The sequence below is a fragment of the Barbus barbus genome (genome assembly GCF_936440315.1).
Source record: "Barbus barbus genome assembly, chromosome: 14".
Classification (NCBI taxonomy): Eukaryota; Metazoa; Chordata; class Actinopteri; order Cypriniformes; family Cyprinidae; genus Barbus; species Barbus barbus.
Genome location: NC_136742.1, coordinates 1,179,615 through 1,251,703, shown reverse-complemented (window position 1 = coordinate 1,251,703; position 72,089 = coordinate 1,179,615). Strand labels below are relative to the sequence as shown.

General features: G+C 39.7%; 3 protein-coding genes across 4 annotated transcripts; 2 read left to right on the top strand and 1 right to left on the bottom strand.

The window, feature by feature from the left end:
- Positions 1-27,839: 27,839 nt before the first annotated feature.
- LOC306880298 (5-hydroxytryptamine receptor 1E-like) lies at positions 27,840-28,946 on the top strand (the record flags this gene model as incomplete). Its single annotated transcript, XM_079433753.1, has 1 exon — positions 27,840-28,946. The coding sequence occupies one exon, from the start codon at positions 27,840-27,842 to the stop codon at positions 28,944-28,946; it is 1,107 nt and encodes a 368-aa protein (XP_079289879.1).
- Positions 28,947-35,790: 6,844 nt separating this feature from the next.
- On the top strand, positions 35,791-55,628 carry LOC306880632 (zinc finger protein 292-like). Of its 2 annotated transcripts, none has more exons than XM_079434275.1 (8): positions 35,791-36,085; positions 44,178-44,332; positions 44,433-44,511; positions 45,913-46,048; positions 46,201-46,403; positions 47,590-47,726; positions 47,888-48,029; positions 48,113-55,628. In XM_079434275.1, the coding sequence occupies exons 1-8, from the start codon at positions 35,924-35,926 to the stop codon at positions 55,028-55,030; spliced, it is 7,932 nt and encodes a 2,643-aa protein (XP_079290401.1). In that variant the 5' UTR covers positions 35,791-35,923; the 3' UTR covers positions 55,031-55,628. The 2 variants fall into 2 exon arrangements, with proteins under 2 accessions (XP_079290401.1, XP_079290402.1); XM_079434276.1 differs by having other exon boundaries at positions 35,903-36,085; positions 47,590-47,730; positions 47,892-48,029.
- Positions 55,629-56,372: 744 nt separating this feature from the next.
- LOC306879903 (gap junction beta-7 protein-like) lies at positions 56,373-59,229 on the bottom strand. Its single transcript, XM_079433138.1, has 2 exons — positions 59,169-59,229; positions 56,373-58,037 (listed from the first exon to the last, which is right to left on the bottom strand). Exon 2 carries the CDS (start codon positions 58,021-58,023, stop codon positions 57,250-57,252), a length of 774 nt encoding a protein of 257 aa, XP_079289264.1. The 5' UTR covers positions 58,024-58,037; positions 59,169-59,229; the 3' UTR covers positions 56,373-57,249.
- Between the last annotated feature and the right edge of the window lie 12,860 nt (positions 59,230-72,089).

The window sequence follows — 72,089 nt, the reverse complement described above, 5'->3', positions numbered from 1 at the left end:
GATTTCATTACTACCCCATCTGCTTTCGGAAAACATTTTTGACAGTCATTCAGAAACAGTGGGTCTCATTTATCAATCTAATGTAGAAACGAGCGCAGATCCGAGGGCACAAATCAACTTACGACAGAGCTCACGTGTGATTTATGAAACATTCGTATGCCGCCAATCCCATCATACGAAAGATCGCACATTGATAAATGTGGCGGCTGAAAACAATCGTCATTTGAATATTACGCCCCTAAAAACACCCCTGTTTAGAAGCCTCGCCCCTAGAGTTTACAACACAGAGAAACATAACCCGGCCAAAAAGAGGAAGCAATGTCAAGAAAGAGAAATTGATCTTACTCTTAAAACACCCTTTAACCTTATAATTGCAAACAATGGAATTAATTTATATGTATTGTGGCGGGAGGAGCAAACGACAGACATAGTGGGCGTGGCGTCAGGCCTCGGAGAGGTTTTTATTAAACAAAAATATCAAAATAAGTGTCCAAGGGGAAAAAGTGTCCAAAAGAATCTGGTGTCCTCGTCTAGCTGCGGGGGATCGTGAAGGAGGGGCAGTGTTTGAGAAGGAAGGGTCCAGGAAAGGGGCGGAGTCCGGTGGCCGCACGCGCTCCCGTCTGGAGGTCCGGGGCGCGGGGGACGGCGGCTTCTGTAGCGGCTTCATCTACCTCCTAATCCTCTGAAGCTCGACGGGATTCCACGGCCCGGGATTCCACGGCCCGGCATCCTGGCCCGACGGCCATACCACGGGTGCGGTATCAACCGGACTGCGGGTCCGGCGGCTCGCGTCTCTGGCGGCGGCGGGTACTTCCCTCAACGCTCCTTTCCTGGACCCACAAGGACACCAGCGTGCATGCACGGGGAAGAGACCGGTCTCTCGAGGAGAGGCGCGCTCGCCATTTAAATGGCGGCGGTGATGAGGCTCTATTCACATCAGGTGCGCCTCATCACACGCCGCCAGCCCTGGCTGTTTCAGCGCCCCTCCTCTCTCACACACCCACTCCCGTCGGGAGCCTGGTGAAGGGCGGCGAATACGGGACAGGGTGGTGATGATAAAAAGGGGGGAGGCAGCCGACTCGTCACAGTATATTAAATATATTTAATATAGGCCTAAATATAAATTAAATATAACAAAACATTTATAAACATTATAAACACTAGCCTATATAGATTATTTAGTTATCCTTAATCCACAACAAACCCTTTAAATTTGACGGTATTACAGAACAACAATAAAAAAAAAAAAAGAGTAGCTATAAAATGTTACATTAAATTATGAAGTAAAACACAAATTAGGCTATAGTGGCATTCATTATAAACAGAATACAACGTCCAACTAAAATGAATTTATTAAAGCGAAACTAAGCGGCATTGGGCTCACAAGCCTCTCTCAATCGACATCCAAATGTTTCCATTTTTGCCATGTAACATTTGGTTGCTAAACTATACATGCAAACAAGGCTTTGTACTTCACTTGAGTTCCAATAGCCACATAAAACCTCATTCTTCACATGCGCAATAAATGTTTGTTTCGGCGCTGCACACTGATTTTACAGTGGACCTTGTAAATGGTGCAGTGTAATTTTATGTTTGTTTGACTGCATTTTAGTTTGATTAATGGCTGAAATGTCAAGTTAGTAACGCTGAAATGTGTGTGTGTGTGTGCGTGTGAGGCACCTGCCTGATCACCGATCAGTTACATTTTTAAAAATAAATTTATAAAGAAAACATAAAATGCATTAAGAGTGTCAAAAAAACAAAAGTGGCCTATACTTCTCGCACTTTTTTTTCTTCTTTTGTTAATCTGTTAATTAACAAATGGGGTTACATCTGATTTTTTTTTTTTTCACACACACTCCCACATACAGATTTAATTGATTTCTTTCATAAATTGCAGTGACTGCTCTAAAAAAGGAAACACCAATGTTTCAGAAGATTATAACATGTTTATCCAATAACTCTTATATTTCCTATATGGGTTTATGTATATGCTTTTTAAGATAATTTTTTTTTTTTATAAGGCATTGTTAGATCCAGTGTTTCCTGTCATAGCTATGCAAAGATTTGATTTCAAAAACAGTATCATGGCTATTCAATTATTTCTTGTTATGATTTTAAATCTGTATTTAACCTCAGCATGATTTTAAAGCAAGTCTGATTTTGTGGTGGCTGTGCTTCAAAGGGGACTGTTACGGGGCTGACGAGACGTGAGACATGCGGATCCATATGCAAAGCTTTATTATGATACATGGTCAGTAAACAGGCAGGGTCAGACAGTGGCAAACAGGTATGGCAAGGGCAAGACACAGCAATCCGTGGAGCAAGCGTGGGTCGACGATCGGCGAACAGTATCCAAAGGGGCAAGGCAGAGGGATAATCCAGAAACGAGAGCAATAATCCAAACGGGGAGCGAAAAGAGTCCAAACGGCAGAGGCGAAGGGTAAATCCAGGAAACACGGGCAGGGTCAGACATGGCAAGAAAGACAAGGCAAGACTATGACTATGGCTCTGTAAAGTAGCTATCGCTAGGAGAGAGATAAATGCTAACAATACTCGGCCCTGAGCTAGAGCAAGCCCCAGGCTTAAATAGAGAGTGATGGTGATTGTGAAATGGTGATCAGGTGTGGGCGAAATAGTGAACAGCTGTGCAAGTCGTCAGTGCAATGGATTATGGGAAATTGAGTCCAGTGTGCTGTGTAGTGTAAGAGTTACTGTGGTGAACAGGTGACCTCTGGTGGTGGTTAACCGGGAGGGCATTGACCAGATTCGTGACAGGGGACATCGGATGCCCATTTTCCACAAGGTGGTATGATTCATTCGGGTCTTTTTGAAATGGTCTCAGTGGTCGTGGCTTGATCATGGCTTGATAATTGAGACTGTTTAGGTTTTTGGGGGATTAAAAAAAGGAGTGAATTTCTATCATTGTAGGGTGGTTGTGTCCATAAACTGCTAAGAAACATTTATATGCAAATGAACTATTTTTCATCCAATGTCTCCTTTAATATTAAATTATTATAATCTTAATTCAAGTGATGAAAGATTTCGAAAGTCTGACAGTAATCAGTGTTGAGCACTACTGTAAGGTTAACCCTGCCTGGTTAACATGCTTGACAATGATTAACAGTTGAAAACATTAGAAATTTAGAAAAGTAATCAAATGTAATCAGTTACATTACTTTAATAAAGTAATTGAAAATTTGCACTACTTATTACATTTTAAATTGGGTAATTTGTAATCTGTAACCTATTACATTTCCAAAGTAACCTTCCCAACACTGGTCATATATGATTATAACACATCATATAGCCTATAACACACTCTCACATGTTTATTATTTTAACATTTTGGGAGGAGTTAAATTTACATATGTGGATTCAACAACTACTGTCGATGCATTTACACTTGTTTCGTCTGGAGTGCGTCCCAGACCACCTCCTGAAGTGGTTTGAGCGATCGGATTTAAAGTGTCTCGAAAGCCTTTAGGAGGGCATTTACACCTGGACAGTTATCTGATCCGAGCAAACGCATGAAGTGAGCAGGTGTAATCAGACCTGAAGGGTTAGTAGTTCACTAAACTAAAGAGAGCTTAGGTTATATGACTGTGTTGAAGGCTGACGCTACTGTTTAATACAGGGAGACTGTCAAAGAGTCATGATTAATGACATCATTTGTCATAGTGCATTAATGCATTCAGTCCCATCAAAACTAAACAACACGCGTGTAATTGTTAGGTTCGGTGATTTGTTTGGACAGTGGCGTGCACAGGCCGCCGGAGGGGCAGGGGCGAAATGGCATTACGAGGGCACAATCGCGGTGTGTTTGGCGTTTTATAAACATTAAAGGAATAATTCACCCAAGAATTAAAATAGGCTAATGTTTTATTTTTATATCTTCATTTACTAACTCAAAAGTTGTTTTAAACCTGAGTTTCCTTCTTCTGCAAAACATAAATGCTATTTTGAAGAAGGTGGATAACCAAACAGTTGCTGGTCCACAGTGACTTCCATAGTATTTTTCCCCCCTACTGTCAAAGTCAATGTGGACCAGCAACTGTTTGGTTACCAGCATTCTTCAAAATATCTTCTTACAGATGTGAATGTATGTGGCACTGTACAGTATATTGATACGACGGCGCCAGAACTGTAGTTGATAGAATGTGCGCTGTAGCAATGTAACACTCTACTATATTATAGCGGTGGTACACTAAATAAAAGAAAACGTCAGTCCCGCTCAAACAATACTTATTAATAACCCACAACAACCAATAAAGCATCAATAAGCCCACAGTGTATTTACAAGGAAATTTTTCAATAACCCAGCCAACAACATTAACCAACATTCAAATGAGAACATGAATTACAACAAGTTTGAAGATGGTAGTTGTGTGTTTGTGTGTGTGTGTGTGTGTGTGTGTAAACAGTCCAGCATGTTGAGTGAATAAAAGATCAGTCTCACCGGAATACAGTGTCAGGCAGCAGAATCTTTTCTTTTAGTCCAGCTGTTCAAAGTCCTCAAAGGTGAGTAATCCAAGCAAAAAAATACCAAAAAGATATACTCCACAACGAGACGGCAGGAACAATCGCCATTCAGGAACAGCCGGAAGAGTTTTCCCACATCAAACAATTCACGACCATGAGTCAAACCACGTGCGCCTCCCTCCTCTCACTATACCGTCATCTCTCTATCTATCCACGTGTAGCAGTGCTTACTTCCGGGCTGCCGGGTGTAAACTGACGTAATGAATTAAATCACATCTCACGATAACAGATTTAGGCTCAAACACAGTAATATATAGGGGAGAAATAAAAGCATAAGGGGATAATAAAGCGTTCTCACTTTTATAGAACAACAATTTACATATATAAACCCCATTATGTGGTCACGCTACAGCAAGATACAATGATATTTATTCAAAAGCAGATCGTGGAGACATTTTTATCAGAGCCGCTGTCGGCCAAATGGGTGCCCTAAGCAGGATTGTTGTGCCCCCTCCCTCAAATATTATGAACACCTACTATAGGAGTCAAAATAGAACTTTAATAAAAGTAAATAAATAAATACATTGTAATTAAATTGTATTATTTACAAATTACAATTGTAGCTCTAGCCAGTTACCTATGTCAGTAATCAGTTGTCTGATTGATTTTATGGTCTCAAGCATTCAGAAATCACGCAAACGAAAATTAAGCAGTTTTACTACAAAAACCATGGTTAATTTTTGTAAGGGTTGTGATGTCCACATGTTTTTTGTTGAAGAAATTATAGAGGCTGTGTCATCTATATCAAAAAGGTGGCCAAAAATGAAAGATTAAGTGGATATTTGAATTAAATGTTTGGTCAATAGTCTGTTAAACAAGGGTATGATCTAGGGCTGTAGTACTCGAGTCCGGACTCGAGACGTTTTTCTGTCGTCTCGGACTTGTCTTGGACTTGGTCATTGGACTCGCCAAATGTTCTAGTTGGTCTCAACCGAGTCCAGCTATATATGCTTTTTTTTTCTCTTTCAAAACAAAACCATTAATCTGGCTCGCTTGTTCGGAAAATGGGTAATGTAATTGGTTTAATTTACAATCCATCTAGAACGGGCATTGCCATTGGTCGCCTGGTAATTGCACGGCTGCGTCATATGCCTGGCTCTGAGTGTGCGCGCTGCAAAGAGGCATGATTAATTTTTATTTTGGCCACAGACACAATGTCGGCAAGTTGCATAATACAGTTTGGTTTTACAAAGTTTGTTGGAGTTTTCCCTCTCTTCCACCTCACTTTCCTTTGCTTTTATATAGCTTATAAATGCCCGTGCGCATTTTACTTTTACTTTCAATAGCGCAATTCCACGTCAATTGCTTATCTATAACTTACAACAACTAATTTTCTGCAATAAACATGGGACTTTTATTAACAAAACGAATAAACCATATGCTATAAGCCTAATATAAAATAACAAACTTACAAATGTTTAAAATGTTCTATGGTTTCTTTTGGACAGGGGTCTCAAACCTTGGTCCTGGAGGGCTGGTGTCCTGCAGAATTCAGCTCCAACCCTTATCAAACACACCTGAAACAGCTAATCTAAGCGTACTAGAAACTTTCAGACCGGTGTTTTGAGGCAAGTTGGAGCTAAACTCTTCAGGACACCGGCCCTCCAGGACTGAGTTTGGACACCCTGCTTTAGAACGAGTAACAAGTTCAAGAATGGGAACATGTTGATTTATTTTTTAGACTTATGTTGCTTGTTCTTTGTAATATTTTCCATTGGCAGCCCAGAATGTGATTGTTACACTATAATAAAAATGCTGAAAATGTGAAGTTGCACTTCAGTTTATGTGACTTTAGTGAAATTGCTAAACCTAAAGTAAATAAAATAGCCTAATCTGATCCTACAGTGTTGCTGCACATGCTTTTAGATCCTTACAAATAATAATGCTAAATGATTATCTTAGAATAGAAGATATGCTGTCTCTCGTGTCACAAATTATCAATAGTTAAGTATGTGGTTTTGAAGAAGATGCTTTTATTTTCTTTCTCTGTTTTGACTGTCTCATTTGGACTTGGACTTGACTTGGACTCGAACGTCTTTGTTTTTATATAATGCATTTTTAGTCATTTTAAAGGCTGTTGTTGGCTTAGGTCTGCGTTTATAATAAAAAAAAAAATACAAATAATAATATATATAGATATTATATAGAATACACAAACATGAGGTGTGAGCGGTCGCAGATGCGGGAATGGCGCGTCATCTTTTTTTCTTAGTTTTTTTTAGCAACTGGGATGGTGCCGCCCTGGGAGTTGGTGCCCTACGAAGGATCGTGTTTCACTCATGTGTGACATTTCAATGCTGAGCTTCAATAATGATTTAATTTCACCATACAGAGACTGTAAATAACTGTAAATAAGATCACTCTGGGTGGGATGAAGTTGGTATAATGTGATAAAGACATCTGTCAGTCAGTGTTTTTCTTGTTTGCAGGCAGAACTGCTGTATGTGGGTTAGTATGGCCGACTGAATCAAGACTTGTTTGGTGTCCGGTGGTTGATTATTCTGAGTTATTAACACACTATAAAACTGTTTCTCTTGAAACAAAACTCAAATATGCTATATATTGTTAGGATGATTGCCCATCTAAATGAAATGTATCTTATAATGTTTCTTACAGCAAGGTTCATCTTGAATATACCTATATAAAGTAAATAAACTTAAAATACATTTATTTAAAAGTATAGCTCTATTTGTTTTATAATTTTCAAAACATTCTAGAGATCATCTCTGATTTATAATTTTGAAGAATGAATGAAGTAAAATTGTGAATTGTGAAATGTTCTGCCTCAAGTATCAGTGGCAGATTATTTTGTTATCTTCAAAGTCAAGTTAAAAACACTAAACTGAATACTAATCAATCTGAACACTTTCACATGACACCCGTCCTGAAGAGACTAAATCCATCCAGTGACAGGAGGAAATTTAGTGCTGTGCCATCTGTGAAGATGAGGGCTCTCTGCAGAGGAGCTTGGCATTATAAAGCACTGCGGCCAGCATATCGTCTGCCATGTGTAATCCAATATAGCTGCTGCTGCATAATTCATGCTCTGCGCACCTGGCCCTAATTCATGATGTCTGGAGATTCACCGGCTGTGTGCGGATCATGCTCAACGCTTTGATCTTCCAGAAGAGTAATCTCCCTTAAATAGAGCTTTGAATAATCAATGCGCCCACAACGGATGTGTCAATAGCGGGCTGGTTGAGCTGTATCTGTGCTGGTTTAGTCATGCTGATGAAGAACATAAGCAGCATTATAACACACACGTGTGCTGATGTCCGTTATTAGAGCTCGGCTCTGTTGCTGCCTATATTCACATCATGTCAGAACCTTTAGATTCATGAGATGCGTCCCAAAGCTCCGACAGCTGATGTGTAAATTTGACCACTTCATAAGCAGCGTTTGTGTTTGAAGGGACACAGACTTGTGAGACTTGTAATGATCTACAACAACTTTGGTGACAACTAAGCTTTTTATTTCATTACCAAAATACTTATTTTTCACTAGAAATGAATAACAGTTGTTTAAATACGTTGACACACAAACTGACCACCATCAGACGGCATTCATGGAAATGATGGCACAGGATTGTGGGATATCAAAGGCAGAAAAGGATGCAGATATGATCCCTTCACAAATCAGTCAGACTAAGGCTACTCAGTCAGGGTTATTATAGTTAACTAAAACCATAAAAACATATTTGTTACTTGAAATAAATGTTATCAGAAATATAATAAAACATTATTTTTAAAATCAATGAATTTTGTTTCAGCTTGTTGCCAAGGTAGAATTTAAACACAATGTGTTAACTACAAACAACATTTAAAGAAAAAACTGAAATAAAAACTGTGTAGATATAAAAAAAACATGACAAAATTACAAAAATGTATATTATTACTTAAAACTAAAACTACAATTACAGTTTTTCAGCTGCTTCCACACAAACTCTTTCCTTGTCACACAGTTTCTGAAAGCTGTCACTCAAACAGCAGAAGCACACACCAAATCTGCAAAACCAGACACTAATTCTCAGCCTTTGACTCAATTTCAGAAAACACTTTTTGCAAAACACAACACACAGTTCTCTATGCAACACACAAACATCTAACAGGCATTAATTAGCCTTTTTCACACTTCCGTGTTTCTGGCTTCCGGTTTGGCGCTTGCAGGGTAAACGTTTTTCCGGTGACAACAGCGGCTGTACTGAACAATAATTATTTCGAGAATCAAAGTCTTTTTTTTACAAATTAGATCCAAAATGCTTGAACTGCCGGTACTGTATTCTACATAGCGCACACATTTCACAATGAACTGTTTGGTCAGCTCGGGTCATCACACACACAAGTTTGTTTAATTCTAAATGGTGGCAGTGATAATTCAGTTAACGTTAGCTTTGCCATTCTGTCCGTTTGGTGCTGGCTGTGCATTATAACTGTGCATTTTTCTCTCGCTATTATTATTAAAGTAATGTTGTATTTTCTATTTGCTCTCCTTTGCATTAATGTGATGAAGTAAATGTACGTTATATAATGTACCCTAGGAAATACATATTAAACGAGATGACTCGTATTCATGGCTTTGTTCCTATTCTGTCAGGATTACGTTGTTGTTTTGAGTTTAATATACTTCAACCGGGCTGAGAATTGCTTAATATTCTTGGAAAAATGTGCATCTGGTCATAAATGTTGTCATTTTGAAGTAATTTATCATGATGTGGTGATTTGAGGGAAATGACTGAGTAAATTGAGAGAATACGCTCAAATGTACCGGAGATCAAAGACTATTTTAAAAAGGGGCTTTGCCGGAGAATAGAAACCATCCAGCGCTATATTGAGCACATTATCTCAGAGTCAGCGGTCTGAGTGGCCATATAAGTTACAAACAAGTAAAATGTTATTTCTTCATAGATTATATAACAACAACTTGGAAAAAAGACAAAACAGAAAAGGTAAGAAGCATTATTTGACAAAAGGACACACTGATATATTAGGCGCAGACCTGTAACGGAACTGATTTTACCCTGCGCTGACGTAGTTTCCGATTCTTGTGAAAAAGGCTAATATTATGGCAAAGGTGTTTGCAAATGTTTGCTTTCGAGATGTTTGTGATATTTTGAATGCAGCGAGATGTGAGGCATTTTGCATTTTGTGTCTGCAGTTCTTGATTTGTGTGTAAAGTTTTGAAAAAATAGAGGCAAAGTTTTGAAAATGTGTGCAAGCAGTTAAAAAAAAATGTAAATGGAAAATATACAAATACAAACTAATTCAAACTATTCAAAAACACTAAAGTAGTATCTAAAATAAAACTGATCTCAGGAGACAGCATGTGAGGGTATTTGTCAGCTTTCAGAGAGCGCTTTCCGTGCTGCTGGGTGTTGATGTGAATCCTCACTGCTGCTCAGGTCCAGAAACATTCACCTCAACCATCAATGCTGTGTCACACCAAAAAAACAAGTTAGTTTGTTTGTTATCATGGTGCACTTCATGACCGTGAACTATATCATTTAGCTTACTGAAACTGTAAAAACACTGATAGATCATTCATTATGTATGTATTATTTTGAGGTAATGTGAACTAATACTTAGGCAGTCGTGGCCTAATGGATAGAGAGGTGGGGAGTGAATGTCCAGCGCTCTCTCCAGCCTCAATACCACGACTGAGGTGAGACCCTTGAGTAAGGCACCGAACCCCCAACTGCTCCCCGGGTGCTGCATCATTGGCTGCCCACTGCTCCGGGTGTGTGTTCACTACTGAGTGTACACTTGGATGGGTTAAATGCAGACCACTAATTCAGAGTATGGGTCACCATACTTGGCCACACACCACTTCCCTTTCCCCTAATAATACTACAGTATAGTTGGTGTCGCTTTTTTAGAAAAAAACATCCCACATCAGGAAGGCTCTGTGCTGTTACAACAAACATGAACGTGTGACTCTTCCTCACACACATCTAAATCAGGGGTCCTCAACTCTGGTCCACTTTACTGCTAAATTTAGCTCCAACCTTGATCAAACTCAATAATTGGAGCTAAAATGGATCTCGAGGGCCAGAGATGAGAACCCCGGATCTAAATGAATATAATAAGTCATTTGGACTACTGTTGAGATACTTTTATAGCGCACTACGAACTGTCACTGAATGGAAACAAGAGTCTTCAAAATACTCCTTTAGTGTTTCTCTAAAGAACGAAAGCCATGCTATAAATGATGACGATATTTTTTTTACGTGAACTTAATGAATCACACTCAAAACCGCTTTGACAAGGTCAAGTACAACCACCAATCCTAATTTTCAGTAATACTTATGAATAGAGTTAAAAAATAATAATAAAACTGATGAATACAGTGAAGTTAATTAAATATAATAAAGGAAAAACACTGATCAAAACATACCAAGTATCAGGCTTAAAAACACTAAACTGAACAGAACTGGACAGAAAGAGAATCTAAACTCAGTTTGCACCAGAATGAGGTTCATCGGCGTCCATCGTATGATTTCTTTGCTCATGAGGCACTTTAAACAAAAGTTGTAGGGTGAACCTCACAAAACCTGTAAACAATCTTGTCCAGGTCATATTTCACCCTAAAATCCAGATAAAGATATGAGAAATAATATTTTGCTTCCAGAAAATGAATCATGATGATTTGTTGTACTGAACTGGATACAGAAATGCACAGTTGTTGGCAATCTAATTTGAATCAAACATTTTCTTTGAGGCAAAATATCCCTCAGATATCTTCTATCCTCTACTCCTCACTTCATTTGTGATAGACGTGAGTGTGTTTCTGTCTCTGTCCCCACCAAGTGGAGGAGTGAAGAACCTCCAGTTAAGGATCTTCTTCTTCATCTTCTCTCAGGGATCCTGGCAGTCTGAGAGATGTGAGACGGTTCATCAGCGTGTTTCTGACCAGCAGTTTCCAAGGCTCATTCCCGCTGTCATCGTGAAACCAGACACAACAAACACAGCAGCGTTTGATAGACAAGTCCATGACAAATGAAGACATAAGAGACAATGAAAAGGAAAAGTCTAATTTAATGCATTTAAAAATACTTGTTTCAAAAGCATGAGCCAATTTTCTTAGAAATGGACTCTTTGTGTTCATGCTGGTGATTCCAAATCACTCTTATTTAGCATTTTCCAACACATTCTCACTCCCAACTCATCACATATTGATGCTTGGTCAGGACCCATTAGTGTCATTTTTCGACAAGCAGGGTCTTCCATTGCTTTAAATAAGAAACCTTTGGCATCAGTATGCTGATGCAAAAGGCACTGGGAATTTTATCATCATCATTAAAATATACATTGAGTAATAATATTGCCATTGTATATATGTTGGGGTGTGATTTTCAATGTAAACAGTCACAACAGTTTTATTTACATCACACTATTTCCACATTAATGAGCACGTACCCCAGCCCCTAAACCTACCATCTGTCAGTAAAACACCAGAGGTAACAGGCAGGTACAACTACAGTCATAATTTATTAAATATTTTAAATATAATATATAAAATATTCCAAGTCTTCCAAGGCAAAACAATTGATTTGTGAGAGGAATAGATGTGATCGCCGTCTCCATCCGCTTTAAAGCTCAGATCCTGTGTACAGTCCGTTCACAAATTAAAAAATTACCAGCAGAAGAAGCCTTACGTGCCATATGACAAGCTAATAACATGGTTGTCAGCATTAAAGGGTATAATTGCTGCTTTTTGCAGTGCAAATTTTGTTTCTGAAGAATGAAAATAACAGTATGTTTTTGTCAGTTTTTTTACCTACGGATTTCTTACACATTTCTGCTCATTCGAAATCGGATACAGAAGTAGTACTGTAAGATTACATTTATTTGAATGCATTATTGAGAGAGCGATTGCATGTGAATAAGTGGTGTACTTGTTTAAATCATGCTTTCAGCTCAAAATATTCAGTATTTAGAAGGAACAAACAACTTCCTTGAGAACTATAACTGCCTGCTCATGTCCTTTGCTGTCATTCACATTCTTTCTGATTTAAGTGATCCTTCTCTATCAAGCTAAATATTTTTAACGTGAATTCTTGCTAAATATGCAGTTATATTATGGGTTGTTGGCATGAATTGTACTCGTGATGGAGCGGTGGTGGAACGCTCTTGGAGCGAGTGAAAACCACGACACTCCGACTTTTAAGAAATCTGCTCCTCGTTCCAGTCAAAATAGCACCGCTCCACTCGCGCTCCGCTCACATAATCTGATCGGCGTTGCAATGCCATTTCATCACAATCTATTGAATGAGAAGCAGCAGCGTCGCCTCGCATGCAGCTGTATAGCACAGCAGACCACGTGGAATGGCACAGTTCGATGAAGCGAGAGAGAAGTGTTTAATATGTTTGAAATATGGATATTTTTCTTACAAATAGGCATGGATTCACTACAGGAGGCCTTTATTCACCCTCTGGAGCCATGTGAGGCATGTTTTGTTATGGATGCGCTTTATTTGACGTCTTTAGGACTGTTGAACAGAAACACCCACCCACTGCAATGATAACACTTGGAATAGCCAGGACAATTTTTACTATAACTCCGTCTGGATTTGTCTGAAAGAGGAAAGTCATATACACCTAGGATGCCTCGAGGGTGAGTAAAACACTGGCTAATTTTCATTTTTGGGTGAACTAACCCTTTAACAGAACTGGAGCACTTGGGCAGGAAGTGGCGCATGGTTTGCAACAACTTCTGTGCAGGTCAGTTACTACTTTTTCTTGCTCCTAGGCTCTTCTTTGAAGAAAGCGATCTACGAGCATAGCGAGGTCAGACTCATGCTCTTGCAGTGAGAGCAATCCAGTGTGAGCGCTTGCCTCGGTGTGAGTACAGCCCAGGCAAGCAGCACACTCATTGTGCTTGTAGCGTGACATTTTGCAACAATGCAGAAATTTGCTCAATTAGAAGTGGAAATTTGCTCTTCTTCATCGCTGGATGGCCACAGAGGAGAAACTACACAAACATTACAAAATCAGGAGTATTCATGAGAGACTGTTTTGAAAGGGAACTTACTGAGTGCACATTTAAATCATTAAACCTGTAATGAAGCTTATTCTTTCATGAGAAAATGCCACTGAAGCATTTCCTTGTATCTGTAATCATGCCCGTAGCCAGCTTTGAGGTTTGGAACTCAAAATATAAAATAAAATGCGTTCTCTAAATGACTAATCTGCTGTTTAAAACTCAGTGTCTGTATGTATGATTAAGTTTAGACAGTTTGCTAGAACATTTATCGTCCGCTGCAAGATGCTGTGGAGTTGTAAGAAATGGCATTGGTGCAGCCTTCGTTGTGTTGCCAGATCCAGTTAATATAAGCGGCTTTGGACTTGTCTTTTCTGCTTAATTCGACACTTTAGAAATTTAACAAAGCAGGAAATGGCAGTTTAGGGTTAGCGATATCTTTATATTATCGTATTTACAAACGATTTGAACTCATTTCGGTTTATATTTGTTTTCACAGCAATATCTGGCAACACTGCAATGATCGCCACTAGTGCAGAGATCTGTCGAACAAGTATGTTACAAAATGAAAAGAAATAAAACAAGCACTAGCCATAAAGAAGTATACGATTTCATTGAGTATTGTAGTTACATTTTCACAAAGTCATGCTAACATAATTCATAAGAGCTCTAGACAAAGTTCTAATCTATAAAGCAATGGTTATTACTGTAATGAAAACTAGAACAGTATTATGTATTGTTGCATGAATAATAAACAACTGATCAAATTATACACCCCTGACGTATAGTAATGGTGCGATGTGGTATCATTTAACAATACTCATTCCTCCAAAACAGAGAAAACATCTTTCATAAACATCTACATGTCTGTCTCTTTTAAAGTGTTTAGTGTATATGATGAGTTGTATGTGGGGTCATTATTAATTTTCAAACCCTGGCCACGGCCACGTCTGTAATCATCTCAACTCATGAGTTCACATCCCTGGGCTTCACTTATAGATGTGCAGACAGACGAGAGCTTAGGCCCGTGTGTGACGAAATATCCCAACAACAACTACATGTAATGAGTCGGCCTACGCAAACACAGCTCTCACGTAAAACATCGACGAACGCTGCTTGTGAATAGTGCCAGAGGTGATTGTGTTATTGTGAGGCTTGAACCTCTTCTGAATGATTTCCGAGCCGCCTCTGACCTCTAGGGACCGGCCAAGCTGTCGATCAAAACCGTGCAATTACAGGCTACTGTTGTGTGATTGCACATTCATGTCTTTCTCATTAGTGTGATTGCAACGGGTCCTGGAGGAGACACGAAACCTCTAGAAAGATATTCAGTCTTCTGAAAACACTTGTGTGTGTGAGAGAGAGAGTGAACATGTCTCTGGGAGAGAGTTAACAGCAGCTCACCTGCACATGCACTGTTACAACTGGGTGAGTGTGTTGTCATTTCAGTTTTTAATGCTTTAATTCAGCTCACTTGTGTTAATGACATAGCTAAGGATTTGTGAATAATGACCGTTGTCCAGATCAGCAAAGGGTTATAATGCAAAAATGCATAAATACTAATTGATAAAAATTGGTTAACTGCACTTTATCCCTCATATAATAATGTGAGGGATAAATAATATTAATAATAATGGCTAACAGTAGCTATTATTTGCTATCAGCTGACTTGATGGATACTGGAATTTGACTTTCTTTCTTATGCAAGCGACATGTAAGTAAAGACAAAAAAAAAAGTTCAGTAGCAGATAATTAATTAGATTGGCTAATTATGTCATTAACCAACGAATGTAACTATTATAATTCATTATTATTATTGTAACTGTTATAAAGCGATTCAGTCATGTAGTTTGTTATGGAAATCTGAAAAATGGAATGATCTTAAAGGAATGGTTCACCTATAAAATAAAATTGCTGAAAATGTGCTCACCCTATCGCCATCTGAGATCAGGATGAGTTAGTTTCTTCATCAGGTTTGTAGAAATGTGTCTCTGCATCAGTGTCTCAGCAATGGATGCTCTGCAGTGAATGGGTGCCGTCAGAATGAGAGTCCAAACAGATGATAAAAACATCACAATAATCCACACCACTCCAGTCCATCAGTTAACATCTGGAGAAGACTAAATCTGTGTGTTTGTAATAAATCCACTGGAGTGGTGTGAAACAAACAGCTTCATCAAGATGCTTTTAAACGGTTGCTTCCAGCTAAAATACAAGTCTATAATCTTTTTTATTTTTTCCTCCAGTGAAAGAGTCATTATTTTAAATCAGGAGAGAAATATGCACAGATCCAGCACTGTTTACAAGCCAAAACACTTCTGAACAAATATTTGGGTGAAATGATTTGATGTTAAAAATGTCTTAATGATTTCTTTTTCTTTCTTTCTTTCTTTCTTTCTTTCTTTCTTTCTTTCTTTCTTTCTTTCTTTCTTCACAAGAACTACATGAAGGACTATATGAATTAACTCTGTTGTATTAACCAAAACTGGGTTGTGGATTTTCAGGGCTGGATCCCGATTGTAAATGCTGAAATGAAGTGTTATTTTATGTGATTGTGAGTAAAAGGAAAGGCCTGCCTTTGTGGTCATCATTGGTCTGAAGAGTAGAAACTATAGTGTATGTCGCTTCACACAGTGAGTAATAGCTGTGCTAATACCAGTGACCAGTAATGGCTTACTTCTTCATTAAATTCACATGTTAGGAAGGTTATATTTAGCATGTGCTATGCTCATAACGGAAGGAGATTAATTAGCTCCACTCTTTGCTTTAAATAAGATTGAAATTATACGGATGTATTGTGATTATGCATGTGTTTGTTTGTGTGAATCTCTGCAATGGCTCTTGCTCTACAGCCTTCTTTCTGTAAAGCAATTTATTTTTCTTCTAAATAACTGCAATAAAATAAATCAATTCTCCTCTGCTGAGTTTGCCCTTGAGACACAAAACCTGTGTTAAATTCACTTCATTCTGTTCCTGTTGGTAGCTGTGGGGTAGACTGTCAGAGCCGCTGTGACTGGAGAAAAGTATGGAGCTTATAATATGACAAAAATATTTGAATTTGAATTGTGTAAATTTGAATTATTGACAGGTGTCATTTAACAAAACTGAATATAATGTGGCATTTAACATAGTTCTGAATTTGAATTTTTTAAAACTTGAATAATGAACATTTGAAATTAAACAACTGATTTTTTTTATGACAGTTTTTTAATAGACATGTATTTTCAAACAGCGGATTTTTTGTTCTGAATTCTTTGACTGCAAATATCCAGTTTTAAAAAATACAGCTTCAAGTTTTCAAGATGAAGAAGAAATTTGGAACATTAAATTCAATATTTAAAATTCAAAGCGCAGAAATTCAGATTGTAAAGAAAGTAGGTCAGAGGTCATCCACAGGGAAGAGTAGATGATCTCAGAAAAGTCGAACGAAGCATTTACTGCGACCGGGAGGGGATATGTTCGGTTCACTTAGGCTAGTTTTGTCCTGGCCATATTAACTCGTGGGAGTGTGATAATATGTTGGGGCCACCATATATATATATGTATGTATGTATGTATGTGTATATGTATGTCTATGGAGGGAACATCCATAGATATACTAAATGCCTCATTAGCGACTGTTTCTATGGGCCGGTATACGTAAGCCGTCCGCCATATTGTATGCCACAATCATACACAGAACGGCTCAACGGCTCTGTGCGAACCTACAGTAGTGAATGACGTCAAAAATACCGTTCCAAGATGGCGGCCTGGAGCGTCTATCTATGTCTATGGGAACAACATCCATTTCTCGTGGCCACGAGTTTAATGTGTATAATGTGGTCAGAAGTTACAGTTTTAATTTCTTTCTGCTGTAACAAAATGATCGAAATGACAGAATCTATCATTTTCAGAAACAGTCGCTAATGAGGTAATGATTTAGTACATCTATGGTTGTTCCCTCCATAGACATACATATACACATACATACATACATACATACATACATACATATATATATATATATATATATATATATATATATGGTGGCTCCAACATATTATCACACTCCCACGAGTTAATATGTTATGATTACTGAACCATAATCAATTCTGGGATATGTGGAATAATCTGAGCACAACAAAACCTCAAGACTTGCCAATACAAGACGGAAACATTTGGACAAAACATTTTGAAAATTTATATAAAGAAATCCATGCCGGCATTTACAGTAGGCTATATAACCAATAATAATAATAATAAACAAATGTTATGGAAAAATATGATCAGTTAATGGACTTTGGATGGATCATTTTTTTTCTTGTAGGCCTATTTTATTTTATGTACTTTATGTAATTTATTCATGATAAACTTCATTCGAATGCTGTCTACATCGCATGCAATGCAGTCCGGCAGCCTAGGCCTATGGTTAAAATAATTGAATAATGTTACAATTTGTAATAATTAATATAATCTCTGGTTGCTATGGTCACGCAGGTTTGTTTATGCATTAAACTCGTGGCCATGAGACAAATAAGTGGTTCCCTCAACATAACATCTGGAGGCAGAGTCCTGCACGGGACCTGTTTGAGACCCGCACCCGCAGTAATTGACAGAACACCCAACCCGTTATCCGACCCAAACCACATTAAATCTCTTACATGAGGTAGACAAAACTCATTTATTAAAACTTTTATTCAAATTGTGAATAGCAAGAAAGCAGGCGGTTTCGCCGGAGGTGCGCAAGCGGTGCTCGTGCTCCCAAAATCCTGCCGCTTCCACGGCTCTTCACGGCAGGCGCCGCCAGAGATTTAAAAAAATTATTTTTGTCGGCTTTAACCAGGCAGATTATTAATGACTAATAGAACATTTTACTGAGCTCATGTAGGTAGTGTTGAACACATGAAGATAATTTAAAATGTAATAGAATTCACATTGGATGATCCATCAAAAATGTTTTACAGAGATATAAAAAAAATTTGGGAGTTGGATTGCCAGGTAAAAATACAATTACATATAAAATGTCATCATTAACTATGTCTGACATGAAAACTACGCTATAAGCTAGTCCCATGAAATAAGAAATAGCAAATAACTCCTATAATAAATTTCCATTATGTTACGTTATGTAACTATGGCAATGTCTGCCCTGAGACCGCACAAAACACTTCCACTACTAGAGAAAACAGCACCCAGATAGCAAAATTTGTCTGGCCCACATCTTGGGCCACAACCTTGCGTCACTTCTGGCCCAATTCTGGCTGGGTCCCCGGCCCAAAACTGGCCCACACACTAAAAACTGACTCAAACAATTTCCTCTGGCCCAGATGCGGCCCACACCCTGTAAAATGAGTCTTATTTATTGATGTGGCCCAGATCTAGCCCACATACTGTAGAGTGACTTCTATTATTTTATGTGGCCCAGGTCTGGCACAGACACTTTAAGCCAGATCTGGCTGAGACTCGGCTTGGTCCCCGGTCCAAATCTGGCCCAGAACCTGCTAAATGTAATTCATCAGTGAAACACAACAACCATTTAAAAACATTAAAAAGTATTTTATTTTAAAATGACCAAATACTTTAATATAAATATATATTAACAATGAACAAATGCACTACAGTATAAATATGGTAATTGTTCACGGTGTCGTCCTGAAGTGAAATTGAACATGCGAGAACACAGTGTAATATGCTCCTCCCTCCCCAGATCTAATAAAGTAAGTGAGACTCCCCCACTCCCTAGCAGCTCTCAACAAAACGGTATACTGCAAATAAGTGCAAAATGGAATTAAACAGAGTTTATTATTATGTTTCTTCTGTTTGAGTAAAGGATTAAATGAAAGAAAATAAAATAATTTAGTCTTTTGTGTTGTCTTTTGAATTCACATCAACACTTTCAACACAGCAGTTGGAAAAAAAAACCCTTTCACTTGAGGTGTAACAAATCCCTTAAGAGACTTCACAATGAGATCACTTACACTTTTGTCAATTTGTAAACCTACAAATTTTCACCTTTTCAAATTATCATCTTCAAACAATCACATTTGAAAACAACAAACAAAAAAACGAAAACAAACACAATTAAATCTCACCTCAGAATGAGCACTTATATGAAACGTCCCTTCAAATGTTTACTCACAGTTACTCAAGTTCTTCAGTCCACTTGGATTACCACGTCCATTAGTTCAGTCACAAAAAAATTTGGAAAATACCAGTTTGTAGAACGATGAATTAAAGTGTATTGTCTGGACGTAGGGTGCATTGAAATAAACTGGAGATCAGGTAGTTTAAGTGGGTAAGTTCAAAACTCACTCAACTTTGCAAAAAAAATTAAAAATGTCCTAGACAAACCGTCCAAAGAAAAACAAACTGAAGATGAATCAAAACCGAGATGTCACTTGGATGGCAGGGAAGAAAACACAATCTTCCAACTTAAATCAGCGGAAAAGTTACGTCTCTGCATGAACTGCATTATACAGCGACCTTGGTCTCACATGCTCTGACACGTGCAGTAAGCTCAATTACACGTGAACAGTCCCGTTGCACTGTTAACTCTTGGCGATACTTTTCAATCAAAACACAAGAGGTGCAAAATACAGCAAAAAGACATGTGACAAGTCTCTTGATAACAAAAATCAGGGGATTTGCACTTTAAACGTACTCATAGCTTCTGTGGCCCTCACGATTTGTTACTGCGTCATTCTAGCAGCCAACCCATATCACGAGAACAAAACTGGAAAAACTCTCCTTCATTATGAAACATGGGTCACCTTCCACACTCTCCATTAGGGCTGTCGCCATTTATTCGACTCAAGCCCCGATAATCTTCCGTTGAAGCAAACTTATCGAACGAGCTTTCAGCGTCTGAGACATCAGCATCATCTGAGTCATCTTGTACCCTCAACTCTGATTCAGCTATTACATTCTGATTCTCACCATTGTCACCTTGTTCCACATCCTGTAACTCCCCTTGACCCACCCTTGTTTGTGCATGATAATTGGAGTGTGGCGGAGTTTGGGAAAGCAGACAATGTCAGACATGTCTGTGTCTGTTTCTGTTTTGTTTCTCACACTGTGCCAGCATGTGCGCGGTGTTGTGGTTAAGGAGAATGAACAGTGCCTTTGTAGGACCCCCCTTTTCTGGTTTGATCGTAAACACAGGTATGTCTGCGTGGTTTTGCTTTAACACTATGTATGGTGTGTCTTCCCATTTATCCTGAATTTTATTTCTACCCCTGTTTTTGTGATTGCGTAGTAGCACCCGATCTCCAGGCCTCACAAGAGCTCCAAATGACTTGCGGTCATAAATCCTCTTTCTCTTTCTGGAATCCTCTTGAGATGCTGCATTGGCAACCTCCACAGCTGTCTTCAGTCTTCAGCCCAGGGGCTACTGCTCTCTTTGAGGATTCCCTGTGATACCAGGTTTTGGACATGCTTTTTGACCTCTTGAAATATCTGCGGTGGCACTCTACGATGACGCTGCTTTATCGGCGGTACTTCACCAGTAGGGATATCATGCACCACTGCCGTGGTGTAACCATAATCCTGATCATCTCTGGAGAAGACATCCCTGTGTTCTGATAACAACTTGACGATCCTTTCACATTGTGCTGGCGTGAGGCCTTCACAGTTTACCTCAGCTAGAACTGGTGGCTGTATGTGTAAGTTATTGTCTTCCTGAATCTTGTCTGCCATTAATTCCTTGATGTGAAGCACACCGCCATCTTCCTCAAATTCAAGAACATCCTTTGCGACCCCCTCTTTTGGCCTAAAAACAGAAGCCACTCTAGATCGGGGTGCAATTCTAACGGCCTTTTCACTCAAGTTCACCATACGCACAGGGACCTTTCCACAGTCTGTTTTAGCAAGAACGTGAGCCACTAAAAGTCCTTTCGGCAGACTCGCTCCGGCTGCAGGTTCAACTAGCACATTACGCTTCACCCTAGGTGACTCTCCACAGTGGCCTTCAAGTACCTTCTCACAGCGGGGAGGAATAGTGACAGCTTGTCTTCCGGCAATCTTAACATACCCAATTCTTCCGTCAGGCCCTAGATGTCCTGTTTCCTTCTCAACTCTAGCAAGCACCCTCCGGACTTGAGCTTCATCTCGCTGACTATACTTGTCTACCTTTTCCATCCCCTCCGCTGAGATGAACAGAGACTGAACTTCATTGAGTATATTCATACCGATGATCCCAGACACTCCTTTCATTTCCTTTACGTCAGGGCTTGTGTCCGTCAGAACGAATATACACTTCCCAGGAAGCACTTTTCCCAGACATTCTACATCGGCCTGTAAGCAACCTAAGACAGGAATGTCTAGTCCATTGGCCGCTGTCAGTTTGACCCAGCATGCAGAGGACAACTTCAGCTTTTGTTCCCCAAAGTGCTGTCTGACGTGTGACTCAGAGATGGTGGACACCTCTGACCCTGTATCTAAGAGGCACTTGGTCTTGACACCTGCTATCTTCACCTCAACTGTGAGACAATCCCCAAAAGCGCTATCCTTCAGTTTTTCAGCAGTCTCATCAGCCAACCATTCTGCCGTGTGACATCTAATCAACGAGGGCCCTGGGTTTTTCTGCACTGCACCTCCTGAGTCTTTCTCTGCACCTTCAGTTGACTCCACTGTACATTGTGGGAAAGCTGGTCCCCTCCCAGACTTGCCACCTTGTGGACAATAACGACTGGTGTGTCCAGGTTCACCAATAACAAATATAACGGCCTTCACTGTCTTTTAATGGTTGTCTCTTTGGACGGCTCTTGCGGTGATCTATTCCTCTGTTTTGCATGAACGACTTGATATAATTCCTCTTGGCGGGCAGCTATTTTCTGGATCGCCTCATGCAATTTATCTAAAGACAGAGTGGAGGGAGCATCCGGTGCTGCAGTAGCATTCACCACCCCTTTGAAACGGGTACTGGACCTGACATTACTAGAAGGCTGTGCTTCCTCCTCTTCTGACCAGGTAATTGCCGCTTGCATCAACTCCACAAAACTCAATGCTGGCTCAGCCTTAATTCGGCGCTTCATCTCACGACGCAAGAAGTCATCTTTTAGGCCTAGCACCAGTTGCTCTTTCAGAACCTTTTCAGCATCTGCCACTCTAGCTGGCTCTCGGCGCTGAACACGATTAAATCTTTCCCGAAGGTCATATGCATATGAGCGTATTGTTTCTCCCGCATCTGAGCACGGTCATAAAAATCTTTCAGCCTTGTTCCAATGGGCACTTTATCTCCATAGGTGTCAAGGAGAACAGTGAAGATGTGGTCAACAGGCTCCTCTTTTCCGTCCATCATGAACTTCACTGTGGCTTTGGCCTCATCTTTTAGGTGCTGTTTCACCAGCTCTACCCTATCCTCAGTGAGCACCCTCATGACTTGAAATGCAGACTTCATCGATGCTACCCATTCTTCAACACTCAGCTCTCCTGGTTTTGCCATGCAACCAGTGAAATCAGGGAGCTTCCTGTCTCGAGGGATATAAATGGCAGCTGGGGTCGTGTGTGCAGAGGCCTGACTCTCAATTACCACCTTTGCTAAGGATAGGGCCTCTCTCTGCTCTGCCCTGGCTTGATCAAGCATCCCTGCCTGCTCAGCAAACCTCCTCTGCATCTCTGCCATCTCTCTTCTTAATTCCTCGAGCTCAGACATCTTCTTGCTTGACAAAAACTACTTGTGGGCCTGGAGACGTGTGACTACTTAAATGTGCCTAATTCGATCATGTTCGTGACGCCACTTTTGTAACGGGGGTATTTAGCCCGTCGTGTAGGGGAAATAGATTACGGCTGCCCTGGAAGTTTGGACAACGAAAGGATCTTGGTCCCCGCTCCCCAAACGTTTTAGTCTCGTTACACACTAATGTGTGTATGTGGTTTCTTACTTTATTGTGTTATAACACGACTGATTGACAAGGGTAGGCTTCAGGTATGGTAATTGTTCACGGTGTCGTCCTGAAGTGAAATTGAACATGCGAGAACACAGTGTAATATGCTCCTCCCTCCCCAGATCTAATAAAGTAAGTGAGACTCCCCCACTCCCTAGCAGCTCTCAACAAAACGGTATACTGCAAATAAGTGCAAAATGGAATTAAACAGAGTTTATTATTTTAGTTTTTTTTTTATGGTTGTTTCTTCTGTTTGAGTAAAGGATTAAATGAAAGAAAATAAAATAATTTAGTCTTTTGTGTTGTCTTTTGAATTCACATCAACACTTTCAACACAGCAGTTGGAAAAAAAAACCCTTTCACTTGAGGTGTAACAAATCCCTTAAGAGACTTCACAATGAGATCACTCTCTCTTAGGGCTGTCGCCATATATTCGACTCAAGCCCTGATAATCTTCCGTTGAAGCAAACTTATCGAACGAGCTTCAATCACGACACTGCACACATTACATATATATAAAACATTGTGTCATAATTCAGTTCAGTTCTTATCAAATGGCGTCAGTGCAGTCAAGTGAATAATATTGCTGAATATTAAGTGTCTTCAACTAAGCAAGACAAAAGGCATCAGTGACAAGGAACCCAAACAAGACCAGGCTCAGTCAGGAAACCAGTTCTCCTCTGACCAAACGAATGAACATGGTGTGATTATTCCAGGCTGCATCACAAGTCAGATTGTGGATTGATATCATTCAGAATATTTCATCCAACTTCTTCTGCTTGAAGAAACATCATGCTAGTGTATGAAGCTGGTAAAAAGGGTCTGTGTAGAGGGCTTGTCTGGTAGTCTTTGCTGAGGATCTGTGCTGAGGCCATCAATGAGGTCTTCACAGGGATCTGTTATCTAGTTGGCATGGTCTCCGCTGATATTCAGGGATGTGTTGTGGTCATTCCCAGGAGCAGGTCCACCATCTGGTCTGGATACCGGCTGGATCAACTGATTACTGTAACCTAGGGATAAGGGTGAGACAGTAAATAAGCGACTAATATAAGCATTGATCTCATTCTTCTTACAAATTAACAAGTACTTTAGATATTATGGGAAGTGTTGCTGCTTAAACTATTTGGTGCAGCATAAAAATACTTTAAGGGATTTGAATGATAGAAATGTGATAGTGTGTCATGTGTATGGAAGGTTAAAGAGATAACCCGGGCTAGAGATAGAGACACTAAACTAACCCGGGCCAGAGATAGAGACAATAAACTAACTCGGGCCAGAGATAGAGACACTAAACTAACCCGGGCCAGAGATAGAGACACTAAACTAACCCGGGCCAGAGATAGAGACACTAAACTAACCCGGGCCAGAGATAGAGACACTAAACTAACCCGGGCCAGAGATAGAGACACTAAACTAACCCGGGCCAGAGATAGAGACACTAAACTAACCCGGGCCAGAGATAGAGACACACAATAACACTGAGTGTGGACCTGCTGCACGAACAACAGCTTTCAGCCAAGATCGGCCCAGATAGAAAAAGCTGTCTGTCAGCCAGAAGTGTTTTGTAGAGTCGGCGCGGCTCTGGTCCATTATCTTCTCACCGATGCCGAGACTGAGCCGACAGTGCTGCATTTCAGCCAGAATCGGCCCGAGTGTGCTTGCTATCTGCGCGACGATTCCAGGATTACATCGACAAAATAATCTTGTGGCCATACATATTATCACACTCCCACGAGTTAATATGGCCAGGACAAAACTAGCCTAAGTGAACCGAACATATCCCCTCCCGGTCGCAGTAAATGCTTCGTTCGACTTTTCTGAGATTATCTACTCTTCCCTGTGGATGACCTCTGACCTACTTTCTTTACAATCTGAATTTCTGCGCTTTGAATTTTAAATATTGAATTTAATGTTCCAAATTTCTTCTTCATCTTGAAAACTTGAAGCTGTATTTTTTAAAACTGGATATTTGCAGTCAAAGAATTCAGAACAAAAAATCCGCTGTTTGAAAATACATGTCTATTAAAAAACTGTCATAAAAAAATTCAAGTTCATTATTCAAGTTAAAAAAAAAATTCAAATTAAGAACTATGTTAAATGCTACATTATATTCAGTTTTGTTAAATGACACCTGTCAATAATTCAAATTGACACAATTCAAATTCAAATAGTTTTGTCATATTATAAGCTCCATAGAAAAGCATATCCAAGCAGAGGCATAAACTCATTTGTCTTTAAAACAGAACACTACTCAGACGCCATCGTCAATATCTCTCCCACAAAATCACTTCATCACAGGCCACAACCACCACAGACATCATTCAGATCAGAGCTGGAACGCCTCGACAATAATGAATATGCAAATAATAATGAATATGTGCAACAATGTTTTTGTTTTTCTGGTTAAACAAAAATGGTTAAAAACAAATATAGTTACATCCCTGAATTATTGTACTTGTAAAGTGCTATAATTACCATCTGTTGTGAAGTACTATTTACTTTATTCTCAATATCAAACATTTTATTAATATTAGTCAATATTATTTCTATGAACATATTGCTATTGAGCTTTGTTTCTGTAAATGAATTCTGATATGGCATTAGATAATTTTTATATGAAAACAGCTGCTTCATAAAACCCAGACACAGGCTAGCACACATTAATTAATAAAACAGAGTAATTATTAAGATCTTAATAACTGATCAGCATATGTAGAGATAAATGCCTTGAATAAAACACGGTTAGGGTTAGGTTAGGCACTTCACAATCAAAACATCTGACAGACAGAATTTGTTGCATTAGAAGTGCTAGAACAATGGAAATGGTGTTGTTTGTTTGTGGTTTGTGGAACATGATGATATTGTATTACCTAATGTAGCAAGGTTCAGTTTTAAGTGTGACTTAAAGCACAAGTTAACTGTAGACTCATGCTATTCTTGAATGTAGCGTTTAACAGCAATATATTCTCATCTCCTGTTTTGAGTATTGTGGAGGGATTAAAGGAAATGCCCTAAAATGGTTTAGCTCTTTTCTGTGAAAAATAAGTTTCTCAGTCTGTCTTGCTGCTGCTCCCCTCATTTTTGGTGTCCCACAGGGATCTGTCCTGGCCCTTTATTATTTTCTCTATGTATGCTTCCACCATTTTTAGGTAAACATGGTGTTTCATTTCATTGATTTGCAGATTAACCTCTATATCCACCATTGAAATTGAATGATTCAAATGCCTTACAGTCTGTTTTGGCTTGCTTAACTGATTTAAAACTTTGGATGTCACTAAACGTTCTTAACTTAAATGAATCCAAAACAGAGATTGTTGTGTTTTGCCCCCCTGATGGTATTATAGCCAAAATCTTAATACGGAACTGTTGTCTTTCTTTTATAAAAAACGTTTTTACCACCTAAGGCTCTTGACAAAAGTCAAGCCCTGTCTCTTTTTCAAAAATGTTGCTAGGACTAGACTAAAATGGCAAGAGGATCGAGCTTTTTCTGTTATCGGCCCTAAACTGTGGAGCAGTCTTCCACTGCGTGTTAAAACTGCTCAAACACTTTCTGATTTTAAATCTTTGCTAAAACTAATTTGTTTTCCTTGGTTTTTAATGTATCATAAAAATGTATTCAATCTCCCTTACTGTGTTTTGCTTTGTTTTGAATATTGTTGTTTCTGTATTTCTATTACTGTGAAGCACTTTGGTCAAATTTTAATTGTTTTTAATTGTGCGTTAGAAATAAACTTCACATTGCTATTGCCAGAGATTTTCAACTAACTTTAAACTGTTACAGTCTCAGAAGTATAAGCAAACAAACAATGTGTACTCTTTTTCCATCTTACCTGCACCTAGACACAGGTATACGTGATTATTTGTCAGCAAAAATCTGCCAGTCTACTGGCTTTTGACAGCTTCAGGGCTTTTGTTTAAACTACAGATTGAACTACAGACAGAGGGACAGACAGAGGGATAGACAGAGGGGCGGCACTAAAATTCTAAAGTGCATTAAAGTGTGTTAAAACTTTTGGCAAAAGCGAACGTCAAGGCCTTTTTCTGTTTTCTCTAGTCAAGTAGCACCAATTTCAAAATGTTTTCACATTTCTACTGCACAGACAGTCAAGCCCAATTTGCCAGCTGTGAATTTAGATTGTGTCTGCATGCTCTGGAAATTTTAAGACATTTGTAGGATTGCAAAAGGTTGGGAATTTCCGGAAACTTTCCAAAAACTCCTGGAGAATTCCAAAAAACCCTGGAAAGTTTCCAAAATTTCTGGAATGTTTCCAAAATTTATTGGACATTTTCCACCTTTCTGTAGTAACCCTAGTCATAAGTAATCCTTTTAAGTAACTAATTTGACATAAACACCATGTTAACTGTGTGTCTGACAGGCCGTCACTGATCCAGCACGCAAGTCTCTGGGGCTTTAGTCCTGGGCAGAGGGATCCTCCAGACTGAGGGAGAGACTGCGGGATGGAGATGGAGCGTTACCTGGGCGCTCCAGCCAACGCCACCAACACCACCGCCACCCCGGGGTCGACCTTCGGCGTGGAGCTGCTGACGGGCGTGGTGGTTCTGCTGTCGCTGCTGACACTGCTGACGGCCGTGGTGAACGGCGCTGTCATCGCAGCCATCTGCACCACCAAGAAGCTCCACCTCCCTGCAAACTACCTCATCTGCTCTCTAGCCGTCACTGATTTACTGGTGGCTGTGCTGGTGATGCCCATCAGCATCCTCTACATCACCACCGAGACCTGGCTGCTGGGGCCGTTCGTGTGCGAGGCGTGGCTGAGCATCGACATGACCTGCTGCACTTGCTCCATCCTGCACCTGTGCGTGATCGCGCTTGACCGCTACTGGGCCATCACTAAAGCCATCGCGTACGCCCGCAAGAGGACGGCCCGGCGTGCCGGTGTCATGGTGGCCACCGTCTGGCTCATCTCCATCTTCATCTCTATTCCGCCTCTCTTCTGGAGGCAGCGAGGGGACGGCACGGGCCCGCAGCAGTGCATCATCGAACACGATCACGTGGGCTACACCATCTACTCCACGTTCGGTGCTTTCTACATCCCCATGACTCTCATCCTCATCCTGTACTCCCGGATTTACAGCGCCGCCAAGACGCTGTACCAGAAGCGTGGCTCCTCGCGCCACCTCAGCAGCCGCAGCACCAACAGCACCAACTCGCTGAAATACTGTCGCGTCACACACGCCTTCTGCATCTCGGACGTCTCCACCTCTGACCACACCACGGAGTTTGACCGCAACCACGCCGCCGTCCGTGTGCCACCAGAGCCGCTGGATCTGGACGAGAGGAACCAGATCTGCACGTCTCGGGAGAGGAAGGCAGCTCGGATTCTGGGGCTCATCCTGGGAGCCTTTATCCTGTGCTGGCTCCCGTTCTTCCTGAAAGAGCTGCTGGTGGGATTAAATGTGCCCAACCCATCGCCTCAGGTGTCTGATGCACTCACCTGGCTGGGATATATCAACTCGCTCATTAACCCACTACTGTACACCAGCTTCAACGAGGACTTCAAGCAGGCTTTCAAGAGACTGTTCAGGCGGAAGGAGCACACATAAGCACACATACAAACTTTACTGGAAAATTACCTGTAAATTGCCATAAAGAGATCATGTGTGAACAGGCCCTTTTAAAAAATACCGGTAAATTCGTGGGAGTTTACCGGTTTGAGAAGTTGTAACATTACCAGTAAATTGCTGGAATGATTCTGTGTGGATGCAGAATGAAGATGACCAGTATGAGCATGAATGAGTTCAGAACACACTGACGTAAGAGGTCTACTCTGGGCCAATCCAGAGCCAAAGAAATTCAAACTTCAGTGGCTCTAGGCCAATCACAACATTCTGACGCAGATGACTGATTTACGCCGCACTGCTTAGTTCGGTTTGAAGTCATCTAATACGAGGTCTCTGGGCCAAAAGCAGCTGCATGAATGTGAATGTTTGACACAAAAATGAAAACATCAACAAAAACACTGACCGTGCTAGCCCTCAATCTATTTAAAAACACAACACCGGGAGGCCAGCCGTTTAGAGGTCATTTCCGGTTAATGATGTCACAGAATTTACCGGTAATTTGTTTGAATGGTGCTTTACCGGAAAAAATACAGAACGCCATTGCCTGTGTGAACAGCACATTTTTTAATTTACCAGTAAAGTCATTCCGGTAATTTTACGGTAATTTACTGTTTTTACTGTGTGAAAAGGGGCTATAGACACGCATCCGTTCAGGACATTCTGGAACTCCATTGGAGCTGGATTCGTATCTTATCTTAAAGTTTAACAGCAGTATGGAAAACACATGATGCGGGAAGAGCTGATTACCTTGTTTTAATAAAATCCAATGAAAATCCACTGCCTGCTTTTCTACAGCACATTATCATCTGATTACTGAGCAATGATGTGAAATGGCTTGACAGGTGTATGTACTGTTCAAACAAGAGGTTTGGGAGGGACACATCCTAAGGGCTCATCTTGTGCTTTTTTATGTAACCAATAGGCTTCAGGTCATGTTCATAGAGGGGTGGAGACATTCTCATGCTGGGGAGCATCTGATTGCTCAAAATCAGTGTAGTCATCTACATTTAAATATGCTTTTCACGAAAAGAAAGACTATACAAATACTAATACTAGTAAACCCCAGTACATTAACACAACTCAAAACCATTAAGACAACTGATTACCTTCATTTTTTTAAATTAATGAACTTTAAGTTTCAATATTTGGATTATATGCAGAGTTGTTGGGTCTGCATAACAAAATCACACAAACCCTCACAAAATGCATTATTTAGAACCGTTATATCATTGGCAGAATGTAAAGTATTATAATACAAGCATTTCAGTCAAATATAATTGATGAAGACAAGAAAAAAGAAACTAAATTACAATGTCACTTGCAATTGCCGCTTGCACGTTCTGCTACCTGTGACATCACTTGCATTCGACACGCATCGTGTGTGTTGCCAATGGAGACGAGACGCTGTGGTGCTTAAACGATTAAAACTAATTTAGTACAATAACGAACAGGGTCCTGCAAGTCATCTGTAGAAGAAAAAGACAAGACGTGCAAAGTGCAAAGTTTCTTGTTAAGTGTTTTCCTCCCGCAGAAAACCATAAACACTTAATATGGCTTAATGTATTAAGATACATTAAGTGCAATTAAAATATAAAATTTGTTGTATAGTTATTATTAAATGTACTACAAGGCAAGCAGACGGCCATGAACACAATACGCAAACTTTCACTTGTCCTCCCATACAGCAAAATGCTCAATATGTGGCATAATGGACTAAATTTAATAATAATATAATAATAGTAAGGGACTGAAGGGTATTCTGTAGTCTTTGACTAAGATGATAAAGACAATTCATCAGCCTATAAGTCTTGTTAACACAACGATACAGACCAGCAGATATGAACGTGCATTATGAAATGCATTAAGTGATATTAAAAGGATGAAATGCATTAAATTGCACGTTAAACGTTTTCCTCCCATAGAAAATCATTTTAATTAAAACATAATATTGCTGAATGGACAAAGACAATGATATAAAAGAGCTGTAGACCGTTTATTCTATCTGGAAAAATGCTTAACGTGAAACTTTGCATGTTGCGTTTATTCGGGGTTCACCGGCCTGTATATTAGTTATGTATATTTTAATAAAGATGAGGAGCATATTGAGTTGGCTCTTTATCATCTTAGTCCATTATGCCACATTATCCCACGTTTTGCAGTATGGGAGGAAAATACTATATACATATTCATTATATTAATAAACTGTATATTGAATTTTATCTTTTAATAGCACTATCTTAATACATTAAGCCATATTAAGTGTTTATGGATTTCTGTGGGAGGAAAACACTTAACAAGAAACTTTGCACTTTGCACGTCTTGTCTTTTTCTTCTACAGATGACTTGCAGGACCCTGTTCGTTATTGTACTAAATTAGTTTTAATCGTTTAAGCACCACAGCGTCTCGTCTCCATTGGCAACACACACGATGCGTGTCGAATGCAAGTGATGTCACAGGTAGCGGAACGTGCAAGCGGCAATTGCAAGTGACATTGTAATTTAGTTTCTTTTTTCTTGTCTTCATCAATTATATTTGACTGAAATGCTTGTATTATAATACTTTACATTCTGCCAATGATATAACGGTTCTAAATAATGCATTTTGTGTAATTTTTGTGTAATTTAGTTTCTTTTTTCTTTTCTTCACCACCTGGCTACTGTTGTAAAATGTTGAGAGATTCAAACAAAAGATAATAAATAAATAGAGCAAAATAAAAAATAAAAAAGACTGCAAGTGACGTCACTCTGGGAAGCGCAAGTACTGAGAGTGCAAGTGCAAGTCTCCAGTCAGACGCTATTGATATATTTGCACATTTCGAAAAGATACAGCTTCAGTGACAGCTTTTGTACCTTTTTTCTGAGCGTGTGGAGTGTAAATTCAGAGAGCACCAGCGTGTGGTTTGTGTGTTGGAGGTCAAGTTACACTCACAACAGCACTTCTGACTGTATCTGTCTAATTGGCAGATTTAATTAGCTCATAGAAGGGGTTTATTATAGTCTGTGAGGATCAGATCGCTGGGGTGTCAGGAGGACCCACAGACAACACTCCACAAACCCAAAATATCAAGGAGACTACACTATGAGTGCATTGTCTCTGTGGAGAGCAGTGAGCTTGAGCTCTAACACACACACACCACATTTATTTGCATTTACATTTATGCATTTAGCAGACGCTTTTATCCAAAGCGACTTACATTGCATTCAAGTTACAGTTTTTACATTTTTTTATCAGCTCTTGATGCTCACAGCTCACAATGACAGGTCACAGAGTTACAAAAAAACTCTCTAAATTTCCAAGCACATTTAAAGAGACAAGTTCATTCAATTCAAAAGCAATAGAAATGTCTGTGCTCATCAAGGTTAATTGGTTTCAACTAATTTGTGTCAAACTTTCCATCCGTTTGACGATATTAAAATGCCATAACCCTATGACCAGGGTATACTAATAAAGATACTGAAGTATTTTTGTTGTTGTTAATAAATGATTACGCTGTGTTTGAACAGTACAGACTGCTTTTGACAATGAGATTTTTTCTTTTTGCTTTTTTTGTGGAACATAAAAGATGATGTTTTGAAGAATTTGGGTAACCAAACAATTGCTGGTACACCCTAAAAAATGCTGGGTTAAATACAACCCAGCGCTGGGTAAAATATGGACAAACCCCAGCGATTGAGTTGTTTTCAATCAACAGTTGGATTAGTTTTTTACAATCACTTTGCTACTATTTTCAGATCCTTGATGTCATTTTTCACAACTCTAGACACAAAACGGTTATCACTTGTAACACAAGCTGTCTAATGTTCAAAACATTGCATTGTGCATCACATCTTTAAAGAAATCTTGCACAATCATTGGTTCAAATTTTTTTTTACTGTGAAATACCATTGAAACATAACTATAGATCAGCCACACACAAGCAACCGATAGTTTCACTGTGTCATTGTTTGTACAATCATTAAATATAGTAGAACAGAATAGATGATACAGGTTTCATTATGGTACTACATGTAGAGTAAATACATCTCTGTAAAAGTACTGCAGTAGTAGAGAGAATAATACAGACACAGTGGACTCATTGAACAAAGTTTGTAATATATTGATGCAAAACACTACAGTACAATCACAACATAGGTTTATCTGAATCAAAGCAAAAATACAGTAATTAGCTATGAAATAGAAAAAAAGAAAAGACAGTACTGTAAAACATCAAATGCAGTGTTCCTCAACTTGCTTGTACTGTAAGAAACAAGACAGGAGTGATTGCTGTACTTCTACATTGTCATCAACTCTGTGTTGTGGATTTGGCCACAGGTTCTCATCTACATCACAATGGATGTTTTCATTAGCCAAACATCTGGGAAAAAACCTTCGGGCATGGCCAATCCAGGCCTGACACTGGTCTGCTGTGATGTCATTGCAGGCGTCATCCATGGCCTGGAGAAGAGGGACTTGTTCATGAGGGTGTCTATCATGAACCTTCCATCTCCATGCGGAGAACAATTCCTCAATCGGGTTAAGGAAGGGAGAGTATGCGTCCACGTTGTCCAGGTACTTGGATGGTTGCCCGCTGGCCAATGAAATTCAGACCTCTCCTCCTTGTTTTGGAAAGAGATTTAGAGATTACTGTACAATGTAGAATTTTTGGGAACGTTTTACAACAGCCATCTTGAAACTGAACTTACCTGAACATACTCAGTCCTCATTTGCTTCTCTCTGTCTGCATTTCTTTCATGAAACTCTAGATGGCGCAGTCCAATGGGTCAAACTCCATCGGGCATAATGACATCATCAAATGAGCTTGCTGCTCAACATTCAAATACTTGGCTAGTGCTTAATGTAGCGGTTGCAGAAACCCTCCAACTTCCCCAGCTCCACCTGTAGATCTGCTACGGGGAGATTCATGTATGTTATATATGGGGTTATTTCATACATGTTCAGTGTGCAGCAGCAGTATGTTGTGGATGTATTGGCAGCAGCAGCGTAGCAGATCTATTCCGCCAAGACCAATTACATTACCATGCTAAACCCGCAGAGAGTTGTCTCGACAGAACTTGAATTTAACCATCTGGAATTTACTGAAACTGACCGATTGTTAAGGACTGAAACGCTGTTGACACATACCTTTAAGGATTTCTATGATTTTTAATCTTCAGTTTTATGAAAACCATAAGTCCGATCAGTTAGAAAAGATATAGCACACCCGGCGAGATCAGTCTGAAGATCTGGGCTGAGTTTGGAGTCTGTAGAGTTAAAGCTCTAGGAGGAGATAGAGTTGTAAATTTAGTCTCAGAAGAATAAGAAGAAGAAGAAGTTTATTAGCATTTCAGTAAGTTGGCTTTCTCAAGCTAATATTAATAATAATAATGATCTGTACTGCGTTAGGCTAACTGAGACTTGTAATAGCACTTACAGGTTGTTGATTGCTTCTGTTGTCCTCATTTGTAAGTCGCTTTGGATAAAAGCATCTGCTAAATGACTAAATAAATAAATAAAGTTGATTCATAGAATTTACCCGGATAAGTGCTCTCTTAAAACACTTCAGAATGATATTAATACCAACTGTTCTTTCTGTTTAGAAAACAATGAACCGTATTTACATTTATTCTGGAGTTGCTCACAACATCATTTTGGTGTGACATTCTTGACTTTATCAAATGTTATGCTAATTTTAAGTTTACTTATAGAAATGTCATTTTTGGCTTTCATGAATGTGAAAAAAGTGATGCTTATTTTATAAACCTTATTTTCCTTTTAGCTAAATATCATATTCATGTACATTTTCTAAATGCAAACCTTTTTTTTTTACGATTCAAACTTGAAATGAAAAATTATTTAGATTCTATTGAGTTCTCTACGAACTTGAAAGCCATAAGAACAGTGACTTTATGGAAGGACTGGGCACTTCCTCTGGACTGAAAGACTGTGTCCCGAGCGGGTGTTGTGTTTTGAAGATGACAATTGTTGTTGTTTTTTTTGGAGTAAATTTTTTGTTGTTGTTGTTTTTCAGGCATTCAGTAAAAAAAAAAAACCCGCACGCACACATGCACGCGCAGACACACACACACGCACGCGCACGCTGCAGAGAGACTGGTGCTGATGTTGACGTCGCGGCCGCACTTCTATCCAATCACTATAGTATTTATTGATCAGCAGACAGACGGGTTTTAGCCTGATAACGGATCTGAAGTTGAATGTATAACTGTAAGTGATAATATCTATATTCGATGGTAAAGAGTTTAACTCTCTAAACGTGAATTATATCTGTTGAGGGAGATGACACGAAGACTATATCACTGCAACTCTGAAATCAGCACAATTCAATTATTTCATCAAAATATATTTATATCTATACGATCCTGTCTTTTCTCCTTTAAACGGTCCAGATTGGTATATACTTTAAAGACTTGTTAGTGTTGACTCTGTATTATGTTCAATATGAACTTCTCCAAAGACTTCTGTGTGAAAGTAAGAGCATTATTGTTGTTGTTAATATTTTAATTGTCGTATTATCAACAGAATTAAATACCTATAATTACGATGCTTAATCTGATCACTTATATTGGGCACTTTTTTTGCATTTAAATTCTGATTGTTGACATTGAAAATGATGCAGGTGTTTTTGGAAGGTATCGGTTAATTTCTGGATTGTTTTGACAGTGTCTGCATATTTTAATCATATTTTAGTTCTCTTTAATGTAGCTACCCCCATTTGATCCATGGGAAATTTATAATTTTGTCGTCATTATTTCGTTATAAGGAGTTAAAAATGGCTCTTATCAACCTTGATTTGCATTCTATCGCATTATTTTAACATTATTTTAACAGTTAAAGTTTTGGGCGGTTATGGAATCACTGAGCGCCGTCGGCGGTGTCACGTGACTCGGGCAGTACGTCAGCACGCTCGGTGATCGGGTGTCACGTGACGTGCTGTGCGTACGCGGCGGAATTGCAAGTGAAGATGGCGGACGAGGAGGCCGAGCAGGACCGCAGCGAGCGGAGCGACGCTTCCAGCGCTTTAAACGCGCTCTCGACGCGACTGGGGGACATAGCGGCGGCTCTGAAGACCAGCCAGGAGTCTCCCGACGAGCGAGCGTCGCAGTACTGCTATGAGTTCTGTCAGGTGAGCGCAGACTGTCCCTGAGCTACAGCACACAGCGACAGTGATGCAGTAAACTCGCTCCCTGGCGACCTAACGCGGGTTTAGACGGTGCTCCGCGGTGCTAGCGCGTTTACAGAGGCTCAGCCCGGCACTCGGGACTGTAAACAAGCACGCAGTGCTGCAGAACTGGTCATCTGTCACTCCTCGGTATCAGCAGCTAGCAGCAGTATACACTAGCCCTCACTGCATCATTGACATAACCTTCCTCCTCCTCATCCTCTGTCTCAGATTGGACATCATTATAATGCTTTGCTCGCTGCACAGGTCGCCATAATCTCACACTGCACATGGAAATAAAATGCATGGTGTTTGTAGATGATGGTGACGTGCAGTGAACTCCGCAAACTCGCAGCCTTCATTATCAGCATGATGTGCAGTGATTAGCAAACTATAAAGTGCACTGATATTGTGACCCGACACACACTTCACATCATTATGACCTGCCACTTTCTGCCCTTCGTTATCATCACCATGATTATAACCTGCACTGAGCATGATAACCTGACTCTCACTTCACTTCAGTGTCTGCATGGCATATATCATCATCATCATCATCACTGCATGTCATATATCATCATCATCATCACTGCATGGCATATATCATCATCATCATCACTGCATGGCATATATCATCATCATCATCATCACTGCATGGCATATATCATCATCATCATCATCACTGCATGGCATATATCATCATCATCACTGCATGTCATATATCATCATCATCATCATCACTGCATGTCATATATCATGATCGCTAGCTGCTGCGGTGCACAAACATGACACTTCGGTGTGGTTTCACTAGCAGGAGGAAAAACTGAACAAAGTTTTTAATTAAACAGTGGTTTATTGAATAAATAGGCTAGATCTTCAAATAATTAATGTATAATTAAAATGTCTCAGGTAGATCAGCTCAGCTTAAGCCCTTTTACATTACTATAATCGTACAATTAACAACACAGCCCAAACTTAAATTCAACTACTGTTTATTTTCAAATATATTAATCAACACTCAAATTAAAACAAAAAAAAGTATCCAATCATGTAAATTGCACTCAATGCAGCTTTTAAATTAACTTCTAAATTATACAATTTCTATTTGTTGTTGAAATATATTAATTTATCCAGTGGCCATCGTAACTTGTTTCATAACAGATTTATGTAAATTTAGATTAAATAATTAAGACCTCACTAGCAGGTAAACTATAATAAGTATATAGTCTAATATTTAATGAAATGCTCTTCTCTAGACTTCATTTCTCTAATGAGCTAACGAGTTGTGGACATTGACGACTACATGAAATGCTAAAGACGTTGTTTAGCAGCTGTTTTATTGACGTCTTCGGTTGAAACACTGATCCGTTACACGAGGCGTGACATGTTCATTCATGTTTATTTCACAGAGGAAGGGATCTCTGCGGTTTATACAGCGATCAGTCTCGCCTCATCAAAGACAGCATTTATTATTTGAATTAAATGAAAAAATGGGCAAAATGTTAAAGATGAGACTTTGTTTCTTGTCAAACTGTAAGTTTGAGTGAAGCTATGCTCGCGCAGTGGTTACTGTAATGCTGTTTGTTCTGAACACGTGCTGAACCGAAAGACCTGTACTGACAATTATCAGTGAGTACATGTTCCATTACCAATCACTGCACAGCATTCATCAGCTTAACTTCAGCGCAAGCACTGTCTGTTTGCCTGGAGAGCTCTGTTGCTCTGTGTGTACTTTCGTTTACGTTTGTTTTTCTGCTGCAGTGAGTTGCTGTGCTGGTGTTTCGCTCTGATGGTCCACTGACCTATATATCTGTTGTGATGTGGGGGTGTGTTTCGTCTGTTCTCTGAGCTCAGGAGGAGAGGAGGCTGCTGTTGTTGGAGAATATCACGGTGCTGATTTGAGGGACACCTCTGATCTTGAGAGAAACCGCAGGGACATTTCTGGACCGTGAGCAGTCAGACTCGCTCTCTGATGTTCAGTGTGTGTGTGTGTGTGTGTGTGGAAAGACAGAGAGAGGTTTTAGACGGCGAGCAGTCTGTCCTCATGATATATATATACATGTTCAGCTAGTCTCACTGATGCTTTCAAGACAATCGCAGTCTCTCGCAGTCTCTGTTGGCCACTTTTCATTCACAAATCCTGATAAATTTTGCATGTTGGCCAATACCCATCCAGTATCAGTGTTTAATATCTATGTCTCTCTAATTACACACCGCTGCATTATAAATGGTTGTCACATTTTGATAAATTATATTAGTCATATAGTAATTATGATTAATGGCGTAATGGTCTTCATTATTCACTATTCATTTCACTTATGTAAAATCGGAGTCCTTCATTCATGTATGTGTCCCTGCAGCACAGAAGCAGTCATGAGTAGCACAGGTATATCTGTAGCAATAGCCAACAATACATTGTATGGATCAAAATTATACATTTCTCTTTTATGACAAATCATTAGGATATTAAGATCATGTTCCATGAAGATATTTAGTAAATTTCCTACTGTAAATATACCAAAACTTAATTTTTGATTAGTAATATGCATTGTTAAGAACTTCATTTGAACAACTTTAAAGGAGATTTTCTCAATATTTAGATTTTTTTGCTCCCTCAGATTCCAGATTTTCAAATAGTTGTATCTCAGACAAATATTGTCCTATCATAACAAACCATACATTAATGGAAAGATTATTTATTCAGTTTTTCAGATGATGTATTAATTAGGGATGCATCGCTCCGATTCTCAGGATCGGTATCGGCTCCGATGCGGTCAGTTTCTGCGGATCGGGTATCTGTCAGACGAGACCGATCCAAATCTGATATCGTGCGTATACTATTCTGTGTTATTGTTGAGCCCCACGAAAGGCACAAAAACATTATAAAGCAGCATAAAGTTTCCGTGCACTATACTTCAGGTGTTCTGAAGCTGTTCCGTAGTTTAATCTGAGGTACAGATGAATATTAAACTCTTCTCTCCGATCCTCCATTCATCGATCGTTCGGTTGCTGAGGTTTAAAACTGTTAAAAGAAAAGGCTTAAACTTACTCACAGATTTAAGACACTACGCATCAATATCTCTTTGTACTTTGAATGTTTCTATGTGGACTCAGAGGCCTGTGCTGTGACTCCGAGTCGCTTCAAGAGCATCATTCAGCGCACGGGATGAGCACAAGCGCTTTCTGCTGCTCTGTAATAATACTTTTGCGCAAAGAACGATTATTAACAGTCTTTCTTGTTCTGTCCTATCTATCATATGTTGCTGCCTTCATTACTGTGCTATAGATTTAAAAGAAATGTCTTTTAATTTTATAGTAGCTTATATATTAATATATATAAATGTATTTGCTTGTTTTTTCATGAATGTATTTTACAACAGTTCAAAGAGCAATGTGTGTAATTTCACCAGATTTAGTCCTGCACTTATTCACTTTTATTTGTAAATAAAAATGTTTCACTAGGTTTTATAAAACTATTGTGCACCCATGATTTTTCTAGAGTATCTTTTGCTGTATTATAAACCAAGATTATCATAGTATTTTTGTCATAGATTATGATTATATATTTTTCATTAAAATTAAGTTATCTATATGTAGTAGATTGTGTTTAACACAGAATAACACACACAGACACACAGAAGTATAGAAATGCTACATCGATTAAAATAAAACTGCGCTGATATCGGATCGGATCGGTATCGGCAGATACTCAGAATTTTCAGGATTGGATCGGTTCTGAAAAAATGGTATCGTTGCATCACTAGTATAAATCTCTATTTCAAAAAAATGGACCCTTATGACTGGTTCTGTGCTCCAGGGTCACATTTCACTTGTACTCATAGGCCTGTATGATTTCCTTTTGAGCCTTTGGAAAAATGATATATGTAATATAAATATTTAAATGAGCCTTTTATTCAACTTTAGCCTCAGTCCGTACATGTTTAAGTGATCTCAAAGACCATAACATCTGTCGTATCAATGCAGGCAGGCCTGGTGATTTAGAGATAAGTGCAGCTTGTGTCCCAATGAGATCTGCACCCTGATAACCTTTGACCTTTAGAGTCTGGTCTGCTGTAATGGCCGTCAGACGTGTGAATGTCTAACACTGGTTGTTAATAATATCAGTTGATTTGGTTAATATGAGCTCTGTAGCGATGTCAAAAGTCCTGCTCCAGAGCCGAATCGATATCAGCAGTCTGTCTGCACTGGTTTCTTTCATGTGTGTCAGGGCTGCGTGATTTATTTTGTGTGTGTTCAGTCTGGCGCTCTATTTTTGTCTTATCTATAAGTTAATTATAAAATGCATTTCACACACGAGTGACTTGAGCTCGGTGAGTGTTTCTGTCTGTCATGTGAAGAGGATGTTTCCTTTACCATTCAGCTGTGTGTCCTCCGGTAGATTGACTAGCTGTTTTTAACAACACATGACACAACTGTTAAAAACTAATGAATGTGTACATAGAGTAAAACAAAAAGCGTGCAGATGTAATAAGAATGCAAACTGCCCCTTAATGCATGTTCTAAGCACCCAGCGCCAGTACCCTTGAGTTCAGCGTGACTTCAGGGGCTCTCGGGTGATCAGAGCGATCACGTTTGTAGCTGATTCAAGTTTTGCAGAGCTAGAGATGCATTGGTCAGAACCAGCTCCAAACATGCCAACCTTTTCCTTTATTTTATGCAACCTCTGTCCTGCACTTGCCAACAAAATGCATTGCAGCCATTTCCCAAAATGTCATTTGTCTGGAAATATTACAAAGCCGAAAAAGAGATAAACCGAGGCCAGAGACGCAAAGAAGAGAGCAGAGAAAATACTGTGGCAGGCAGAGCAAGATCACCATTCTCAATGGAGCAGGGCTCGCAAAATCGCTAGCCCGACGTCCCGGGGCTATTGTGTTTTCCAGTCGGGCTACCAACATGTATCACTGCCCTCCCCGACGGGCCTTAAATACAGGACTCCCACTCAATGTTGCGCACGCGACCGTGCTCTTCTTCCACCGCGGCCGCGCAGAAGAAATAATGTGCCTCGCGCACACAAAAAAATGAGTTGGGAAGCCATTTGATTGAATGCCGCAGTAAAAGGGAAAGAATAGCAATGCTGGAGCAAACCGCTATAGAGCTGATGTCACGACAGAGTTAGAGCCGGTTTCACAGAAAGAGAACGATGTGCACCAAACGAGTCGCTGTAGAAACTGAATACTTCAATAGTTGCTCAACACGAGAGACAACACAAACACAATGACATGAAATAAAGCATCCTCCTGTATTAAAGAAGAGTGGCTTGATTAAGTGCTGGAAATAGAGGAGGATGGGTAACTAAACTCTGAAACATGTTCAGTCTCACACAAGAGTATTGTACAAACTGTACTTCAGAACCATGTTTAGACAGATATAGAAGAATTCATGTTCATGTTTTATATTTAACACAGATCTCAGCTTAAGATTTCCTTCAGTTTCTATTCTATTCTATCAGTTTAAATGGTTTGTTTTGATTAATATATTATGTTAGGGCTATATTATAAACCTGATAATAATTGACCTTGTGTTTGAGTCTCTTGCTCATCAAGGCTGTATTCATTACAAAAATACAGAAAAAACCGATATAGTGAAATATTATTGCAGTTTCTAATATTGGTTTCCTATTTTAATACCTATATACCTTTTAATACTTTAAAACAGCATTTATTTCTGTGATCTGCAGCTGTATTTCCAGCATCATTACTCCAGTCTTCAGTGTCACATGATCTTCAGAAATCATAATATACTGATTTATTATCAGTGTTGAAACTGTTGTGCTGATCAATATTTATTTGGAACCTGTTACTTTTTTCTTTGATTCTTTGATTAATAAAAAGTTTAAAAGAACAGCATTTATTCAAAATAGAAATATTTTCTAACAATAGAAGTCTTTACTATCAATTTTATCCATTTAACACATCCTTCCTGAATAAAGTTCATTTAACTTTCTTTAAACTTTTTTAAAGTATCTTTTAAAAGAAAGAAAAACATTTCTGACCCCAAACTTTTGAATAGTTTATATTGTAACACAAAATCTCTATTTGGACTAAACGCTGTTCTTTTTAAGAACTGTTCTTTCTTTTTTTTTTTTTATATATCACAGGTCCCAAAAAATACAGTTTAAAACAAATAAAAAAGCAGTGCAAGTGTTTCCAACATTGATTAAAAATCAGCGTATTAGAATGACTTCTAAAGGATCATGTGACGCTTTGCTTCACAGGAATTAATTACATTTAAAGTATATTAAAATAAAAACATTTATTTGAAATTGCAATAATATTTCACAATATTGTTTTGTGAAATAATATTCCGTATTTTTTATCAAATAGATACAGTCTTGATGAGCATAAGAAACTTCTTTAAAAAACTTTATTGATCCAAACGTTTGAGCTGCAGTAAACATGTTTTCTCAGGTAACCTAAAATGTACATCATTTAGTTACATCAAGGGTCAAATCAAATATAAACAGCACATTAAAGTTCAAAGTTACACACTTTATTTGTGTGCGTGCTGTACAGGTCTGGTGTAAAGAATGCTTTTGCTCAGGAGACAGAAATGTCCCCCGATAGAGAAACGTTTTTCTCAGCAAGAAAATAATGAGACTGAACATTGCTCACACGGGTCCTTAAATTTGATCCAACTAAACTGAAGAGTTTAAGGCCTTAGACAGGGTTAGGGTTATTGAAAATGTTTTGATTGACATTTATGGTTATTTTATTTGGGCTAGTTAAATGAATTTTCGGGCTACCAAGATCTGAAGAGTACCTGCCCGAAGGGATACCAGGGATTTAGATATTTTGCGAGCCCTGATGTGCAACATCCTATATATTATTACTGATGGTCTTTAGAAACGTTTCAGTGACTTTCCATCTCATCTCCACTTAATACCTGTTAAAAGTATCATTTATAAGCCGTAACCAAGGAAACACTATATTGCTGCTGTTTCATAAGCACATTTTTAGTAAAAATATTTAGCATTATTAGCAGAAGTTCACAAAGCTAAAATTTGACCATTCTGTTTTGCTTTAGATCTTGAACTGATACATTGTAATGTAAATGAAAGATAACTGCTCATTGATATCGGCCATGAAAAATCATAATCCATCCATCCCCAGTGTTCACTATAACTGAGTAAACTAGGACGAGTTTAAAGAGCAGCCCCTGCAGCAATCACAGTTCATTCAAACAATGAGCGCCATTGATCTTTTTACTTGGTATCGTCAAACTTCAGCTGGTGTTGTATAACAAGTTTATTTGTATGTTCATTTTTCAGCATTTTAATAAAAATAAAAATATATATTTTTTTTAATGCACTCTTACAAAAATGACTGTACTTTTTTTTCAGTCATTTCCAGGTCTGGATAAGCATGAGAACAGAGAACAGGAAAATATTTGTTTCCCCTATTCTTTTCTCTAACATATCCAATTGAGAAAATGAATGTATCAAACAAGCAGAGAGTTTTCATGGCATTTGGAGCAGGCAGCCGAACATTTAGTGATCGTTTAACATGACTGAATGAATGTAAGGTGCATGCATTTATTTCACCAAACCATTTCTCTGTCACAATTACAGCATCAAAGTGACGTGTCAGATTATGCAGATCATTATAATAACAACACGCTTTTATGACCAGAGTTTTTGAGCATTGCCATTTGCGCTGTGTGAGCTGCAGCTGAAGAGTATGAACAACCGTAAACTGAAGCGCTTCGGAGTGAGTTCATGAACACAACACCTCCTGTATGAGATTAAATCAGACAAATACAAAGTACAAGTAATGTTACAAAATGATCATGAGCGTGCTTGTCAGCATGTGTATGCTATCTTCCTGTAAGAAAACACAGCCAACTAAACACAAAGAAAGCACAACTCTCACAGTAGTGCTCTCATTGTAATGTTATGTTTGTGACAGATTGGCATTGCAAGACTTTTTTGAATGTCAGTTGATCATCGCTGTCTCTTTCAAGTATCATAAGTGTGCTGCCAGATTAGGGCAGACTGGTGTTGTTGTAGTATTGACGTGGGTGTTTGTGCTCGTTGCAGACGCTGGTGGAGTATGCCAGTCTGTGGAGGAATGAGGAGGAACCGTTACCAGTGCTGGAGGTTTACATCACTGCCCTGCTGAGCTTTGCACAGGCGTCCTCGTACCTTTCTGCCCAGTGTGAAGAGGTGCCGGTCGTGCTCGAGAGGCTCTCGCTGTAAGTATGCACTGGGAAAAAGCTGATTATCGGTCTTTTCCTGTTGTTTTTTTACTTTGTTATTTGAGTTTAGAAGTATTTGTTGCATTTCTTTCTGTAGGAGTTGTGCAGAGTTGCTGCTTTCTCTGCCCCGGAATATCCCAGATGCATTGTGGGACAGGTTCAGGTCATCTGTCCAGGTAAATTTACCAGACTGAAGTTCTTAGATACTAGTATTTACTAGTATCAGCTTTGATGGCTTCTACAGTAATGGACAAGAAAATCCTAAGTCCATAACGTCATAGTCAACAACAATTGTGACCCTGGAGCACAAAAGCAGTCATAAGTAGCACAGGTATACAGGGCTTAAAGTTCTCCGGCACCGTGCTGCATCTCCGGCGTGCAACGTTTGGCTGTGGGGGGAAAAAATCCTACATTTAAAAAAAACTTGTTGATATCACTTTCGAGTCAATAAGTTCGCCTTCCGATGGTATGAGAAGAGCACAGCCTTCACTCTCAACCAAACTAACATTATTAGCCAATCAGAATGTTCTGCTCTTATAAACACGAGGCACACATAATAGTATCAGAGCCGCAGCTCTGATGAATGGAGAAGTGCGACATGTTGAAAAAGGTGGTCAAATGGCCATCTAGTGCATATTTAGATAGAAAAACGAATTAAAAAGCAGCAGAGCTTTGTAACAGCTCAGAGTAATCATGTCATCATAAGAATGATATGATTGCCTGATCAAATTTACCGGGATTTTAGAAAAGGTCCTGTTCTCACATGATCTGCTAATGGTAACTCGCCGGTAATTTACCAGTAAAGACTGTATGTGTGAAAGGGTTAAACTCTTCCTCTGCATATGCTTTGAATTTAAATAGCTTAATGATCATCTGGGAAAACAGTGTGCATCATCGCACTAGATTTGTAACGTAAATCATTTATAAACCTTTGCCAACACAGGAGAATACATCAACCTATTTCTAAATATGCCATGTATTGTACATCGCGATTCCAAAATATACGTTTCTGAGTTTGCATGTGGCCAAATATTAAAATTGAATGGATTTAAACATGGTTTAATCACGCTGTAAAATTCAATTGGTTATGTTCTTATTATGTATAGGCATATTACATTATGTATTTTAACAGTGTTGTTCAATAAAACCATGTAATTATTTGGTTTTGATATTTTATTTGATCCAATTATTATTATTATTATTAGTTTATATGTGAATAGTCATGCTAAAGCCACTTGGGTCTATTTGTGTTCGTAAAAAATATCAGATTATTCAATTCTCAAAATAATCTGATTACTTGATTACCAAAATAATCATTAGTTACAGCCCTAGATTAGTTAAAATATTTCATGTTTTACTTTTTGTAATTAAAAGACTAATATTTTGTCATTGAGAATTTCTTAAAAATAATATTAAAATATCATCTCATTCTAGTGAACCAAGTTCATCTCGTGAGTTAAACGTGTTGTCACAAATCTCAATTTCAAAAAATGGACCCTTATGACTGGTTTTGTGGTCCAAGGTCACACATGCGCATTTTCCAGGGTTTTCTTTTGTGTGATGTCAACTGTGTGCAGATCGCCCATCCTCTGGTCCAGGAGAAGGGAATCAGCAATCTGATGATTCTCTCCACCATCGCACGAGAGCAAGGGGTCTGGAGCAATCCCACGCTGCAGGGCATTCTCACCAACGACATGCCACCGCAAGAGAAAGGTGCGTTATCTTCAGATCGGTTTGAGAATCTGTTAAATAACGTTTCTCTCCTCTTCAAATATGACCTGACAACAAAACTGACATGTTGGTAGAGTTAACCTGTCAATCTGCATTACACCAGCATTAAAAAGGTGTTTATTTTTTCTCTGTAGTCTGTGAGTTCCTTGCTCTGGAAGGACAAACGCTGCTGCGGATGCGAGTGAAGCACCTGATCAAAGAGAGCTGTGTGGATCAGGCTGCGTCGCTGGCCAAGGCCTGTGCTGAGCTCTCTGACTTTGAGGAGAAGGGACACTTTAAGCAGATGTACCTGGCTTGTTTGTGCACTGCTGCTCCCCAGGAGGTTGTAATGGAAGAGGTTAGAATATACACTACCCATCAAAGGTTTTTGAACAGTAGGATTTTTTATGTTTTTTAAAGAATTCTCTTCTGCTGACCAAGCCTGCATTTATTTGATCCAAAGTATTTTTGTTGTACTTTGGATCAAATTAACATTAACATTTTGAAATACACTAGTCAACATTTAATGTGAATCAAATCCTTTCATCAAAGTTGTCCTAAAATCAAAATGCGTTCTTATCTTAGGACAGCTTTGATTAACTTTTTTGATCCATTTCAAATGTTGACTACTATATTTTTACTAATTAATATAACAGTTTTCTATTTGAATATATTTTCAAATGTAATTTATTCCTGTGATTTCAAAGCTGAATTTTTAGCATCATTACTCCAGTTTCATGATCAGAAATCATTCTAATATTCTGATTTTTTTGTCAGGTTTCTATGATGACAAGAAAGTTCAGAAGAACAGCATTTATCAGAAATATTTTGTAATATTTTGTCTTTATCATTACTTATGATCAAGCATCCTTGCTAAATAAGTGTTAATTTCTATAATCCCCCCCCCCCAAAAGCATTATCCTGACTGCAAGCTTTTGAATGGTATAGTGTATAATGTTACAAAAGCTTTTTATTTCAGATAAATGCTGATCTTTCTATTCATCAAAGAATTCTGAAAAAAATGTACTCAGTTGTTTTAAATATTGATAATAATAATAATAAAATTGTTTCTTGAACAGCAAATCAGCATATTAGAATGATTTCTGAAGGACCATGTGACTCTGAAGACATCACAGCAATCAATTACACTTTAACACATTCAGATAGAAAGCAGTTATTTTAAATAGTAAAAATAGGCTATTTCACAATATGACTGGTTTGTATTTTGGATCAAATAAATGCAGGCTTGGTCAGCAGAAGATAATTCTTAAAGAAAATAAAAAAAAATAATAATACTGTTCAAAAACTTTTGACTGGTAGTGTACTTCTATGTCTGCATCTCACCACATCTTTTCAGATTTAGGGGTTATGAAAGTATAATTTTCATAAGCCAAAGCTTAAATCTATGCAAAATAAGTACATCTTATGCAAAAGCTGTGAATTCAAGCTTAATTGTTGTCTATAGGCTTTTGGAAGTACATTTCCATTCTTCAGTAGATATCAAACAGGGCTTACATCTGCGACTTCTTTCCCTACCTTTTCAGCTCTCAAGAGTGGACTGTCGTGATGCTTTAGAGATGATTTGCAACCTTGAGGCTGACGGTGATGAGAAAGCTGCGTTTACATTGTGTTCTGGTTTTTTGACCCGTCAGATTCTTCAAGAGGACTCCTACTGTGCTTGGCAAGTCACAAACGTTACCAATGTCAGAATAACCAATGTAGAGCTAGGAAATGACAAATAAGAATTTGCTCCAGCTTTGATAAATATCTTAAAAAAGGCTTCATACAAATGTCATCTTTCATTTCTAAATAATTTGAGAGATGTCATGTGTTCTCTGGCAGGGAGTTGACTCTGTTCTGGGGGAAACTGCTCAAACGATTAGAGACTTCAGAGCAAGGCTTTTTGGACAGATGCCGTCAGATGTCATTTCTGTCTAAGACTGTGTTCCACCTGCTCTTTTTCATTAAAGTCATACAGTCAGAGGTGAGACTTCTCTTTTTCTCACTTCATGCAGGTAATTTTAAACGTGATGCTAAATACTAAATATTCCTTTTCCAAATCACCAGATGGACAAAGCTGGACTTTCGACTTGCGTTGAGCTCTGTATACGAGCTCTGCAGTTGGAGTCGTGCGAAGGAAGCACCAAGGCCACAGTCTGCAAAACCATTTCCTGCCTCTTACCCTCGGACCTGGAGGTCAAAAGGGCCTGCCAGCTGACAGAGTTTCTCCTGGAGCCAACCGTGGACTCCTACTATGCAGTGGAAACGCTTTACAATGAGCCAGACCAGAAACTAGACGAGGAAGATCTACCAGTACCGAACTCGCTGCGCTGTGAGCTCCTTTTAGTCCTCAAAACCGAGTGGCCTTTTGATCCTGAGTACTGGAACTGGAAGGCATTAAAACGCCACTGTTTGGGTCTTATGGGAGAGGAGGCCTCAATTGTGTCCTCCATCGATGAACTGAACGATGGTGACCCTGAGGGCTTAGGTGGAGAGACCAGCGTATTTAGCGAGGAGTTCAAGGACGTCTCACAGTGCTTCATGGATGCGACAAATGAACTAAATGAAATAGCAGATCAAAGGCAGAAGAACAGAGAAATGAAAAAGTTACGAGAAAAAGGATTCGTCTCGGCTCGGTTCAGAAATTGGCAAGCTTACATGCAGTACTGTGTTTTATGTGATAAGGAGTTCCTTGGTCACCGAATAGTGCGCCATGCGCAGACTCACTTCAAAGATGGATGCTACACCTGCCCGATATGTACAGAGACATTTGAAACGAGAGAGACTCTTGAACCACACGTTGCATCGCATGTGAAACTTTCATGCAAAGAGCGTCTCGCTGCAATGAAGACTAGTAAGCAGTTAACCAACCGCAAAACAGCGGCTCCTGTCATAGCTGCTCTGAAAGCTAAAGGCAGTGAAAATCAAAAAGTGAAAAAGACAAAAATTAACTGTGGTGGGCAGTCCAAAAAACATAGCAATGGAGATGGCAATGACTCTTGCGAAGGGAATATTTGTCCGGTCCATAGCTGCAGGAGGGTATTTAAATATTTCCGTAATCTCGTTGCCCATGTGAAGGATCATGGTGACAACGAAGAAGCTAAGCGATTCCTTGAAATGCAGAGCACAAAAGTGGTGTGCCAGTATTGCCGTCGTCAGTTTGTCAGTGTTGATCACCTAAACGATCACCTCCAGATGCACTGTGGCACCAAACCATACATTTGCATACAGCTTAATTGCAAAGCCAGCTTTGACTCCAATGCCGAACTTATTGTACATAAGAAAGATCACCCGGTCTTCAAGGCTAAGTGCATGTTTCCGGGTTGCGGCAAGATTTTTCATGAAGCCTACAAACTGTATGACCATGAAGCACAGCATTACAAAACATTTACCTGCAAAGCACCAGACTGTGGTAAAGTGTTTCATTCACAGTCTGAGTTAGACCTCCATGCGGAGGGCCATGTCACAAAAGTGGGAGGCCAGTGTACGGACAGTCAAAGTATTCAACCAGCAGACCCTCATCCAGACCACTCCAATCCAAACAATCAGGGCTGTGCTCAGCCTGGCTCGATCTCTGTCACCCCTCTAAACGACACTGGCACAGAGTCTGAGGTGGATCGTCCATCTGGCATGGTGGTGATAAAGCATTCTGTTGAAAATATGATAAATAGCGCTTTTACGGTTTCTGCTCAAGAGTGTGTCCATTCTGGGACTAGTAAACCTGAGCAACAACACATCCATCAAAATCCCATCCATCAGCATATCCCCCAGATCAATGACCGCCTGGGCCAGTCAGCCGTGGACACTCACATGCCTCATCTAAATCAGCATAGACCTGAAGAATCTCTTCTGGAGGCCTTGATGAGTGATTCAGATCCCATGCCGTCTACATCTTCATACCAGAGTGTGTTGGAGGACTTTCTGCCTGTTCCACCACCTGACGGTCAGCTGCAGACAGTTGATTCAGGTGCTAGTCCATTATACAACAATAACAATGAACTATTTAGGCAGTACACTCCTAATCCTTTGGCTCCGGTTCAGGCATCCTATCAGAGCATGTACAGCAGTAACATGACGGCTCCAACACAGACGTCCCACAATGCAACACCACTTCTTTCGTTGGGTCAGATGCTTCCTCCTGTGTCTCAGACGCTTCCTCTACAAATGGCTTCCGTGCCAAATAACGGACAAGTATTGGAGAACAAGTCTGTGAAACCGGTAGACACGAACATTACCCAAGTGGTGAAAGAAAAAGAGAGACACAAATGCCCACATGAATCATGTACTCGAGACTATAGCTCTTACAGAAGTGTTACTAAACACATGAAGGCTGTTCATCCTGACTTTTACACGCAGTGGAAACTAGCAAAGAAAAACAATGCGCCAGGAAAGTCCAAACTCAGATCTGTTCCTGTAAATGGAAGCCACAATAAAGTTGTCAATCCACTACACCAGCTGGGCCAAAGAGTCCCTGGGCCTGGTGTCCAGACACAGAATCCCCTTGTCCAGCCTCCTCCCTACTCAAACAACTGTACAAACCCCAACTATCCTTCTGTCTCCTCTCACGTCACTGCTTCCCCAGGGCATATCTGTACCAATGAAATGGACAATGTATTAGATCCAATTGTTCTCTCTCATCTTGGAAATGGCACAAATCGGCCTCAAATGGCAGCGGACCATTTGTGGGACCCCAGGAACAATTCGGTACTCCAGCAACAGACATGTCATTCTCAGTCAATGACCCAAAACATGAACACGCTTTCTAGCGGTCATTTTACTCACCTGAATGCAGCTTCTAGTGACAATGCACAGCAGAGAGTAATGAGCTATACTACTCTAAAACCGCATAATAATCCTAATGTTAACCCAGCACCAGCTCAAGCAGACAGTGTTCAAAAACTCAATGGCGCCTCAGATGACAGTCTGCATTCACTTGGCAATCTCATTCCACCGCAACAAGTCATGAGTCCTAATGTGGTGGCAGCCGTTAATTCAGTAGCAGAGAAGAATCTGGGAACTACTCAGATGTCTGTGTTGCCCCCTTACACTGACAGTTTGAGCAATTCTGTTCCCAGAGATTCTTCAGCAGCTTACCCGCAACAAACAAACAATGAATCGTTTTCTGCAATAACCAATACCCAGTCTTTGGTGAAGTTGGAGAGATCTGGAGAGACGGCTTTAGGTTTGCCACTTCCTAACATTGAAACTCCCCCATCAAACGGGAGCTCTCCACGTTCTCAGAGCAACACTGGAAATGTGTCCAGTGATGGGGCCAACAAAAGAGTTAAGCGAAGCAGAAGAACAAAATGTCCTGCCATTATTAAAGATGGCAAGTTCATTTGCCGCAGGTGTTACAGAGAATTCCAGAGTCCCAAATCTCTTGGAGGACATTTATCTAAGCGATCTCATTGCAAGCCATTCGACGAAGCTGACCTGACAGCAGACCTCCCCAGCTCATTTCTTGATCTTCTTAACTCGCCTCATCCAACATCGTCTTCATATGTCAATCTGCCGCAGCCTAAGGGACCTCTTGATCCAAAATTATTCCCGAATGTCACTTTTCCCCAAGCCAATGGCACTTACACTAGCAATGACAAACAGACGGGAGGAGTGTTGAAGCAAAGCCCGTCAAATCTGTGTGCGAGCTCTGGAGAAGAACAGCAGACGGTTTCAAACCCGTGTGGTCCATATGCTCAGAGCAGTCGTATGTCAGAAACTAGTGTCATACAGCACACTGGTAGTGTCAAACATCAGCTACAAGCAAGTTATTCTGAGATGTCTAACCCACTGTTTAGTGAGAGTGTCAGCGATCCTCTTCTTTCTCAGTTGTTGGCTGATGACCAATCTACTTCCAGCATTAATAGTGGTTCATCAGATGTCAGTCAAATTCTTCAAGCTGAAACTTTAAACAAAATGAAAGATATCAAGGCAAAAACAACCAACAGCAATGCAAGTGACCTATCAAATGATGGACTTCTAGCAGCCATGGCAAGTCTTGCTCAAAACCTGCTGTCTGAAAAGAGTGTCAAAGAAAGACTACGTGAACAGATATTGGCTGGAGACCTACACAAAAAAAGCAGCTTACCTCGTGGCTCGAGTGTAGACAGTTCCTGCTCACAAATGTCTGTTGCAAGTCCCGTCAGTGGGGATTCACAGCGTACCTCAAACTTAATTCAGAATGAGCCTCAAAGTGAGCAGCAACCTGTGGGAAACACAGCCGAAGTCCCTGTCGAGTCTATTTCGCAATTGGGTGAGGTGAGCTCAAATGATAGCTTAATTCACACCATTTCCTCTGTGGTTTCAGGAAGTGCTGTCAGTGATCAGTCCAACCATACACCCATAACCAATGTGGATGAAGTGTTGGAAATCCAAAAAGCTCTTGAGAAGCTTGACCTAGACAGAGAAATCAGTGAGGTTACCAAAACTGTGGATAGTCCTGCGGTGAATGGTGAACAGCTTAATAAGCCAGAGTCCAAAGATTTACCCAGTGAGATACCAAGATATGTGAAACCATTTGCATGTGACAAAAATGGTTGCACTTACAGTGCCATGACAAAAGATGCTCTTTTTAAACACCTTGTCAAGGTGCACAATTACACAGATGAGATGCTCACTCGAGTGAAAGACCAGTTTAATGTTGCCCCTTTCAGCTGTCAAAAATGTTCCAAGGCTTTCACACGCAACTCCAACCTCAAAGCCCATTATTTGACAGTTCACAACTTTTCACAGGAAGACATAAAGAAGATGAAAATTAAGGCTCAGTCCAATCACAGGCACCAGGAGCGTGACAGAGGAAGCCCTTGTCCAGTGCCAGAAATTCCCAATTCAGTTAAAAACACTCCACTTATGGATGCATGCCAACAGCAGAACAATGTTGCATGTGCATTGGGCTCCACTAGAAAAGATAATGTCAAAATATCACAGTGCATCACTCCATCGCTTGTCCAGCAGTCAGCCTTTGTGTCTCGAGGTAAAAGTCTTTCAGTGGGAACTCCAACAGTAGCTCCGCAAAATCAGATGTCGTTTCAGCCATCAGTGATTGTGTCTGGTCGTTCTTCAGCGACTCCAAGGGTGGATCAGTATGCAAAAGGATTGTTTTCCACAAAGTCTTCCCCCATTTCTGGCCCGGCCTATGTGTCACCATTAAAAGAGATTCTACCCATAGCTCCTTTTCCCCAGAATCCTTCACCACTAAATCAGTCCTTGGACAAAAAGCCCAAACCTCCTAGCAAGCCTCGAGTGGCAAAGCCGAGAGAATCTCCCAAAAAAACAAAAGAGAAAAAACCAGAGGGCGATGATGTTTTCAGCCCTTACAGACCATACCGTTGTGTTCACCAGGGCTGTGTGGCAGCTTTTACAATTCAGCACAATTTGATCCTACATTATAAAGCTGTACACCAGTCTGCTTTGCCTAAATTTGAGGTCAACAGTCAAGACGAACAGAACGAAGAGGAGACCGAGGACAAGGAGAGAAGTGAAGAGAGTGACGAAAAACTGGACATGGACATCAAGGAGGTTGATGAGTTCAGGTGTCAAGTCAAAGACTGTTCTTGCATTTTTCAGTCAGTTCTAGACTTGCTCCAGCACTACCTTCAGCTCCACAAATTAACCCTTGAGAAAGCAGGTTCCATGATGTGCAGTATGAACCTGGGCAGGTTTCAGTGTGATCAACCAAACTGCTCGGAGACTTTCACCGCTTTCTGGAAATATATCAGCCATTTCGATCAAGAGCATAAAGAAACCAAGCTCTGGAAAATCGACCCTGTGGAAGGGATGTTCAGATGCCCAGTGGAAGGATGTGATTGTGCGTACAGCACGCGGTCAAATCTGCTGCGACACACCATGAAGAAACACCAAGACGTGTACAAACGGCTGCTCATGAACCCACGGGAAGGCAAGAGTGGGGTTAAACTCGGTCGTCCCAGGAAGTATGAAATTGACGTTGTCGAGAAAGAGAACCGAGAAACCAACAAGAAACCCATCAAGAAGGGAGCTGTTAAAAAGAGAAAAGCTAACAAAAATAACTGGACCAAATATGGGAAACCCATTTTGAAAACAAAGGAAGAAGCCTCTGCAATGTGCACCAAACGCTTGCAACTGCAGTACGCTTGTATGATAAAGGGTTGCGAAACAGTGACCAGTTCTGAGCGAAATATAATGAAACATTATCTTCAGCATGGACTCCCAAAGCAATATCTGGAAGAACAGAGAAGCAACTTCATATACTGTAAAAAGTTACCCCGATCCAGATACAAGCGCATCGCTTCCAGAAGCGACGACACGGATAATTCAGAGGAGAGCTCAATTGAGATGACTGAGAATGAGGAGGTCACTGAGCCTGGCCAAAGTGAGTCAGAGTTCTCCAAGCCTACTTCTGAGAAAGAAAGCACAGAGGATGCCGATCTGTCCGACGGAAAGCCTTCTACAGACACATGCTCGGAGATATCTGTGGTAGTTAAGAGACGGAGAGGACGTCCACGCAAGGGGGAGAGTGAAGCGAAGAAGTCCTCCGGACCTAAAAGGGTGACGAGACTAAGAACCACAAGGAGTTCTGCAGTCAATTACGTGGACTTAATCTGTGACTCCACGTCCTCCAGCACTACCATGGCACAGGAAGATGCCTCTGGTCAAAATACGCCGCTGAGTTCGTTCAAGCCCATGGGATTTGAGGTGTCCTTTCTTCAGTTTCTGCAGGAATCGAAGACGTCCCAGAAGAGGAAAGCTACGGTACCCTTGAATGGAAATCCACGCAAAAAAACTACTGCTTTCCACCTGAAGACTGCGACGGTCGTGTGCAAAAGATCAGATGCCAAATTGCATTCGAGAGAAGTCCTGAAACTTGTTGAATTTAAGAATCCCCAGAAACTGACCTCGCTCAGCAACGTCACCTTTGAGGTGCAGAAAGTTTTTTCCGGCGTCTTTGAAATTCTTCTCAAGCAGCTTCATGAAATGCAACCCACGGTGATCCTTCAGAAAGAGAATTAATGTGCAGACCCTCGTCTCATGTTGTCTGAACTCAGGATAAGGTTGATGGCTAACTTGCTGCAAACCAGTACCCAATCATTAGTTGTACCTGGTAGTTGATCTCTAGCTGGAGGTGAATGCTGAACGATCGGTGCAGGTCAAGGAGCTGTGGGATGTTTGATGATCCGGAAAACACTACACACCCACTATCTTAAAGGTCCCTAGTGCGATGTTTATTACTTAACAGAACTGTCTATGTTAAGCTCACTTTATAGTTGCAGTAGATGATGAAATACCTCTAAAGCATGTATGTCTTTACGAAGCTGTTCAGCACATTTCTGTTGCCTTTGGAGTTTTTTTTTTCTTTTTGAGTGTTGGATAGACTCGTAATTTTTAATATTCCATTGGACTTTTTTCTATCCAGCTGAAAGTGAATATTATAAATTCTGATGTTATGTAGTGCTGTGTATAATTCCTAATTGTTTTGGTCCTGTTTACCTTGTAAATCTGAAATTTGTCAATAATGTTGTGTGTGGCTCTTTGATCAGCTACTGCCACCAGCAGTCTGTATGTTAATCAATAGCAACCAATTTAATACAGCTTGCATTTTGGTACTCTGTGTTGGTCTCATCCTTACTTGCAGTTATTGAAATTATAAAACTTCTGTAAGGGATGTTTAGGGAATCGAACATGATTAGTGCAGTATAAAAAACAATTATACCATATATACATGGAAACAAATATAGTTTATCTATTGACTATATAAGCTATATGGACAAAAGTATTGGAACACACCATCCTTTAGAACAGAAAAAGGCACTTCCAAAACTATGGCTACAAAGATGGAAACATAATTCTTGCATTTAAAAATTTTATTTTTATCTCTGTTGCAACAGTCATTTGGAAGTGTCTAAAATGACTGTACCCATATGCGCAAGCCATTGTTCTTTGGTGATGATTTTTTGGCTCAAGATCTGCATTTAAAATCACAGCAGAGGTTTCTGCAGACCAGTCAAGTTCCTCCACACCGACTCAGTCAATCATTTCTTTTTAAACCTTGCCTTATACACAGAGGCATTGTCATGTTAAGAGTAGAAAAGTTCCCTGTCCAAACTGTTGCTATAAAATTAGAAGCACACAATTCCCTGGAATACCATTAAATGCTTTAACATTAAGATTTGTATTCATGGAAATTACTGAAGTAGTCAAACCTGTTCATTAGAAGGGGGTGTCCCAATACTTTTGCCCATATAGTGTATGTCAGTCCATAGTGCTAGGTGCTTTTAAAGTTGTAGAGTCGTTAAGGTTTTCTTTCTGTTCTCAAGCCACTTAAATTTGAATAACACGCTGATCCACCATGATTATCTGACAAGGTTATTTATTTTCGACATGCAAAAGAAGTAGTCCTCATAAGTACAGTTGGTTTCACTTTACATTAGGGTGTTTTAACTGCTGTGTACTTGGATCTAAAATAATGAATAGTTTGGTACAATGCACTTATGTTCATGGTATTGCAAATCACTTTAGCTGCTATTGAGGTGGGATATGGTTAAAGTTAGGGGAATGATTAGGTATGGTTAGGTTTAAGGGTGGGTTAAGGGTCAGCAGTGTAATTAAAGATGTATCTACTGAAAGCTACTTTTAAATGTAAGTACAATATAAAAACTTGTATGTACACAAAAAGTGCATTGTATCACATTATTAATTTAAGTACATAGTAGTTAAAGACACTTGATATAAAGTGGGTCCGTACAGTTAAATCAAGTGGTGCTCGTCTGGTTCTGTAATAGGACAATACCACAATAAATATTTTAATCATACAAAAATAAATATATTAACATGGCCATACATTTTTCAGGCACAACAATATGCTAAATAATCAACATAGTTTCATGTTCTCCACACAAAACACACTGTGGTTGACCAACTTTCCCTCGTTCCAAATGAACCCTGATTTAATGTCATCTTGTGTAGTTTGGTTGATGGTTTATGAGTATGAGGGCATGCAGACGTCTAATTTGACTAGATGCTAATCAAATAGCAAAACTGTCTGCCCTGAATACAGTACAACAAAATATATGAGAAGTGTTTTCTCTTCCCCTTTTGAAAGTTCATACTTATGTTATGCTAATGTAGCTCTACGTAACTGTTGCTTGTTATTTGCATTTGATCTTCCTTGCTGTCTGCGAGCCATCAGCGGAGAAGAACTGGTCTAGCATGCTTCCAAATAGCCCAAGCGCTCATGCAGCAGCAAGCTTTGGGCTTTCCCTTCCAGCTGGCGCGGAATGAAGCCCTTCTTCTTTGGACATGGCTAGCAGCGGCGGCGAGACGAGAGTGAATGTTGATGGAGGCCCTCTTTCGTGAACGGGAGTGTACCTCTTACTGAAGCACTTCCAGCACTGCTTCGATATGATATACATCATCTCCACCACATTCAGTGCAATGCACAGTATAGATGTACAGCCCATGATATAAAGGAAGACTTTCTTCTCGGTGGCTTTTGCGATGTAGCAGTCCACCGTGTTGGGACAGGGGCTCTCCTCGCACTGAAGCAAGCGGGGAACATGGAAGCCGCTGTACAAGAAGTAGAAAGCCAGCAGAGTGGCCACCTCGAAGGACGTCTTGAGGATGAGGCTCATGATGTAGGTGAAGAACAATCCTCCGTCGATGCTGCCTTTGTCCTGGTACAGCTTCCTCTTGTACTTGCTCTCTCGGTGCTCTCTATACGCCACGTGCAGAGCCACCAGCAGCGATGGGGTGGACACCATGATCAGCTGAATGGCCCATAGCCGCACTTGAGAGATGGGGAAGAAGTGGTCGAAGCAGACCTGCTCGCAGCCCGGCTGCTGTGTGTTGCAGACAAAGTCTTTGAACTCGTCCTTCCACACCTGCTCGGCGGCGGCCACGTACACCAGGATGCGAAACACGAAGAGGATGGAGAGCCAGACCCGCCCGACGACCGTAGAGTACTTGTTTACCCCGCTTAGCACACTCTCCAGAAATCCCCAGTTCATCTTTCATCGGGCTGCTGCGGAGGCAGAAGGAAACCAAGAGTTCAGTGCCTTCAAATCACCGTGTGCACTCTTAAATGGTTAGTTAAGTTCACCCAAAAATGAAAATTCTGTCATTAATTACTCACCCTCATGTCGCTTCAAACCCGTGAGACAAATTAAGATTTATTTTTGATGAAATCCGAGAGCTCTCTGACCCTGTATAGACAGCAAGGGAACAGAAATGCTCCCACAAACGTAGTAAGGACTCACATCAGGGGTTCAACTGTAATATTACGAAGCTGTGTGAATACTTTTTGAGCACATAGAAAACAAAAATAACTTTATTCAAAGATTTTTCTCCTCCTTCATAAAATTACGGTTGAACCACTGATGTCACATGCACTGATGTCCTTACTACGCTTCTGTGTCATGATCGTGGTACAACCCTTGCTGTCTAAGCAGAGTCAGAAAGCTCTCGGATTTCATCAAACAAATATCTTAATTTGTGTTCTGAAGATGAACGAAGGTCTCACGGGTTTGAAGCGACATGAGGGTGAGTAATTAATGACAGAATTTTCATTTTTGAGTGAACTATCCCTTTAAAAATAAAGGGTCCCATGAAGAACTTTTAACATCCATGGAACATTTCCACTGGACAAAATGTTTTTTATAGTAGAAAAAGGTTCTTTAGATCAGTGGTTCCCAACCACTAACATTTTGCATGTTTACTTAACCAAACACCAATTTTAGTTCTTGGATTCTCTACTAATAAACTCAGAACCTGAATCAAGTGTTTGATTAATGGAAAATGTCCAGTGTTGAGGGCTCCAGGAACCACTGCTTCAGATGATTAAAATGTTGTTCACAGTAAGAACAAAATGGTTATTTTAAAGACTGAAAGATTCCCTGGGGAACCAAAATGGTTCTACGGTGGCATCGCTGTCAAAATCCCCCTTTGGAGCTTTATTTTTACAATTAATGTCATGTTTGCACTCTTTAGACAGGTATACTTACAATCCATAATAATCGATCAAGAAACTTTTCCAGAGCATAGTCAAATCTATATTTCAGAATCAGATTGAGTTTATTCGCCAGCTGTGATGATGACGATCCATTCTTGTGAGATACTTCTGAACAAAAAAAGCAAATAAATGTTAAGTATTTACCTTTCATGCAGTCTTGATTCCCTTCTGCTCTGCTGGTCTTCGGCTGCTCGACTGTAAATGCGACGAGAGCAGCTTCTCTCTGCTATTTGATAGTCAAACACACCTGGTGCAGATGCCACACCTGTTTGGTTACTATGGCAGGACTCTTATGTCACTGGAAACGCTCTGCTCTGAACAGGACGGTGTTTGGTGTGTTTGCTGAATGCATGAGGTGTTGTGAGCCTCGTAGCCTGTAGTGTTAGCAGTGTAAACACTCGAGCAGGGCCAGTTCAGACGCACCCACTCATGCCCTTGACAGACGCTCACAGTCTCCAGGGTCACGCTCGGATCAACAGCTAACACTCCATACACAAACGCTCAGTCTCAGCGTTTGTGTATCTCAGTCATATCAGGACAATCACATTTCCATATAACTAGGAATACTTTAGAACTCGATGATCATTAGTTACAGAGCATTCAGCTGGTAGACAGCATCTTCCTCCAACTGCAGCCGTTCAAACCTCATGTGAGCACAAGTGTTCATGTTACTCGGTCATTTCAGGTCTAAAACGCTGCAAAGACTCGTTGATTTGTTTGTTTGTATGAAGAGTGCTGTGGGTTTGTCTTTCACAGGTAGCTCTGATGCAGATTAATGAGGGTTATTGCAGATAAAGTAAACCTGTAGAGGTGTGTAACCCAATAGGTTACGCATGCTGTTTTAATGAGAAACCGCAGGCTGTTTGTGCGTGTGCATGAATTACTGATGAGCTCAGCAGCACTGATAGTGTTACCAGCACAGAAAACACAGTCTGCTGTCAAACACCTTCATCTGCGATTGCTACAGGTGTTAAAAGACAGGAGGAGAAAAAGGATCCTACATCAGAGACGTCATCAGGCCCTGTTTAACCAGCTGTCTATAGAGGCACTTTCACGTGCATCGCTCATTTATGTTCAGATTTATGACAAACCTCTTGAGATGTGCTGGCTCTCTACAAAGGAAATACAATTATCAGTTCATCAGTATACAAGCAGACAAACAAACGATAAGAAAAATAAGAAAAACCCATAGGTGTTAATGAAACACTGCAGCACAAAATGGCCAGTTTCTGGTAATAAATAAACAATAGATATAAGAATCCAGTCTACTGAGGCTTTAATCATAAAAGATCTTTCATCAGTTTTGTTTGTATGAAGGACTAGAGCAGGATGCATAACCCCATCATTTGAAGAGTGAGGTACAAAATACTGCTGTAAAAAGAGAAGACTCAATAAAATGAATGCATTTAAATATAAATTGAAGCAATGAATGTGTCTTATTACAAGCAGAGACGGACGTCTTAAGTGCACCAGACATTATACTGTTATGAGTGAGAAAATCACCTCTCATCTGCAGTTTTTTATATGATGTTAAATAAAAATAGTTCATCCCAAAATGAAAATGTCCTCACCCTCAGGTCAAGATCAGGATGAGTTTGTTTCTTCATCAGATTTGTAGAAATGTCTCAGCAATGGATGCTCTGCAGTGAATGGGTGCCGTCAGAATGAGAGTCCAAACAGCTGATAAAAACATCACAATAATCCACACCACTCCAGTCCATCAGTTAACATCTGGAGAAGACAAAAGCTGAAACAAATCCAGCATTAAGATGTTTTTAACTCAAACACGAGTCCATAATCCATAATCACGCTTCCTCCAGTGAAAATGTGCATCTCCTGTTGTCTCTCTCATCAAAATCCAGCTACATATGTGTTTAGAGCTGTTTTGGCTTGTAAACAGTGCTTGATCTGTGCAGATGTCTCTCCTGATTCAGACCAGAACACTTTTTCACTGGAGGAAGTGATTATTGTGAATGTGATGTTTTTATCAGCTGTTTGGACTCTCATTCTGACGGCACCCATTCACTGCAGAGCATCCATTGCGGAGACATTTCTACAAACCTGATGAAGAAACAAACTCATCCTAATCTTGGCCTGAGGGTGAGGACATTTTCATTTTGGGATGAACTATTTTTATTTAACATCACATAAAAAACTGCAGATGAGAGGTGATTTTCTCCCTCGTAACAGTAGATGAAGAAACAAACTCATCTGGGATGGCCTGAGGGTGAACACATTTACAGCAGTAAATTAAGAATTTACATGGTTGTTTTTTTAATTTCAATTACAAATAAAAAATACAATGCAAGTGTTTGATCAACAGTCTTTGTTGCAGTGAAAGAAGTGAACTGATCAAAAATGTAAGAACGAGTGCAATAGATTGATTAGACACACCGTAATCAATTGTGATTGAATAACAACAAAGTTATGTTTCATATTGATACAAAAAAAAACAACAGAAAAGAGTTGAAAAACTCACACGAACCTGAGACATGTCTAGAGACCAGAAGAGAGAGCACGCTGGTGAGTTTAGCACACAACCAGCACTCGTGTTTCTCCAGGGAATCTTCATCCCAGTCTGGATGCTCTTGGGTTGTGTAGGAGCAGGCGCACATGTAGATGATCTCCAGAAGGAGGCAGCACTGCTCCTCAGCAATCATCACACATGGTTTCTGCTCCATCAGATGATGAGCAAGCAAACGGCTCAAAGCACCTACTGTATGAAGAGCATATCTGACCGAATCACATCCAGCACCTGCCTAACATCACAGAGATGGAGGAACTCTTTAGGAGCAGAGATGACCACCTGTGGAGCTGTTCTACTGATGTTTAATTCATGTGATTGAATTACCCAAAAGTACTTTCTAAAGCCTCTAAATGATCAAGATCAAACATTGCTGTTACCTGTTTTGATCTACTCCATGTCTTCTGATTGATAGTTTGTAGTCAAGTAAAAGCTCTTTTAGTGTAATTGTACAAGTGTCCAGCTTCAGCTGCTGCTTCTCGTGTCAAATCTTGACTGATTTTGATCAAGTAAACGTCAGAATAACTAGTAATATCTCCAGATGAACATTCACTGGACTGAAGCAGCTCAGCTTCAGTCCAATCTCAGAAGATTGGATCCTGGACTTTTTAACTGCAAGACCTCAGTCAGTCCGTGTCGGCTGCAACTCCTCCAGCACTACCACACTGAGCACAGGTGACCCACAAGGCTGTGTGCTTAGCCCGCTGCTCTTCACACTGCTGACCCACGACTGCACTGCCAAGTCCAGCTCCAACCACATCATCAAGTTTGCTGATGACACAACTGTGGTAGGCCTTATCAGCAGCAACGATGAAATGCTCTACAGAGAGGAAGTGGCACAGCTGGCGAAATGGTGTGGTGGTAACAATTTGTCCCTCAATGTGAGTAAGACAAAAGAGGTTGTGATGGACTTCAGGAGAAACTCCGTTGCAAGTCTCCTGCCACCCATCCTCACCACTTTCTACAGGGGCACCATTGAGAGTGTGCTGACCACCTGCATCACTGTCTGGTACGGGAACTGCAGTGCTGCTGACCACAAGACCCTACAATGGACAGTGAACACTGCCGCAAAGATCATCGGTGCACCCCCCCCCCCTCCATCCTGGACATTTTACTTGCATGATGCTCCAGCAAGGCCTCCAGCATCGTGAAAGACCCCACCCACCCCTCCCACAACCTCTTCCAGCTCCTACCATCAGGTAGAAGGTATTGGAGTATCAAAGCTCGCTCTGTCAGATTGCTCAACAGCTTTTGTTCCCCAGGCTGTGAGAGCTCTTAACTCCAATCTCCCTGCCCCCCTCTGACCCCCCACCCACCCACCCACCCAACTCATTAATACAGTTGACAACTTTTCCTAAGTGCAATTCTGAGTGTGCTACACACAGGTGAGTGTGCTATACAAACCACCTGTAGTAACGCACTCATCCCACTATATGCACACTAGACACTTTCTATAAACACTCCCTGCTACAAAGACTCAATAAGGAAATGTTTATTTGAGCATTGCACTACAAATGTTTGTGCACTATGCGCTGCTTCCCACAAAATCTCTCTTTGATCTGCACAGCAATTTAATGTACGAAATATATATACAATTTTTATTTCTATCTTTTATTATTTATAGTATATGTATAGTCAGATGCTCTTTCTTTTTTTTTTTTCTCTTATACTTGCATTGTTGTATGTTTATCTTATGTTTAACTAGTATGTAGCACCGTGGTCCTGCGAGACACGACATTCCGTTCCACTATATGTCCACACATGTAGCAGAATGACAATAAAGCTCAACTTGAACTTGAACTTGAACTTGAGCTTTACTTGATTCTCCATCAATCATTTTTTAGTCTCAAATCTGATCTTCAGGATCTTTTGAGGAGCGTTTGTTTCCAGAAGCTTTACTTTCTCTGTTCCTCAGCGGAGGAATGATCTTCATCTCACATCTTCTGAGGAGCGTTTATTTCTTCATGTCTCAATCAGCATTGGATTGTTTGGATCATTTCAGTCTCATCTTACTGTACTGTATGATTTGAAAGTGCCTTTAAAGTACACACTTATGCATCAAAGCCTATAAAAGAGGACAAACCTTGGAATAAAGGCTTGGACAAAAACCGAGATCATTAAACAGAGCAGGTATGTTCATGTGTGAGTGAAAGACATAGCATCAGGACTGATTCTGCTGTAAGGCAAAGACAGCAGCTGCGGCGTGAAACTCAGACACGTGTTTGTTCTCTGTGACAGGATCTGAGTGTTTCTGAACTGCTGATTTTCCTGTTTGGTCTGGATGCCTTCATGTGGTTGTGAAGCACCTGTCTGGAAATCTGCACCATATTTGGGTCAAGTGTAAACAGACATGACAGAAAACAACAGCTTTTATTTACACCAGCCTACTAGTTTTTGTAAATAACATATCTGTACATTCATTTAAACAATTACATGTTTTCTCACTATTCTGCATTAGTTAATTTTCAGTTTTTCTTATATTAGTGTTATATTCCATCCCAGTGTTATTCCAGTGTATATGTTTACAGTATATCTGTACTTTCTTCTGCTTCTCTCCTCAGGATAAATAAGTAAAAGTAAAGTAAAGTCGTGACGTATTGTCAAGTTTAACCCATCCAAGTGCGCGCGCGCACGCACGCACACGCACACACACGCACACACACACGCACACACACACACGGAGCAGTGGGCATTTATGCTGCGGCGCCCGGGTTCGGTGTCTTGCTCAAGGGCACCTCAGTCGTGGTATTGAGGGTGGAGAGAGCGCTGGACATTCACTCCCCCCACCTACAATCCCTGCCGGCCCGAGACTCGAACCCACAACCTTTGGATTACAAGTCCAACTCTCTAACCATTAGGCCACGACTTACACACATACATTCCTTGTGTGTGTAAACATACCTGGTAACAAAGCTCTTTTCTGACTTTTATGTCTGGGGATAATTAAATGATCAGGATGAGTTTTTCAGCACAAGGGCAGAAATGTCAGCCTAAAGTTATTACAGAAGGATTTGTTTGTATAACTTTTACGTGCTAATTTATTGCCTGATTAACTGTACGTAAGATCAGCAAAGCTGAACATGTAAACTTCAGATCAGTTCTACTCACTTAAACTCATCTGTAAATAAACCGAATTAAAGATAAACTTGCTTTTCCTGTAGAGAGCTGTTTTTATGCGTGAATGTGTTTGTGGGCGGGGCGAGACGGGGAGGGGCGGGGCGTCCCGTGGCTTCATAAAAGAGCTCCGCGGCGCGGCTCTGGTTCAGTCAGCCGTGAGCAGCGCGAGTAATGGACTCAATATTGCGGTATCTCTAGCGCTTGCCCCGGTTCTGACCGTCTCTCGATCCCGCTGCAGAGTAAGTTCGTTATAAGGTTTCCCGGAGGAGTTATTATGGAGACTGTGAGCCTCCGGTGAAGATGAACGGCGCAGGTAAGCGACGGTTAGGAGTCTGTAACGGTAACGTTAGCTGAGGCACTTTGACTGGGCTGTGTTGTGTCCCCGACACTCAATAAAACACAAAAACACGTCATTGCGACTTTACATCTGGCAATTCTGACTTGTGTGTGTGATTGTAAACTCGTTATTCTGAGAAGTGAAGTCAGAATAGTGTAACCTCGCATCTGAGGGAAAACACTGTTTCAGGTTCTGGGCTTTTCATAAAGTGTTTTTTTTTTCAGACTAGTGGACAGAAAACCTCCAAAAGACACCGTTAAGCGTTTCTTTTCTAGCACTTTATCTGTGTTAATGGATTTCAGTTACTATACATCTTTATAAAGGCCGTTCTTTCTCCTACTTTGAGCCATAAATCTCCATTTCAGCAGCATTTACACCAAACTTCACACTTTTATTCCTGAAGATGTTTATTGAGGGATTTGTTCCTATAATTTGCTTGATTATATGTATATATTGTGGTGTTTTCTGTCCGTTCTGAGCATTGACTCAATGAGAAAAACATTTAACTAATGTCAAAAAAAATTAACAACAATCTGGAAACTGACCTCATCCAGTGTTTAGATTTTTTTTGTACTACAAATTTATGCAAATTAGCTCATATTTCATTAAATAATTACTCCTTTGCATATCTAAACCTAACATTTTAGAAAATTTGTAATACAAAAAATGTTTGCAAATGTGTAATCAATCAGCTGGGGAAGGCCATAACTTATATATATATATATATATATATAAAACCAGTGGTGGAAATGGCCGATATTTACTGGGGGGACTCTAACTTGGTGGTGGGGGGGGGTTAACAATGGTAATTTTAGATTACCTTTCGGATGTATTTAATCATAAAAACATTTATAATCTATGAAAACATTTATTAAGAACTTGTCATATTTTCTCTAAACCTTCTTGTACATTAAGACAGGCACCTGCAATTCTGCCCAAATTAAAGATGCGTTGTGTTTGAATTTGTGCATCTTATAATATAATTATTATTAATGACCTCTTGTGTTTAATAAAAAACAAACAAAAAAACATTGATTAGTGAAATGAACTAATGATTTAATTAAATATTAGAATGATTGTCTCTCATTGGCCTGATTAGCTAAGCCCTCAAAACACGTCTTATTTAGCGGTACAGTATTGCATGATTTGTTGATTATATTTAATAGTTTACACTTTGCAAAAACCTTTTCAATTAGTTTTAAAAGGTAACGTTACATTCTTAAGGACTCTACACTTACGTTTCTTTTCAGGAGCACTAGTGCTTCTACTTAAAAAAAAATAGAAGAAAAAAGAAATTAGGAACACCTTCTGATCAATGACAGAAATTAAACTTTAACATAACATAAAACTATTATAAGATGATGTTTGACTCCTTAAAATATTTTTTTAACCTTTGTAATGCCTTTTTTTTATTTATTAAATGTATGTCATATGTTGTGCCAAAATTAGATTTATTAACTTTTTGTAAAAAATAAATAAATTAAACAATAAATTCATTTAAAATAATATACAATCAGGAAGACCTGAAATCAGCATCAACAATAATCTTTGCACGGAACAGAAGAGCACAAATGTGGAATATTTACAGACTTTTTAACAAGACTCAGAGGTGGCGTTAATACATTTAATAAAAACAATGTTATGAGATTTAATATAGAAACATTAAACAATTAAAATTTATACTTATAATGAAACTCCCAGTAGGTGGCAGCAAGTCACTGTCTGTCACTGAATCATTCATCTAATCGATTCGTTCAAACGGCTGATTCATTAAGGAATGAAGCAAGTGACTCTCTTTATGAATGGATCATAGAATCATCGACTCACTAGATTTGTTCAAAAACAAAGATTCATTCATAATTGAAACAGCGCTGTTTGCTTGGAGATGCGCAGTGGCTCAGCTGTGACTTTATTTCATCAACAAAATAGTTCTCAACAGATCAGACAAGTGTTCCGAAAATGTAATTCGCTTTATATTAACTTTTGAATAAAATCAATAATGTATAAATCTGTTGTATTAATTAAATTTCACATTTGCTAACTCTTCATAATCATTAAGTTCATGGCGATCTCACAAACTTCTATTTTAGTGAATGAAGCTCTCTACACTGCAAACTGAATCTATTATTTCTACACTTTGTTTGTTACAATGAATGACAAACTGCAGTCTGCTGTCAGGATCTGTGCTGTGAGGAGCAGCACGCGCAGAAATAGAGAAGCATTTCCATTGGCTGCAGTCTGCTCTCGATGGCCAATCAAAGACGGCGTTGCCCAGCAAACCATAGACACAAATATCCCGCTACATTTAGTTTAGTCTGCACTGCACTACGGTTTATGCAGAACTGGGATCGCTTTTGTAGTCTTTTGAATGGATATAATATAGAAATCATTTTAATTTTCAAATAAATCTAACCAGTTGGAAATGAAACGCCGTCCCCCCTCGAAATTCACTCCCCGGACTCCGTCCCCCCCCATTTCCACCACTGTATATAACCCTATTCACCTGCAGTGTCTCGCCTGAAGTCATAATTGTGAGATATAAACTATGAAATTTTACCCTACATTTCCACTTAAGATGGCCACCACTGATAAGATATTACTAAATATAATGTAGAAACTAACATGTCAGTCTTTTTTCTTGTCAGAACTAGACTTTATAACTTGCAATTCTGACTTTATTTCTCGTAATTGTGAGAATATCTATGTAAACTGGCAGTTTCCTTTATTTTTTGTTCAGTGGTGGAAGCTACATGGGTGTTGATTTGAGGCCGATGTGGTTCTGTGTTGTTTCAGAGCTCCCCTGCCCTCAGATCACCTGCTGCGCTCCGGAGCGGTCATCTTCCCCGGTAAGAGCTGCGGTCAGCCGTCCGCCCGCTGCTGTGTGTGCTCGCTCTGACGGAGCTCTGTGTCCACAGGTGCGTTTGACCAGCACGGCTGTCCTCTGGTGGTGTTTCCGGCGGAGGCTCAGGCAGAGGAGCTCCGCACAGAGGAGGTGTCTCACTTCATACACTACTGTCTGCGCCTGCACAAGTATGACACGCTCTGCCTTCTCTCAGTATAAACGTGTGAATCAGGAAACACAAGTCTTGAAGAATCTGCAAGCTGCTCTTTTCCAGGTGCTGGTTCATGCTGCCGAGCTCCCTAAAGGACAAGAAGCATGCAAATAGCAGGTCTGTTTGTCCCATTAGCTCTCCATAATAGTTTACAAAACGCGTCCGGATCAATGGTTTTTAGCATCATTAACATCAAACCTGTTTTTTTTTTTTTTTTTTATGCAGCGTGTTGGTCTTGTGTAGGACAAAGTAGATGAGTTTATTTATTCTTGAATGTATTTGGCGTTACTTCACATTTTCTGCAGTGAATCCAAACAGCTGATACCATTTTCACTGGAGGAAGTGTTATTATGGATTATAGACTCATATTTGAGTTAAAAGCATCTTAATGCTGGATGTGTTTCATCTTTTGTCTTCTCCAGATGTTAACTGATGGACTGGAGTGGTGTGGATTATTGTGATGTTTTTATCAGCTGTTTGGACTCTCATTCTGACGGCACCCATTCACTGCAGAGCATCCATTGCTGAGACACTGATGCAGAGACATATTTCTACAAACCTGATGAAGAAACAAACTCATCCTGATCTCAGATGAACTGAGAGTGAGTTTTAATTTTTGGGTGAATGATTCCTTTAACACTGAGGACTATCATTTTAAAGGGATAGTTCACAGAAAAATTATCGTTCGGTCCTCACCCTCATGCTTTTTCCACCTGTATGACTTTTTTTTTTTTCTATGAAAAAATATCTTGTTTTCAGTGTTTTTTAAAAAAAAAAATTATTCCATATAATGGAAGGCAGTAGTCACGAAAAACGGATCCTTCAAAATGTCTTGCGTTTCATAGAAGAAATGAGTTTTATACAGTTTTCGAGCAGACCGAATCTTAACTTGTAGTTGAGCAGTCCCTGATAACACCTAACAGGTGAGTTATGATTACAGGTCTCTGATGCTTTTGTTGCTTTTCTCAAACTCTTGACATCTCTTGATCACGGTTGTATGAAATGGAGCAGCTTGGAGTTTCTGACAGATCTTTTGTTTCACAGAATCGGGTCATGTGTTTTTGTTGCTGCACTTAGTCTTAATCATGTCTCACTGTGTTTTATATTGGCACATGAATGCCTGACTGCTGTTGTGTTTGGTATTTCCTCACCTGTGTTTCTCTGTTGGCAGCATGAGAGGCGAGGAGAGCCTGCTGTCTGTGGTGGTTGATTTGAGACCAGCCAACCTCGCCATCGCACGCTTTATTGCTGAAACTCTCCTGTTGTTGGAGGTATTCATTGCGTTATTCTCTCTCCTGTAGTGTCATTCTGGCTTTTATATAAGTATCATTTGGTCTGTTTATACAGGGCTCTACAGTGCAACCATTTCAGTTGCATTTGCGACTGAAAACCACTGCGTGCGACTGACCCGATCAGCATGTTTGTGCTGAGGGAGCTTTAAAGGTTTCTAACGTACTTGCGTGTTTTTGCAGTGTTGAGTTATGCATCAGACATATCTTCTCATTATAACAAAACAAGTGTAGACGGCGTGTAAATAAGAGATTCATTGTGCAGTGTAAGGAGCTTCATTGATTATAATGGAGCTTTGTGAGATCATTATGAACTAAGATGAGGGACAGCTTTTAATGATTATTAAGGGAGTTTGCAAATGTGATTGATTTAATACAATAGTTCATTAAACAAGAAGTTAATATTAAGTGACCTATATTGTCTGACTACAACACTATTGCCTTATTTAGCTCTATTTCATCAACGAAAACAGTTTCAAACAAAGTCCCAGCCAAGCCGCTGCGCTTCTCCATTCAAACACAGCGGTGTTTCGTTTATGAATGAACTGCTTTTAAATGAATCTAGTGAGTCAATGATTCAATAACCCATTCATAAAGACAGTCATGTACTTCATTCCTGAATGAATCAGCGTTCGAGCGAATCAATTAAATGAATGATTCAGTGATTAAATCTGTGACATACCGCCACCTGCCTGCAGTTTGTTTTAATTTTTAAATACTCTTTTCTGTTATTTAAATCTATTTCTACATTCAAAATTGTGTATTTAAAACATTAACCTCAACATGAATGTATTAATTTAACTGCACTTATGCAAACTCTGAGCCTCGTTAAACATCTGGAAATACACCTACAAGCCACTTGTGTTCTTCTGTGCCACCTCTGTAGTACACATTTATTCCTTAAATACTGATTTCATTTGATTGGTATCTTATTCCACTTGTCTTTATTCTGTTGTTTTAATTAGAAATGATAAAAAGCTTATAAATATATTTTTTTGAATTTGACAAAATGACATGCTTTTAATAAAGTTAGAAAAATGCCATTACAAAGGTAAAAACAAACTTCCCTGTAAATCACTTTAAAGGGATCCCTGGGTATTAAGACTAGACTTGTATGGCTTAATATAATGTAAATGATGTCTCTCACTGAAATATGTAGTAGAAAACCCATCAAAGATTTGTTATTTTTAAAAATCACATCATTTTGTCCATAATTTGGACTATGGGGCCGCCATTATTCTGATGTAAAATGGTTGCACTCGGTGAGCTACTAGCGCTACCTGTTGCTATTTTTACCACAACACAACTCAGAATAGACAACTCAGAAAATAAAATACTTGTATGATGACCACAGCCACTGAAAGAGCTTACAGGTGGTGATGGATATAAGAATAGGTTTGAACCAAATGCTGTACCATGGACTTTTCCCCACATGAAGAATAAACCGTCCGGATCTCGAGGGTACCGAAACTCGGTATTAAATCGGTCTCGGGGCTAAATTATAAAAGACCGGAGTATCGATAAGCTCTGACGTTATCGGTACTTCTGTCGGTATTGGAGAAATTAAGAAAACACACGTACATTTATTGTTGCTCTCTCTCTCTCTATATATATAATCTCTATATCGCCAGCTGTTTTTATGTGCAATAATATTCAAACATTTGTCTGATGCATTTGTGCTATGCGCAATTCAGAAGCCAGATCACGCTCACGCGGAGCTTCAGCACACGCAACATGAAAGTCCTGTTTAATTATGATAGAAGAGAGAACTAACTATTCAAACATCTGCTCACACTTTAGGCCTGTGGCTGTTATATTAAGCTAAGTATTTTTTATTTCTTTCGGTTTTGGCTTCCAAGGATTATAGCCGCATTTCTTCTAGCACAACTCCCTTCCCTTCATAGCGGCACGGATTCGTTCCTCCGAACCAAAACTTAACATCTGAATCAGCTCAATCAGTGATTGTTATAAAATGCCGTCTTTACTGTTGCTACATTGCAGGACATATTTGATAGTAAAACGTTGAAAGTACAATCTGCTGTTCCCCAGGCTGAAATGTGTGTGCGCGCGTGTGCCTGCGCGGCGGCGTGCTCCAAAACGGACAAGCACACTTTGAGCTTCGGGCGCGTCGAAATAACACACAAAAACATGCCAAAAAATACACACACAATGTGTCAAAATGGCCGGTTATGAGAGTCTTCACTTTTATGTTTTAAGTGGACGAGAACAGCTGGGAGAAAATCCGATGCGCGTCAGTATATTGTCTTAAAGTGTCAGACTGGAGCTTGAGCCATCAACGTTAATCAAAGAACAAAATGCAAAGAGAAAATCTCCCACAGCTCTTAATCTGAACAACGTTATAGCTTTAATAAGCATAAATCTATCAGTACATACAGTGAAAACTATGCAGTGCTCATTTACATCTGATTACTTTTGTAACTATTACTTACCTGAACATTAATATTAGTAGACCTTCATGGAAAAATGAAAGCACTGTTTATTTCATTTCGTTTGTGTTTGTTTTATTGTATTTGTCAGTTTGTTTTACTTTGTTTCTTTGTTCATGTTGTTATCTTATCTTATGTATATAAAACACTAAAAATACCTGCACACTGGTGCATTTACAAATTGATGAAGTGCAGGCATTTTTAGTGTTTTATATACATAAGATAAGATACTGTAAGAATATGAACAAAGAAAGGGCTAAAGTGGAGAGAAAAAAAGTAGTGGCTTTTTATGAAGTTT

What these genes read in the sequence shown, in the direction of transcription:
- LOC306879903 (XM_079433138.1), bottom strand. Translation starts at nt 58,023, where the DNA reads ATGAACTGGGGATTTCTGGAGAGTGTGCTAAGCGGGGTAAACAAGTAC.
- LOC306880632 (XM_079434275.1), top strand. Translation starts at nt 35,924, where the DNA reads ATGGCGGACGAGGAGGCCGAGCAGGACCGCAGCGAGCGGAGCGACGCT. An exon ending in ACTGCTATGAGTTCTGTCAG is followed by an intron (nt 36,086 to 44,177) that starts GTGAGCGCAGAC and finishes TGCTCGTTGCAG; the next exon opens with ACGCTGGTGGAGTATGCCAG. An exon ending in AGGAGGTTGTAATGGAAGAG is followed by an intron (nt 46,404 to 47,589) that starts GTTAGAATATAC and finishes CTACCTTTTCAG; the next exon opens with CTCTCAAGAGTGGACTGTCG.